At 50.6% G+C, this 71678-nt stretch overlaps 2 protein-coding genes across 3 annotated transcripts; both read right to left on the bottom strand.

The window, feature by feature from the left end:
* Window positions 1–9116: 9116 nt before the first annotated feature.
* ethe1 (ETHE1 persulfide dioxygenase) lies at window positions 9117–13941 on the bottom strand. Of its 2 annotated transcripts, none has more exons than XM_078204818.1 (7): window positions 13913–13941; window positions 13008–13152; window positions 12356–12504; window positions 11995–12124; window positions 11108–11197; window positions 10863–10979; window positions 9117–9354 (listed from the first exon to the last, which is right to left on the bottom strand). In XM_078204818.1, the coding sequence occupies exons 2-7, from the start codon at window positions 13138–13140 to the stop codon at window positions 9293–9295; spliced, it is 681 nt and encodes a 226-aa protein (XP_078060944.1). In that variant the 5' UTR covers window positions 13141–13152; window positions 13913–13941; the 3' UTR covers window positions 9117–9292. The 2 variants fall into 2 exon arrangements, with proteins under 2 accessions (XP_078060944.1, XP_078060943.1); XM_078204817.1 differs by having other exon boundaries at window positions 13600–13938.
* A 29225-nt stretch (window positions 13942–43166) lies between these two features.
* Window positions 43167–58441, bottom strand: mpz (myelin protein zero). Its single transcript, XM_078204819.1, has 6 exons — window positions 57938–58441; window positions 50442–50608; window positions 49888–50101; window positions 48749–48896; window positions 45784–45832; window positions 43167–45094 (listed from the first exon to the last, which is right to left on the bottom strand). The coding sequence occupies exons 1-6, from the start codon at window positions 57996–57998 to the stop codon at window positions 44996–44998; spliced, it is 738 nt and encodes a 245-aa protein (XP_078060945.1). The 5' UTR covers window positions 57999–58441; the 3' UTR covers window positions 43167–44995.
* Between the last annotated feature and the right edge of the window lie 13237 nt (window positions 58442–71678).

The following is a 71678-nucleotide window of genomic DNA, read 5'->3' as shown; positions in this document are numbered from 1 at the left end:
ATGCACATACATCCTGTCTCTAAGAATCCTCTCCAACAACTTCCCTACCACGGACGTCAAGCTCACCGGCCTATAATTTCCTGGGTTATCCCTGCCACCCTTCTTGAACAACGGGACCACATTCGCTATCCTCCAATCCTCAGGGACCTCACCCGTGTCCAAAGAAGCGACAAAGATTTCCGTCAGAGGCCCAGCAATTTCATCTCTCGTCTCCCTGAGCAGTCGAGGATAGATGCCATCAGGCCCTGGGACTTTGTCAGTTTTAATGTTCCCTAAAAAACCTAACACGTCCTCTCTTGTAATGGAGATTTTCTCTAACGGGTCAACACCTCCCTCCAAGACACTCCCGGTTAACACGCCCCTCTCCTTCGTGAATACCGATGCAAAGTATTCATTTAGGATCTCCCCTATTCCCTTGGGTTCTAAGCATAATTCCCCTCCTTTGTCCCCGAGAGGTCCGATTTTCTCCCTGACAACTCTTTTGTTCCTCACGTATGAATGGAATGCCTTAGGATTCTCCTTAATCCTGCCTGCCAAGAACATCTCGTGACCTCTTTTTGCCCTTCTAACTCCCCGTTTGAGTTCTTTCCTACTCTCTGTATTCCTCCAGAGCTCCATCTGTTTTCAGTTGCCTGGACTTAACGTACGCCTCCCTTTTCATTTTAATCAGATCCTCAATTTCCCTGGTTATCCACGGCTCTCGAATCCTACCTTTCCTTTTTACAGGCACATGCCTATCCTGCAGCCTTATCAATAGTTCCTTAAAAGACTCCCACATGCCAGATGCGGACTTACCCTCAAACATCCTCTCCCAATCAACATCCACCAATTCCTGCCTAATCCGGCTATAGTTAGCCTTCCCCCAATTTAGCACCCTGCCCGTAGGACAGCACTCATCCTTGTCCATTACTATCCTAAAGTTAACAGAGTTGTGGTCACTATTTGCCACATGTTCCCCTACCGAAACTTTGACGACCTGACCGGGCTCATTTCCCAGAACTACGTCCAGTATAGCCCCCTCTCTAGTCGGGCTATCTACATACTGTTCCAAAGAACCTTCCAGTACGCATTTTACAAATTCCTCCCCGTCCGGACCCCCAGTCTGTGCCAGGGAAATTAAAGTCCCCCACTACAACAACCCTATTTTTTCTGCACCTATCCAGAATCTCCTGACATATCCTTTCCTCCACTTCCCGTGGGCTGTTGGGTGGTCTGTAGTACACCCCCAGCATAGTGACTGCACCCTTCCTGTTTCTGAGTTCCACCCACAGCGACTCAGTACATGACCCCTCTAAGTGGTCTACCCTCTGCACCGCGGAAATATGCTCCTTAACAAATATCGCTACTCCCCCACCTTTTTTAGCCCCTCCTCTGTCTCGCCGAAAACACTTATACCCCGGAATATTCAGCTGCCAGTCCTGTCCTTCTTTTAACCAGGTTTCCGTCACCGCAACCACATCCAAATTCCGCATAAGCATTAAGGCCCTAAGTTCGTCTGTTTTACCGTTACGCTCCTCGCATTGAAGCAGATGCACTCCAGACCTCCAGGCCCACTCAGGTCATCCTCCTCCAGAGTGCTCCTCTTCTTAGCTAGCACACGGAGACTGCGGAGTACAAACACACACGGGGACCCGTGCGTACAAACACACACGGGGACCCGTGCGTACAAACACACACGGGGACCCGTGCGTACAAACACACACGGGGACCCGTGCGTACAAACACACACGGGGACCCGTGCGTACAAACACACACGGGGACGTGTGCGTACAAACACACACGGGGACGTGTGCGTACAAACACACACGGGGACGTGTGCGTACAAACACACACGGGGACGTGTGCGTACAAACACACACGGGGAGGTGTGCGTACAAACACACATGGGGACCCGTGCGTACAAACACACACGGGGAGGTGTGCGTACAAACACACACGGGGAGGTGTGCGTACAAACACACATGGGGACCCGTGCGTACAAACACACACGGGGAGGTGTGCGTACAAACACACACGGGAAGGTGTGCGTACAAACACACACGGGGAGGTGTGCGTATAAACACACACGGGGAGGTGTGCGTACAAACACACACGGGGAGGTGTGCGTACAAACACACACGGGGAGGTGTGCGTACAAACACTCACAGGGAGGTGTGCGTACAAACACTCACAGGGAGGTGTGCGTACAAACACTCACGGGGAGGTGTGCGTACAAACACACACGGGGAGGTGTGCGTACAAACACACACGGGGAGGTGTGCGTACAAACACACACGAGGACGTGTGCGTACAAACACACACGGGGACGTGTGCGTACAAACACACACGGGGACGTGTGCGTACAAACACACACGGGGAGGTGTGCGTACAAACACACATGGGGACCCGTGCGTACAAACACACACGGGGAGGTGTGCGTACAAACACACACGGGGAGGTGTGCGTACAAACACACATGGGGACCCGTGCGTACAAACACACACGGGGAGGTGTGCGTACAAACACTCACGGGGAGGTGTGCGTACAAACACACACGGGGAGGTGTGCGTACAAACACACACGGGGAGGTGTGCGTACAAACACACACGGGGACGTGTGCGTACAAACACACACGGGGACGTGTGCGTACAAACACTCACGGGGAGGTGTGCGTACAAACACACACGGGGACGTGTGCGTACAAACACACACGGGGACGTGTGCGTACAAACACACACGGGGACGTGTGCGTACAAACACACACGGGGACGTGTGCGTACAAACACACACGGGGAGGTGTGCGTACAAACACACACGGGGACGTGTGCGTACAAACACACACGGGGACGTGTGCGTACAAACACACACGGGGAGGTGTGCGTACAAACACACACGGGGACGTGTGCGTACAAACACACACGGGGACGTGTGCGTACAAACACACACGGGGAGGTGTGCGTACAAACACACACGGGGACGTGTGCGTACAAACACACACGGGGACGTGTGCGTACAAACACACACATGGACTCGTGCGTACAAACACACACAGGGACTAGTGCGTACAAACACACACGGGGACGTGTGCGTACAAACACACACGGGGACGTGTGCATACAAACACACACGGGGACGTGTGCGTACAAACACACACATGGACTCGTGCGTACAAACACACACAGGGACTAGTGCGTACAAACACACACAGGGACTAGTGCGTACAAACACACACGGAGACTAGTGCGTACAAACACACACAGGGACTAGTGCGTACAAAGACACACAGGGACCAGTGCGTACAAACACACACAGGAACTTGTGCGTACAAAGACACACAGGGACCAGTGCGTACAAACACACACAGGAACTTGTGCGTACAAACACACACAGGGACATGTGCGTACAAACACACATGGAGACTAGTGCGTACAAACACACACGGAGACTAGTGCGTACAAACACACACGGAGACTAGTGCGTACAAACACACACGGAGACTAGTGCGTACAAACACACACGGAGACTAGTGCGTACAAACACACACGGAAACTCGCGAATACAAACACACACAGAGACTAGTGCGTACAAACACACACGGAAACTCGCGAATACAAACACACACAGAGACTAGTGAGTACAAACACACACACGGACTTGTGCGTAAAAACACACACACGGACTTGTGCGTACAAACACACACACAGACTTGTGTGTACAAACACACACACGGACTTGTGCGTACAAACACACACACGGACTTGTGCGTACAAACACACACAGGGACCTGTGCGTACAAACACACACACGGACTTGTGCGTACAAACACGCACGGAGACTAGTGAGTACAAACACACAGAGACTAGTGCGTACAAACACACACGGAGACTAGTGTGTACAAACACACACGGAGACTCGCGAGTTCAGACACACACGGAGACTAGTGCGTACAAACACACACGGAGACTAGTGCGTACAAACACACACGGAGACTCGCGAGTTCAAACACACACGGAGACTAGTGCATACAAACACACACGGAGACTAGTGCGTACAAACACACACGGAGACTCGCGAGTTCAAACACACACGGAGACTAGTGCGTACAAACACACACAGGGATCCAGGCACACTAACACACACGGAGACTAGTGCGTACAAACACACACAGGGATCCAGGCACACTAACACACAGGGACAGATGCACAAAAACACACAGAAACATAACTTTTTAAAAAGGTTTTTCAAGTTTATTTGTTAATCGCAAGTGAGACTTACATTAACACTGCAATGAGGTTTCTGTGAAAATCCCCTGGTCACCACAGTCCGGTGCCTGTTCGGGTCGATGTACCTAACTAGCACGTCTTTCAGAATGTGGGAGGAAACCGGAGCACCAAGGAAACCCACACCGACACGGGGAGAACGTGCAAACTCCACACAGTCACCCGAGGCTGGAACTAAACCCAGGTCTATGGCGCTGTGAAGCAGCAGTGCTAACCACTGTACCTGCACAGGGACGTGCGCACACAAAAACACACACACACATATGCACACGCACACAAACGCACACAGAAACAGACACACACAGAGGCTGGCCATATGATCGGATATGGGCAGATGGCCCCATAGAAAGTGAAAATGAAAGTCACTGGGGAGTTCCCAATAGCATTGATGAGGAATGCCGAGATTCCTGGGCACGGGTGGTTTCTGTAGGGAATTCCTGCCAGGTTTTAGCAGTGTGGTTGCTCCACTGACTGAACTGCTGAAAAAGCACAGGAAGTTTCAGTGGACGTCTGAATGCCAGGAGGTATTTGACAATCTGAAACCTGTGTTGACCATCGCACCAGTTTTAGTGACACTGTATTATGCAAAGCTATTCAAGGTAGCCATTGCTGAGAGTGATGTGGGCATTGCTGTATTGTTACAAGATGACAAAAGAATAGAAAGAGCTATTTAGTCTTCTAAAAAACTAAATACTCATTAAAGTAAATATTTGACCATCAGGGAGACAGTGAATTTGGTGTTCGAATTGCAACATTTTAACCTTTATGTTGCCGGCAATTCATCAGAAACAATTGTTTACACTTGACCATAATTCATTGAAGTTTCTGGTGAAGTTTGAAGATAAAAATGCAAGGCTATCTCGATGCAGCTTATTATTACAGCCATTTAATTTGAAGATTATACACATGGCAGGAAGAAAGAGCGTGATTGCAGATGCTTCGTCACAGCTATGGTGTGGAAGGAGGGGGGTGGGAGGGGGAACACAAAATTAGAAAAGACTGGACTATATTATTGTTAAATTTTCATGCTGAGATGCAAGGTAATCTTACAGTACTGATAGTCTGAAAGGCTAGACGCTTCAGAAAAAAATGAAACCATCTTTTTGTATTGGTAGTTCATTTTTTTTAAAGGGTGTGCTGATAATGTGCAATTGAGGTATGATGTTTCTGTAGAATGTTTTAAGGTTGAGTGGTTTTCTACAGTGTGTCTGGTAAACATGCAGGTTAGATGCTGGACAGCAGGATTATTATTCATCTTCACCATTTAGTGTTTACTAAGATAAGGCTGATGGATTGTTGTTTACAAATTGAGATTTCTCCTGTGGTTGCAGCTTCGTGGAATCATAGAATCCTACAGTGCAGGAGTCCACTTACCCCATCAGGTCTGCACCAACCACAATCCCATCCAGGCCCTATCCCCATAACCCCATGCATTTACCCTAGCTGGTCTCCCTGACAGTAATGGTCAATTTAGCATGGCCAATCCACCTAACCCGCACATCTTTGCGACTGTGGGAGGAAACTGAAGCACCCAGAGGAAACCCACGCAGACACGGGGAGAACGTGCAAACTCCACACAGTGACTCAAGCCAGGAATCGAACCCAGGTCCCTGGCGCTGTGAGCTCACAGTGCTAACCACTGCCTTCATTAAAGGAATGGAAACTTTAATTTAAGGAATGGGAGAAGCTCGGTCTGTAGCAAGGATTTTGTGCTGGAGTGCTTTCAGTTTAGAATTCAGTTGCTGACTGGAGCTGTTTAAAGACAGAGGTCTGCTCTCTCTCTCCACACAAAGTCTCTGTCAGCTCCAAAACGCTCTACACATTTTTAGCAAGCAAGCCTGGCTTTGCTAACAGGGAAGAATGTGGCTCATTCTGAACTGAAATAGTAATAGGGGCGCATACACACAAACACACACCAGCACACGCAAGCCAACACACAGGGAAACGGACACTCAGTGATGTGCACACATACATACATAAACACACGGATATGTGCACACAAACAGACACACAAGGATGAGTGCACGCAAAAACAGCAGAGGTGGCGGCACAGTGGTATACAGTCGGAGGGAGTTGCCTTGGGAGTCTTCAACATCGACTCCGGACCCCATGAAGTCTCATGGCTTCAGGTTAAACATGGACAAGGAAACCTCGGACTGGTCACCATGTACCCTCCCTCCTCCTTCGGCTGATGAATCAGTACTCCTCCATGTTGAACACTTGGAGGAAGCACTGAGAGTGGCAAGGGCGCAAAATGTACTCTGGGTGGGGGATTTCAATGTCCACCACCAAGAGTGGCTCGGCAGCAGCACTACTGATCGAGCTGGTTGGGTCCTAAAGGATGTAACTGTTAGACTGGATGTGCAGCAGGTAGTGAGGGAACCAACAAGAGCAAAAAACATACATGACCTCACCACTTTGCCGGTTGCAGATGCATATGTCCATCGGCAAGAGTGACCACCGCACAGTCCTTGTGGAGATGAAGTCCCACCTTCACATTGAGAACAACCTCCATCATGTGTGGCACTATCACCGTGCTAAATGGGACAGACTTCAAACAGATCTAGCAACTCAGGACTGGGCATCCAGGAGGCGCTGTGGGCCATCAACAGCAGCGGAATTGTACTCCAGCGCAATCTGCAACCTCATGGCCCGGTATATCCCCCACTCAACCATTACCATCAAACTATGGGATCAACCCTGGCTCAATATAGAGTGCAGGAGAGCATGCCAGTAGCAGCACCAGGCATATCTAAAAATGAGGTGTCAACCTGGTGAAGCTATCAAACAGGACTACTTGCATGCCAACAGCATAAAGAACAAGTGATAGAGCTAAGCGATCCCACAACCAACAGATAAGATTCAAGCTCTGCAGTCCTGCCACAGTGAGTTATTGGTGAATGAGTCCTGGTGGACAATTAAATAACTCACTGAAAGCGGAGGCTCCACAAGTATCCCCATTCTCAATGCTGGAGGAGCCCAGCACATCAGTGCAAAAGATAAGGCTCAGGTATTCGCAGCAAACTTAGCCAGAAGTGCCGATTGGATGCTCCATCTTGGCCTCGTCCAGTGGTCCCCAGCTTCTCAGGGCTCAGTCTCCAGCCTATTTAATTCACTCCACTTGCCATCGAGAAACGGTTGGAGGCACTGGATACTGCAAAGGCAATGGACTCTGATAACATTCCGGCAAAAGTACTGAAGACCTGTGCTCCAAAACCTGCCGCTCCCCTAATCAAGCTCTTCCTGTACAGTTACAACACTGGCATCTACCCAACAATGTGGAAAATTGCCCAGGTATGTCCTGTACACAAAAAACAGGACAGATCCAACCCGGCCAATTACCGCCCAATTAGTCTACTCTCGACCATCAGTGAAGTGATGGAAGGGGTCATCAACAGTGCTATCAAGCAGCACCTGCTCAGCAATAACCTGCTCAGTGACACCCAGTTGTGTTTTGCTCGAGTCACTCAGCTCCTGACCTCATTACAGCCTTGGTTCCAACATAGAAAGAGCTGAATTCCAGAAGTGAGTGACAGCCCTTGGCATCAACGCCACATTCGACCAAGTGGGTGGCACGGTGGCTGGCACTGCTGGCTCACAGCGCCAGGGTTCCAGGTTTAATTACGGTTTCAGATCATTGTCTGTGTGGAGCTTGCATGTTCTCCCCATGTCTACATGGGTTTCCTCCCACAGTGCAAAGAAGTGCAGGTTAGGTTGATTGGCTATGCTAAATTGACCCGTGTCAGGGGGATTTTAGAAGGGTAAATGTGTGGAGTTACAGGAATAGAGCCTGGGTGGGATTGTGGCCGAATGGCCTCCTTCTGTACTGTAGGGATTCTATAATTCAAAAAAAGTGCGGCATCAAGAAACCCTAGCCAAACTGGAATCAATGGGTATCGGAGGCAAACTCTCCGCTGCTTGGAGACATTCCTGACACATAGGAAGATAGCCAAGATCAGGTCAGAGGCTAGGAATAGTGAGTAACTTACCTCCTGACTCCCCAAAGCCTGTCCATCTACAAGGCACAAGTCAGGAGTGTGATGGAATACTCTCCACTTGCCGGGATGGGTGCATCTCCAACAACACTCAAGAATATTAACACCATCCAGGACAAAGCAGCCCTGCTTGATTTGCATCACATCTACAAACATTCAGTCCCTCCACCACAGACGCTCAGTGGCAGCAGTGTGTACTATCTACAAGATGCATTGCAGCGATTCACCAAAGATTCTTACAAAGCACCTTCCAAACCCACGACCACTTCCATCTAGGGCAGCAGATACTTGTGATAACCACCACCTGCAAGTTCCCCTTCAAGCCACTCACTATCTTGACTGGGAAACATATCACCGTTCCTTCGCAGTCACTGGGTGAAAATCCTGGAATTCTCTCCCCAGTGGCATTGTGGGTCAACCCACAGCACGTGGACTGCAGCGATTCAAGACAGCTCACAACCACCTTCTCAAGGGCAACTAGGGATGGGCAATAAATGCTGCCCAGTCATGCCATGCCCCACGAATGAATAAAAAAAAGGACATGTGCACACAAGCACATGCAAACGTGCACGTAAACAGGGACATGTGCACATGCAGTGAGACAAGCGCACAGAAACAGACACACACTAACATGCAAACAAACGTACACCTGGATGAGTGCGTACAAACATGGAAATGCACAGATACACACAGGGATAAGTGGGCACAAACACACAGCGGTGTGCACAGAAACGCACATGGCCATGCAGTACACACTCAGGGGGGTGCATGAACATACATGCAGAGATGCGCATACACACGTACTCACATGGATATGCGCTCGCCTGCACATGGGGAAAGCACACAAAACGATGCAAGCACACAGAAAAAAATCTCCTTTATTGATCAAGTATGAAATTTCGAATGAATTTGATCGGTGACCAAGAGAGCGAGTGACTCGGTGCAAATATTCCAAACACAATTTGAGAATACGGTGCAACAGAATGTTGGCAACCATTCACAATGGTGTTCATGACAAGGATCACTGCCAAATCTTCATCAGTGCTGATCTCCAGGAATTTCCTGAAGCCCGCACACCATGTTAGCTGACAGAGCTTGGTCTACAGAGAGAAGAGACACAGAGGTTGAACACAAAGGTTTGATCCAGGACAGGTACAGCACGAGGTTAGAGACAGAGTAAAGCTCCCTCTACACTGTCCCCATCAAACACTCCCAGGACAGGTACAGCACGGGGTTAGATACAGAGTAAAGCTCCCTCTACACTGCCCCCATCAAACACTCCCAGGACAGGTACAGCACGGGGTTAGATACAGAGTAAAGCTCCCTCTACACTGTCCCCATCAAACACTCCCAGGACAGGTACAGCATGGGGTTAGATACAGAGTAAAGCTCCCTCTACACTGTCCCCATCAAACACTCCCAGGACAGGTACAGCACGAGGTTAGAGACAGAGTAAAGCTCCCTCTACACTGTCCCCATCAAACACTCCCAGGACAGGTACAGCACGGGGTTAGATACAGAGTAAAGCTCCCTCTACACTGTCCCCATCAAACACTCCCAGGACAGGTACAGCATGGGGTTAGATACAGAGTAAAGCTCCCTCTACACTGTGCCCATCAAACACTCCCAGGACAGGTACAGCATGGGGTTAGATACAGAGTAAATCTCCCTCTACACTGTCCCCATCAAACACTCCCAGGACAGACACAGCACAGACTGAGATCTGGCAGAGTAACTGATCAGACCATGTCCCAGTCTTACTGCTGTGTCAGCTGGTTGGGGAAAAGGGGTAGTGTGAATATTGTTTATCTGTTTTTTGACCCAGTCAGCTTCCAGCCTCTGACGCATTCTCAATCCCATCCCACTGGATCACATTTCAGATTTGTGAGGGATGTGGAATTCCATGGGAAGCCCCTCTGTACTGTCCCCATTAAACACTCCCAGGACAGGTACAGCACGGGGTTAGATACAGAGTAAATCTCCCTCTACATTGTCCCCATTAAACACTCCCAGGACAGGTACAGCACGGGGTTAGATACAGAGTAAATCTCCCTCTACACTGTCCCCATCAAACACTCCCAGGACAGGTACAGCACGGGGTTAGATACAGAGTAAAGCTCCCTCTACACTGTCCCCATCAAACACTCCCAGGACAGGTACAGCATGGGGTTAGATACAGAGTAAAGCTCCCTCTACACTGTGCCCATCAAACACTCCCAGGACAGGTACAGCATGGGGTTAGATACAGAGTAAATCTCCCTCTACACTGTCCCCATCAAACACTCCCAGGACAGGTACAGCACGGGGTTAGATACAGAGTAAAGCTCCCTCTACACTGTCCCCATCAAACACTCCCAGGACACGTACAGCACGGGGTTAGATACAGAGTAAAGCTCCCCCTACACTGTCCCCATGAAAAACTCCCAGGACAGGTACAGCACGAGGTTAGATACAGAGTAAAGCTCCCTCTACACTGTCCCCATCAAACACTCCCAGGACAGGTACAGCACGAGGTTAGATACAGAGTAAAGCTCCCTCTACACTGTCCCCATCAAACACTCCCAGGACAGGTACAGCATGGGGTTAGATAGAGTAAAGCTCCATTTACCGATTGCATGGGGATAGGGGAGGTTCAAATTGTGCATGATGGCGATGAACTCCTTCACTGGCTTGCAGAGGCGCGGATTCAGCCTTTTCTCTTCTTCAACTGTCGTGACTGTTTGACCTTCAACGATATTGAAAGATGAATAATTTCCACATCAGCCTCTTGGGGGAGAGTGGGTGGGATAAGAGAGGGAGACAGAATGAAGGCAGGACTTCAGACCACTCCTGGAGGCTGTGGAGACTCCTTACCTGTGTAATCGTGTGCAGGGTATAGAAGGCAGTCATCAGGCAGTGTGAAAATCTTACTGTGTACTGAGTGATACAGGGTGTCCGAGCTCCCTGTGTAAGAGACATCAAGTGTGAATTAAACCAGGTCATCGAGCTTGGAAAAACGCAAATACCATGTAGATTGTTTGTCTTCTCTCAGTCCCTCTCTCAGGGAGATATCTGTACACTGACTGGTGTCTCTCAGTCCCTCTCTCTCTCAGGGAGATATCTGTACACTGACTGGTGTCTCTCAGTCCCTCTCTCTCAGGGAGATATCTGTACACTGACTGGTGTCTCTCAGTCCCTCTCTCTCAGGGAGATATCTGTCACTGACTGGTGTCTCTCAGTCCCTCTCTCAGGGAGGTGTCTGTACACTGACTGGTGTCTCTCTGTCCCTCTCTCTCAGGGAGATATCTGTACACTGACTGGTGTCTCTCAGTCCCTCTCTCTCAGGGAGATATCTGTACACTGACTGGTGTCTCTCAGTCCAATATCTGTACACTGACTGGTGTCTCTCAGTCCCTCTCTCTCAGGGAGATATCTATACACTGACTGGTGTCTCTCAGTCCAATATCTGTACACTGACTGGTGTCTCTCAGTCCCTCTCTCTCAGGGAGATATCTGTACACTGACTGGTGTCTCTCAGTCCCTCTCTCTCAGGGAGATATCTGTGCACTGACTGGTGTCTCTCAGTCCCTCTCTCTCAGGGAGATATCTGTACACTGACTGGTGTCTCTCAGTCTCTCTCTCTCTCAGGGAGATATCTGTACACTGACTGGTGTCTCTCAGTTCCTCTCTCTCAGGGAGATATCTGTACACTGACTGGTGTCTCTCAGTCCCTGTCTGTTGGTAAAATGTCTCTTGTATACCTTGCTGAAAATCAGTCCTGCCACAGCCTCGGATGAGTAGCGCGTCGCCAGTGAACGCCATGCTTTGATCATGGAGAACATACGTGACACAGCCATCCGTGTGACCCGGAGTTGCACGAACCTCGAGACTCTGTGGGAACAGATAGAGTTTAAACAGTTCAGAGAGGCAGGACAAAGGGGTGGGGTGGGGGTGGAGGCGAGGGGAGAGAGTTGGGGGGGGGGGGCGGGGGGCACTGCTGAGGGTGACAGGGAGTGGAGAGAAAAGTGGAGAGAGGGAAGGTAACAGGGTGGGATGAGGTGGGGGTAAAAAGAGGGCGATGGAGGGGGCAGGACAGAGAGAGTTTGCTGATGTCTCACTCACAAATCTCCCGAACTTCACTGTGTCACCCTCCTTGATGTGAACGTCAGCGTCTGCCCCACTGGCCTTGGCGATCACCGACCGACACCCAATCAGCTGCCTCTTGATTCGTCCCGTTCCCGTCACGTGGTCTGCATGGACGTGGGTATTGGCTGGAAGGGCGAGGGGACAAACATTACACCGAGACCCAGGGTGGCATGACAGAGTGAGGGCAGCCCAGCCACCCGGACCTTACTTCCCCAGAAGCTATTCAACTTCAGGAAGCAGAGCTGATCTGTTTCATTTGTGTTCGTCCCCAGAGTCCCAGATCGGCCATTGCTCCTCTGACCCCATTCATTTATCAGCGAGGCACTGTGCCCCCCACTCCCCCGCACCCACCCCGCCACCCCTTCCATCTCTGTCAGCAGTGATAAAAGCAAAATACTGTGGATGCTGGAATCTGAAACAAAAACACTAAATGCTGGCAAACCTCAGCAGGTCTGACAGCATCTGTGGGGTGAGAATAGAGCCAACGATTTGAGTCTTGGATGTCCCTTCCACAGAGCTGAAGCTGAGCTGAGCTCCAGCTCGGGGGCTGGAACCCGGCTGGGTGATGGACCTTGGGATCTTCCTGTGCCTGTGGTAGCCGCAGCAGTGTGGGGATGGGGTTACTTACCTGCATACAGGAGCTTCAGGCCCAGATCTTGAACCAGGCGGACATCACGGTCAGTCATCTCTCTAACTGGATCGATCACAATCGCCTCCTTTGTAGCAACATCGGCCAACAGGTAGGTGTAGGTGCAGCTCATCTTCTCGAATAGCTGGGCAGGCAAGAGAGAGAGAAAGTGTGTGTGTGTGTGTGTGTGTGAGAGAGAGAGAGGGGGAGGGAAGGAGGGAGAGCGAGAGAGGAGGGGACTGGGGGGCCGAGAGAGCTTCCATCATATACTCCTCCTCCTCCCCTCGCACATTGGCAAGCACTAATGCCAACAGCGCCAGGGACCTGGGTTTAATTTCCAACTTGGGTCACTGTCTGTGTGGAGTTTGCACATTCTGCCCGTATCTGCATGGGTTTCCTCCCACACTCCAAAGATGTGGCGGTTAGGTGCATTGGCCGTGCTAAATTCTCTCAGCGTACCTGAACAGGTACCGGAGTGTGGTGACTAGGGGATTTTCACAGTACCTTTATTGCAAACCTACTAGTGACTAATAAATATACTTGAAATTACCTCCCCCAAACTACCCCCTCCATCGACCCCCGTTCCAGTTACCTGTCTGAACAGCAGCCCTGAACGGAAGCCCATGGCCCGACTCATGCCCCTCTGAGCGACCCTGAAAGCTGCTGGTCCTCCGAGTCCGGCCATTTCCGCTTCTCCAGCGCGGTCCAGTCTTCCCGCCGCTTCCTGCGGCTCCACCCAGCCCGGGCCTGTCAGCAGCCGCTGAGCGCCCTGCCCTTCCCCAGGACCGCCGCGACAGGATTCGGACGCCCCATTTTACACAAAAGGGGAAAGATAAACGGCCGGACGAGTGGTTCAGGCCGGATTCAGGGACCGATAGATAATAGAACCGACGGAAGGAGCTTACATGGAATCGCCGCCATCTTTGTAAAGGGCAACAGGCGGCTCTGGTGATCGACGTCATGACCGGAATTACCTCAATGTTCATTAGCTGTGGAGGGGCGGGGACACCATCTTTGTGAGGGAGAGGGGAAGGGGGCAGGTGGGTGCGGGGGGGGAAGGGGGCAGGTGGGTGCGGGGGGGAAGGGGGCAGGTGGGTGCGGGGGGGGGAAGGGGGCAGGTGGGTGCGGGGGGGGAAGGGGGCAGGTGGGTGCGGGGGGGGAAGGGGGCAGGTGGGTGCGGGGGGGGGAAGGGGGCAGGTGGGTGCGGGGGGGGAAGGGGGCAGGTGGGTGCGGGGGGGGAAGGGGGCAGGTGGGTGCGGGGGGGAAGGGGGCAGGTGGGTGCGGGGGGGGGAAGGGGGCAGGTGGGTGCGGGGGGGGGAAGGGGGCAGGTGGGTGCGGGGGGGGGAAGGGGGCAGGTGGGTGCGGGGGGGGGAAGGGGGCAGGTGGGTGCGGGGGGGGGAAGGGGGCAGGTGGGTGCGGGGGGGGGAAGGGGGCAGGTGGGTGCGGGGGGGGAAGGGGGCAGGTGGGTGCGGGGGGGGAAGGGGGCAGGTGGGTGCGGGGGGGGAAGGGGGCAGGTGGGTGCGGGGGGGGAAGGGGGCAGGTGGGTGCGGGGGGGGAAGGGGGCAGGTGGGTGCGGGGGGGGAAGGGGGCAGGTGGGTGCGGGGGGGAAGGGGGCAGGTGGGTGCGGGGGGGGAAGGGGGCAGGTGGGTGCGGGGGGGAAGGGGGCAGGTGGGTGCGGGGGGGGGAAGGGGGCAGGTGGGTGCGGGGGGGGAAGGGGGCAGGTGGGTGCGGGGGGGAGGGGCAGGTGGGTGCGGGGGGGAGGGGCAGGTGGGTGCGGGGGGGGAGGGGCAGGTGGGTGCGGGGGGGAGGGGCAGGTGGGTGCGGGGGGAGGGGCAGGTGGGTGCGGGGGGGAGGGGCAGGTGGGTGCGGGGGGGGAGGGGCAGGTGGGTGCGGGGGGGAGGGGCAGGTGGGTGCGGGGGGGAGGGGCAGGTGGGTGCGGGGGGGGAGGGGCAGGTGGGTGCGGGGGGGGAGGGGCAGGTGGGTGCGGGGGGGAGGGGCAGGTGGGTGCGGGGGGAGGGGCAGGTGGGTGCGGGGGGGGAGGGGCAGGTGGGTGCGGGGGGGGAGGGGTAGGTGGGTGCGGGGGGGGAGGGGTAGGTGGGTGCGGGGGGGGGAGGGGTAGGTGGGTGCGGGGGGGGGAGGGGTAGGTGGGTGCGGGGGGGGGAGGGGCAGGTGGGTGCGGGGGGGAGGGGCAGGTGGGTGCGGGGGGGGAGGGGCAGGTGGGTGCGGGGGGGGAGGGGCAGGTGGGTGCGGGGGGGGAGGGGCAGGTGGGTGCGGGTGGGGAGGGGCAGGTGGGTGCGGTGGGGGGAGGGGCAGGTGGGTGCGGGTGGGGAGGGGCAGGTGGGTGCGGTGGGGGGAGGGGCAGGTGGGTGCGGGGGGGAGGGGAAGGTGGGTGCGGGGGGGGAGGGGAAGGTGGGTGCGGGGGGGGAGGGGCAGGTGGGTGCGGGGGGGGAGGGGCAGGTGGGTGGGGTGGGGAGGGGCAGGTGGGTGGGGTGGGGGAGGGGCAGGTGGGTGGGGGTAGGGGCAGATGGGTGGGGAGGGGCAGGTGAGTGGAGAGGGGCAGGTGGGTGCGGGGGGGAGGGGCAGGTGGGTGGGGAGTGGAGGGGCAGGTGGGTGGGGGGGAGGGGCAGGTGGGTGGGGTGGGGGAGGGGCAGGTGGGTGGGGTGGGGAGGGGCAGGTGGGTGGGGTGGGGGAGGGGCAGGTGGGTGCGGGGGGGAGGGGGAGGGGCAGGTAGGTGGGGTGGGGGAGGGGCAGGTGGGTGCGGGGTGGGGGGCAGGTGGGTGCGGGGTGGGGGGGCAGGTGGGTGCGGGGGGGAGGGGCAGGTGGTGCGGGGGTGAGGGGCGTGTAGGGGTGAGGGGGCGGGTGGGGGTGGTGAGGGGGTGGGTGGGGGGGTGAGGGGGCGGGTGGGGGGGGTAAGGGGGCGGGTGGGGGAGGTGAGGGGGCGGGTGGGGGGGTTGAGGGGGCGGGTGAGGGGGCGGGTGGGGGGGGTGAGGGGGCGGGTGGGGGGGTGAGGGGGCGGGTGGGGGGGTGAGGGGGCGGGTGGGGGGGTGAGGGGGCAGGTGGGGGGGTGAGGGGGCAGGTGGGGGGGTGAGGGGGCAGGTGGGGGGGTGAGGGGGCAGGTGGGGGGGTGAGGGGGCGGGTGAGGGGCGGGTGGGGGGGGTGAGGGGGCGGGTGGGGGGGGTGAGGGGGCGGGTGGGGGGGGTGAGGGGGCGGGTGGGGGGGCGGGTGGGGGGGGTGAGGGGGCGGGTGGGGGGATGTGAGGGGGTGGGAGTTGACGGGGCGCGTGTGGGGGTGAGGGGGAGGGGGGGAGTGAGGGGGCGGGGGGGAGTGAAGGGGCGGGGGGGTGGGGGGTGTGAAGGGGCGGGGGGGGTGTGAAGGGGCGGGGGGGGTGTGAAGGGGCGGGGGGGTGTGAAGGGGCGGGGGGGGTGTGAGGGGGCCGGGGGTGTGAGGGGGCCGGGGGGTGTGAGGGGGTGGGCGGAGGGGGTGTGAGGGGGCGGGCGGGGGGGGTGAGGGGGCGGGTGGGGGGTGAGGGGCGGGTGGGGGGGTGAGGGGGCGGGTGGGGGGAGGTGAGGGGGTGGGGGTTGAGGGGGCGGGTGTGGGGGTGAGGGGGAGGGGGGGAGTGAGGGGGCGTGGGGGAGTGAGGGGGCGGGGGGGAGTGAGGGGGCGGAGGGGTGTGAGGGGGCGGAGGGGGTGTGAGGGGGCGGGCGGGGGGGGGTGTGAGGGGGCGGGCGGAGGTGGGTGTGAGGGGCGGGCGGGGGGGTGTGAGAGGGCGGGCGGGGGGGGGGTGTGAGGGGGCGGCCCCGGGGGTGTTAGGGGGGGGGTTTAGGGGGGGTGTGTGAGGGGGCGGGGGGGGTTTAGGGGGCGGGTGTGGGGGGTGAGGGGGCGGGGGGGTTTAGGGGGCAGGTGTGGGGGGTGTGTGAGGGGGCGGGTGAGGGGGGCTGGTGAGGGGGCGGGTGGGGAGTGGGAGGGGTTGGAGGGGAGGGGGTGGAGGGAGGGAGGGGACTGAGAGGGATGGGGAGGGAGGGGGGAAGGAACGGAGGGTGATGGGGAGGGGGGGAGCCAGGTGGCAGGGGACGGATGGGGTGGGGGGGAGGTAGGTGGGAGGGGGGGGGAGGTAGGTGGGGGGGGGGGGGAGGGAGGTGGCAGGGGACGGAGTGGATGGGGGGAGGGGGACGGATGGGGTGGGGGGGAGGTAGGTGGGAGGGGGGGGGAGGTAGGTGGGGGGGGGGAGGGAGGTGGCAGGGGACGGAGGGGATGGGGGGAGGGGGACGGATGGGTTGGGGGGGAGGTAGGTGGGGGGGGGGAGGGAGGTGGCAGGGGGGGAGGGGATGGGGGGAGGGGGAGGGCGGGAAAGGGACGGTGGGGGAGGGGGGAGGGGACGGAGGGGGATGAGGGAGGGGACGGAGGGGGAAAGGGGATGGAGGGTGATGGGGGAGGAGGGGGGGAAGGGGGAGGGTAGGGAGGAGGGTGGTTCGGGGGAGGGGTGTAGGGTGGGGGAGTGAGAGGGGGAGGGGGTAGGAAAGAGGGGGGAGGAGATTGGGAGGGGGGGCGGGGACTGGGAGAGGGGGGAGGAGACTGGGGTAGGGGGGAGGAGAGTGGGGGAGGGGGGCGGGGAGATGGGGGGACGGGAGAGGGGAGGAAGGGGAAACGTGGGCGAGGGGAGTGGGGGGGTGCGTTCAGACATTTACCACATCCTGTGTAAAATACTTGCCTCGCACATCTCCTCGAAACGTATTTGCCCTGGTACTTGACTTTTCTACCCTTCTAGCAGGTCGTCCCTCAACCTTCGTTGTTCTCGTGAGAACAAACCGAGTTCATCCAACCTCTCCTCATAGCTAATACCTTCCAGACCAGGCAACATCCTGGTGAACCTGCAGAGAGGGTACATCTGTACCCTCTGGTAACGTGGCGACCAGAATTGTACTCAATATTCCAAATGATCTGCCAATTTTTATACTCAATGTGAATAGGCTTTAATTCACTTGTCCATTTCTCAGAATTGTTAAGGTACAGAAGGCGGCCTTTCAGCCCATCGTGACTACACCGACTCTCCAAATGAGCATCGTGACTTAGTGCCATTTCCCTGCCTTTTCCCCGTGCCCCTGCACATTGTTTCATTTCAAATAATTACCCAATACCCTCTTGAATGCCTCTATTGAACCTGCCTCCACCACACTTCCAGCCAGTGCGTTCCAGACCCCAACCACTCGCTGTGAAAAAGTTTTTTCTCACATCCCATTTGCTTCTTTTGGAAATCTTTACACACTTTAAATCTGTGTCCACTTGTTCCTGATCCTTTTAGAGTGCGAACAGTATCTTCCTATCTACTCTGACCAGCCCCTCATGGTTTTGAACATCTCCATCAAAACTCCTCTCAGCTACCTTCTCTCCAAGGAGAACAGTCCTAACCTCTCCAATCTATTCTCTTAACTGAAGTTTCTCATCGCAGGAACCATTCTTGCAAACCTCTTCTGCACTCTCTCCAATGTGTTCACACCCTTCCTATAGAGTGGCACCCAGAACTGTACACAATACTCCAGCTGAGGTCTAACCAGTGTAAGTGCTGCCAGCACTTTGGGGAACATGATGAGCAAAGGTCCTTGGAAAGATGTCTGAGGAAACAGGTGAAGGCATTACGGATCATTTTTATATCTCTTTGTTTAACAGCCAGCGATGTAGCTTTGCTTTTCGCACTGAGGTTAGGGATGGTGGTAGTGGGGGGAGAGAGTTCTGCTCTCCGTCACTCACCCTGAAGCAGAACAACTGCAGCCAGTGCAGCCTATGTAAACACATCATGGCGCCATTACACTCTGCTGCCCATGTAATCATGTCACGTTGCCATTATACTCTGCAGCCAGTACAGCCTATGTAAACACGTCACGTTGCCATTATACTCTGCAGCCAGTACAGCCTATGTAAACATATCACGTTGCCATTATACTCTGCAGCCAGTACAGCCTATGTAAACACGTCACGTTGCCATTATACTCTGCAGCCAGTGCAGCCTATGTAAACATATCACGTTGTCATTACACTCTGCAGCCTATGTAAACACGTCACGTTGCCATTATACTCTGCAGCCAGTACAGCCTATGTAAACATATCACGTTGCCATTATACTTTGCAGCCAGTGCAACCTATGTAAACATGCCATGCTACCATTACAATCTGCAGCCTATGTAAACATGTCACGCTGCCATTACACTCTGCAGCCAGTACAACCTATGTACACACGTCACGTTGCCATTATACTCTGCAGCCAGTGCAGCCTATGTAAACATATCACGTTGTCATTACACTCTGCAGCCTATGTAAACACGTCACACTGCCATTACACTCTGCAACCAGTACAACCTATGTAAACATGCCATGGTGCCATTACACTCTGCAGCCTATACAGCCTATGTAAACATTCTGCAGCCAGTGCAGCCTATGTAAACACGTCACACTGCCATTACACTCTGCAGCCTATGTAAACACGTCACATTGCTATTACACTCTGCAGCCAGTGCAGCCTATGTAAACATGTCATGGTGTCATTACACTCTGCTGCGGCCACAGCTCCAAAAAGTTTGTTTGTTTATTTATTTTATTTATTAGTGTCACAAGTAAGCTTACATTAACACTGCAATGAAGTGACTGTGAAAATCCCCCAGTCGTCACACTCCGGCGCTTGTTCGGGTAAACTGAGAGAATTTAGCATGGCCAATGCACCTAACCAGCATGACTTTTGGAATGTGGGAGGAAACCCACGCAGACACAGGGAGAATGTGCAAACTCCACAACCCGGGTCTCTGGCGCTGTGAGGCAGCAGTGCTAATTACTGTGAATCTGGGCTTTATCTATAAATCTCAGAGTGAGCGCTCAATAACCAGCTTTCTTCAATAAACAACACAATTATTAGTTTCTTATCAAACCAGACTGGTCAATTAGAGAGGCAAAGATTATTAACACGCAGTGTTAAATAAGGAAAGATAAATACCCTAAAAGAGAGAATCATATAATAGAATCACTACAGTGCAGAAGAATGCCATTCGACCCATCAAGTCTGCACCAACTCTCCGAAAGAGCTCCTTTCCCAGGCCTCCCCCACCCCCCACACCTCCCATTCTCATAACCCCCTGCATTTACCATGGCCAGTCCTAACCTGCACATCTTTGGAGTGTGGGAGGAAACCGAAGCACCCGGAGGAAACCTACGCAGACACAGAGAAAATGTGCAAACTCCACACACACAGTGACTCAAGGCTAGAATTGAACCCGGGTCTCTGGCGCTGTGAGGCAGCAGTGCTAACCACTGTGCCACCGTGCCGCTAATGTGGGGGAGCAGTCACTGCGGAAATATCTCAGGGAGCCGTGGACCTGCGAAAAACAAATAGCAATGGAGAAACTATGCCAAGTGTGTCCGGACAGCTCAGTCAAACACAGACCTCAGTCCCCCAGACAACTATTTAAATCTTATTTCTACTCGGACTTCATCCCACCCTGAGTCAAGGCTAAAGGTCACCTGGCCAATCGGCCCACCTGGCTACTGTAAAAGCAGGCAGGCCGTGTCGAGCCACATTCCATTGGCCCCTTCATGGGCTAAATTGCTGACCTGATTGCCGATGGCTGTGATACTGACTCACGAGCGCCCCTCCCATTCATAACATTGCTCCAAGTGCGCAACAACATCAAGACATGTGCCCGACATCTTCTCATATGATTTCACACGCTTCCAGGTCAAGCACACGCCCATCCAAACAACGTGACATTCTGGTCATGGTATTTTCCAAACCTATCAACCACCATGTCACTCTTTAGAGTACAAAAGTATGGAGGTGCTGCTGGAATTGTATAGGGCATTGGTGAGACCACATCTGGAGCACTGCGCACAGATTTAGTGCATTTCCACGAGGAAGGATGTAGTTGCATTAGAGGCAGTTCTGACAAGATTCATTAGATTGATTTGGGGGATGAAGGACTTGTTTTATGAAGAGAGATTCAGCAGTTTAGGCCTATACTTGTTGGAGTTTACAAGAATGATGGAAACCTAATTGAGATATACAAAGAAAAGTACAGCACAGGAACAGGCCCTTCGGCCCTCCAAGCCTGCGCCTATATCAGATGCGCGCGTATATAAGATGCTAAAGGGGATTGACAGGGTAGTTATAAATTGAATGTTTCCTCTTGTTGGACATTCTAGATCAAGAGGCCACAGTTTTAGGCTAAGGTGTAGCAGATATTAAACAGAAAAGAGGAGGAATTACTTCATGCAAAGGGGAGTGAGTCTGTGGAATTCTCCACCCCAGGATGCTGGAACACTGAACAAAATTAAAGAGAAGCTTGATAGGTTTTTAATTAGTCGCGGAATAAAGAGTTATTGGGAGCGGGCAGGAAGGTGGAGTTGAGGTCAAGGTGAGATCAGCCATGATAGTATTGAATGGTAGAGCAGGCTCGAGGGGCTGAATGGCCTACTCCTGCACCTAGGTCTTATTTATCATAGAAATCATAGAAACCCTATAGTGCAGAAGGAGGCCATTCAGCCCATCAAGTCTGCGCCGACAACAATCCCACCCAGGCCCTATCCCCATAACCACACATATTTAGCCTGCTAATCCCTCTAACCTATGCATCCCGGGACACTAAGGGGAAATTTAGCATGGCCAATCCACCTAACTCGCACATCTTACCTGGAGGAAACCCACGCAGACATGGGGAGAATGTGCAAACTCCACACAGACAGTGACCCAAGCTGGGAATCGAACCTGGGTCCCTGGAGCTGTGAGGCAGCAGTGCTAACCATTGTGCCACCATGCCTTCTTTCTTCATTTTTTTGGTAAACAGTCCCCCCGGGTCCAGAGTTTTCCAGCTTCTTTCAAACTGCTCTGTTTGCTCTGGAGGAATACAAAGAAAGTAGGAAAGAACTCAAACGAGGAATTAGAAGGACAAAAAGGGGTCACGAAATGTCCTTGGCAGATAGGATTAAGGAGAATCCCAAGGCATTTTATTCATACGTTAGGAACAAAAAGGTTGTCAGGGAAAAATCGGACCTCTCGGGGACAAAAGTGGGGAATTATGCTTAGAGCCCAAAGAAGTAGGGGAGATCCGAAATGAATACTTTGCGTCGGTATTCACAAAGGAGAGGGATGTGTTGACTGGGAGTGTCTCGGAGGGGAGTGTTGACCCGTTAGAGAAAATCTCCATTACAAGGGAGGAAGTGTTAGGTTTTTTAGGGAATATAAAGACTGACAAATCCCCAGGGCCTGATGGAATCTATCCAAGGCTGCTCAGGGAGACGAGAGATGAAATTGCTGGGCCTCTGACGCAAATCTTTGTCTCGTCACTGGACACAGGTGAGGTCCCAGAGGATTGAAGGATAGCTAATGTGGTCCCGTTATTTAAGAAGGGTAGGAAGGATAACCCGGGAAATTATAGACCGGTGAGCTTGACGTCCGTGGTAGGGAAGTTGTTGGAGAGGATTCTTAGAGATAGGATGTATGCGCATTTAGAAAGGAATAAACTCATTAACGATAATCAGCATGGTTTTGTGAGAGGGAGGTCATGCCTCACTAACCTGGTGGAGTTTTTTGAAGAAGTGACTAGAATGGTTGACGAGGGAAGGGCCGTGGATGTCGTCTATATGGACTTTAGTAAAGCGTTTGACAAAGTCCCTCATGGTAGGTTGGCGCAAAAGGTTGGATCTCATGGGATAAAGGGAGAGGTGGCTATATGGGTGGAGAACTGGCTTGGTCACAGAAGACAGAGGGTGGTAGTGGAAGGGTCTTTTTCCGGCTGGATGCCTGTGACTAGTGGTGTTCCTCAGGGCTCTGTATTGGGACCTCTGCTGTTTGTGTTTTATATAAACGATCTGGAAGAAGGTGTAACTGGGGTGATCAGTAAGTTTGCGGACGACAGAAAAATGGCTGGACTTGCAGATAGTGAGGAACATTGTCAGAGGCTACAGAAGGATATAGATAGGCTGGAAATTTGGGCAAAGAAATGGCAGATGGAGTTCAATCCAGATAAATGCGAAGTGATGCATTTTGGTAGAACTAACGTAGGGGGGAGCTATACGATAAATGGCAGAACCATAAAGGGTGTAGATACGCAGAGGGACCTGGGTGTGCAAGTCCACAGATCCTTGAAGGTGACGTCACAGGTGGAGAAGGTAGTGAAGAAGGCATATGGCATGCTTGCCTTTATAGGACGGGGTATAGAGTATAAAAGTTGGGGTCTGATGTTGCAGTTGTATAGAACGTTGGTTCGGCCGCACTTGGAATACTGCACCCAGTTCTGGACGCCACACTACCAGAAGGACATGGAGGCTTTAGAGAGAGTGGAGAGGAGGTTTACCGGGATGTTGCCTGGTATGGAAGGGTTTAGTTATGAGGAGACATTGGGTAAACTGGGGTTGTTCTCACTGGAAAGACGGAGGATGAGGGGTGACCTAATAGAGGTGTATAAAATTATGAAAGCATAGATAGGGTGAACGGTGGGAAGCTTTTTCCCAGGTTGGTGGTGACGTTCACGAGGGGTCAGAGGTTCAAAGTGATAGGGGGGAGGTTTAACACGGATCTCAGAAGGACGTATTTTACACAGAGGGTGGTGGGGGCCTGGAATGCGCTGCCGGGCAAGGTGGTGGAGGCAGACACACTGGGAACGTTTAAGACTTATCTCGATAGCCACATGAACGGAGTGGGAATGGAGGGATACAAAAGAATGGTCTAGTTTGGACCAGGGAGCGGCGTGGGCTTGGAGGGCCGAAGGGCCTGTTCCTGTGCTGTATTGTTCTTTGTTGCTGAATTACCTTTCCTTGTGAAATGCTGCCTTTTCCAGGAACAGCAGCAACCACAGTGCTTGCATTCATCCTTTAAGGGGCAATGTCTGTTCGGAAAAACACAAATTCTTCCAGAATGTCCTCAGTGCTCGAAGATGAACCATTTTCTGCAGCATAAGACATAAACTTACAAAAAAAAAGCATTATTCACTGATAGGAAACAGAGCCGTATTGTTCACTATAGACAGCCTGACACTGCATCTGCGCACACGCAGAAAATGCTCCTATACTTGTGGCAAAACACACAAAAGCCATGTTTAAATGGGGAGTCTTGATTGTAAACATGATCATAGTGCTTCTTAATGAGAAATGGGGAAGGATATGCGGAGATTATTTAAAGGTGTAGATCGATAGACAATTGAGCTTTACAGAGCTGAATCAAATAGTTTCATGCTGGTGTCTCTGCACCCCCCCGTGAGCCTCGACTTATCCACCCCTTTCATCTCCCACCAACACTATATCCTTCTATTGCTTTCCCCTTCATGTGTGTATCTAGCTCTCCCCTTAAATATATATGAGGTGAATATATTCACTTCAAACCACTCCCTGTGGGGGTGAGTTCCACATTCTCACCCCTCACCCCCCCAATTTTTTGGTTGAGGCAGAATGACCAGTTGGATTTATTAGTGACTATTTTACATGGATGGTCCATGGTACTGCCGTCACCCACAAGTGGGAACATTTTCTTTATGCCTCCCCTCTCGGAGCCCTTTGACAAGAACCATTATCAGGTCAACCATCGGACTTCCAGAGAAAAGAACCCCTATCTGCTCAGGCTTACCTGATGACCACTTAATTCTGGTATCATTCTAGTAAATCATGTATTCACCTTTTATTGTCTAACTGAGGGCTACAGTGACTAGAACTGTGCACAGTGCTCCTGGTGTGGTCTAACTAAGGGATATGGAGACCAGAACTGTGCACAGTGCTCCTGGTGTGGTCTAACTGAGGGATATGGAGACCAGAACTGTGCACAGTGCTCCAAGTGTGGTCTAACCGAGGGATATGGAGACCAGAACGGTGCACAGTGCTCCTGGTGTGGTCTAACCGAGGGATATGTAGAGCAGAATTTTACACAGTGTGATGCCACCATGCCTTTAAGAAATGCATTTTAATCATGTTTCCCTGTGGTGCTTTTAAGAAGGTCTTTTGTGCTTGTTGCCGACCTGTCTGACTAGACGTCCTTTTATTGCTGCTTAAATGATTTAAATGGGTTTTTGTTTATTTTAATCTTGGCCTTATCTACTCTCTGGGAGTTTACGACCCTTTTTGAATTGTTGTGGGAAGATTGATTGACAGGTCAGGTGGGACAGTTTTTTTCTCTTCCAAGAGTCCTTTTACTGTCAGATTTGGCTGCTGGCTAGAACAAAGTACAGCACAGGAACAGGCCCTTCGGCCCACCAAGTCTGTGCCGACACACATGTCTCGCTAATATTTTCTTGCCTCAACGTGGTCTATATCCCTCTATTCCCTGCCTAATAATGTATCTATCCAGATGCCGCTTGAACATTGTAATAGAATCTGCTTCCACCACCTCCTCCGGCAACGCGTTCCAAGCATTCACCACCCACTTATGAAAAACATGCCCCTTACATCTCGTTTAAACTTTCCCCCTCTCACTTTCAGCTAGTTAGCAGCTGTTGAACTCCAGACTGAAAAACAGTATTTCTGTGTCTCTCCCTGGTATTAAAATTCTGCTGGCTAGTTGGAAGCAGGTTTTCTTGCCCTTCTGGAGTGAAAATCTTGCTCTTGCTAGCGAGAGGCTGGCAACTGGCACTATCTCTACCTCGAGGTGCTGGGATTTCCAGAACGGAGAAGCCAGAATTTCAGTTCAACCAAAGGACTCATTCACAGCAGGTGTTGCAGTGCTTGAAAATCCAGCGCCACGCGAGCATTCTTATTTTCTGTGCTAAACCTGGAACGGGTGTATATTTGTAAGGAGGTTTGTTGGGTTGGAACAGTACATTGAGCTATGAAGGTATATACAATATCATGGCCGTTTTTTCTCTCGTTTGTAATTGGTAAAAGTTATTGCTAAGTTTCTTTCTATATGTTAACTTATTCTTAAATAAAGTTTGTTTGATAAATGCTCCCTCGTGGGTTGTTTGAATCATATCTGGAGTGAAACATCTTATGCTTGCCCCCACCAAATTCAAGTGCAAAACATATGATCTAAGCTGACTTCATAAAATATCCTGGAGTTTCTGACCTGGACAATAGTATTCCAAGTATGGTCAATGTGATGACACGTGCCTGTCAGAAATGTATACGATGTTTCTTCTAAGGGGTATGTTTAAAATTCAACTCTGTTTTACACAGTGCTGATTTGTCTGCACCAGGCAGTTCACATGCTAAGAATGCAGGCTAATGATTGATTTTAGCTCGGGATGTGTTGTGTTAATCTGAGTTAATGCATTTTTGTTTATTTGGTTTTTCCCTTGGGGTTTCAGAATAAGGTCTAGAACATAGAACAGTACAGCACAGAACAGGCCCTTCGGCCCACGATGTTGTGCCGAGCTTTGTCTGAAACCCAGATCAAGCTATTTCCTCCCTATCATCCCGAAGTACTCCATGTGCCTATCCAATAGCTTCTTAAATGTTCCTAAAGTTTCTGACTCCACTACTCCTGCAGGCAGTCCATTCCACACCCCAACCACTCTCTGAGTAAAAAACCTACCTCGGACATCCTTCCTATATCTCCCACCATGAACCCTATAGTTATGCCCCCTAGTTACCGCTCCATTCACCCGAGGAAATAGTCTTTGAACGTTCACTCTATCTATCCCCCTCATCATCTTATAAACCTCTATCAAGTCTCCTCTCAACCTCCTCCACTCCAAAGAGAAAAGCCCAAGTTCCCTCAACCTTTCCTCATAAGACCTACCGTCCCAACCAGGCAGCATCCTGGTAAATCCCCTTTTCACTCTTTCCAGTGTCTCCACATCCTTCTTATAGTGAGGTGACCAGAACTGCACGCAATATTCCAAATGTGGTCTCACCAAAGTCCTATACAGTTGCAGCATAACCCATGTCTCTTAAACTCAAACCCCCTGTTAATGAACGCCAACACACTATAGGCCTTCTTCACGGCTCTATCCACTTGAGTGGCAACCTCCAGAGATCTGTGGATATGAACACCAAGATCTCTCTGTTCCTCCACATTCTTCAGAACCCTACCTTTGACCTTGTAATCCACATTCAAATTTGTCCTACCAAAATGAATCACCTCGCATTTATCAGGGTTAAACTGCATTTGCCATTTTTCAGCCCAGCTCTGCATCCTATCTATATCTCTTTGCAGCCTACAACAGCCCTCCACCTCATCCACTACTCCTCCAATTTTGGTGTCATCAGCAAATTTACTGATCCACCCTTCAACCCCCTCCTCCAAGTCATTTATAAAAATTACAAATAGCAGAGGACCCAGCACTGATCCCTGTGGCACTCCACTGGTAACTGGTTTCCAGTCTGAAAATTTTCCATCCACCACCACCCTCTGCCTTCTGTTAGATAGCCAGTTACCGATCCAATCAGCCAAACTTCCCTCTATCCCACACATCCTTACTTTCTTCATAAGCCGACCATGGGGGACTTTATCAAACACCTTACTAAAATCCATGTATATGACATCAACTGCACTACCTTCATCAACACACTTAGTTACCTCCTCAAAAAATTCAATCAAATTTGTGAGGCAAGACTTGCCCTTCACGAATCCGTGCTGACTATCCCGGATTAAGCTGCATCTTTCTAAATGGTCGTAAATCCTATCCCTAAGGACCTTTTCCATCAACTTACCGACCATCGAAGTAAGACTAACCGGCCTTTAATTACCGGGGTCATTTCTATTCCCTTTCTTAAACAGAGGAACAACATTCGCCATTCTCCAGTCCTCTGGCACCACCCCCGTGGACAGTGAGGACCCAAAGATCTCATCCCTTGCCTCCCAAAGAATCCTAGGGTATATTGCATCAGGCCCAGGGGACTTATCAACCTTCAATTTATTCAAAATTGTGAGTACATCTTCCCTCCGAACATCTAATTCCTCCAGCCTATCAGCCTGTGACACCTTCTCTTCCTCAAAAACATGGCCCCTCTCCTTGGTGAACACCGAAGAAAAGTATTCATTCATCACCTCGCCTATCTCTTCTGACTCCATACACAAATTCCCACTGCCGTCCTTGACTGGCCCCAACCTCACCCTGGTCATTCTTTTATTCTTCACATTAGAGTAAAAAGCCTTGGGGTTTTCCTTGATCCGACCTGCCAAGGACTTCTCATGCCCCCTCCTAGCTCTCCTAAGCCCCTTTTTCAGCTCATTTCTTGCTAACTTGTAACCCTCCATCGAGCCAACTGAACCTTGTTTTCTCAACCTTACATACGCTTCCTTCTTCCTCTTGACAAGACATTCAACCTCTTTTGTGAACCATGGTTCCCTCACTCGGCCATTTCCTCCCTGCCTGACAGGGACATACCTATCAAGGACACGCAGTATTTGTTCCTTGAAAAAGTTCCACTTATCATTAGTGCCTTTCCCTGACAATTTCTGTTCCCATCCTATGTTTCCTAATTCCTGCCTAATCGCATCATAATTACCTCTCCCCCAATTGTAAACTATGCCCTGCCGTATGGCCCTCTCCCTCTCCATTGCAATAATGAAAGACACCGAATTGTGGTCACTATCTCCAAAGTGCTCTCCTACAGCCAAATCTAACACTTGGCCTGGTTCATTTCCCATTACCAAATCCAATGTGGCCCCACCTCTTGTCGGCTTATCCACATATTGTGTCAGGAAACCCTCCTGCACACACTGCACAAAAACTGCCCCATCCGAACTATTCGACCTATAAAGGTTCCAATCAATATTTGGCAAGTTAAAATCCCCCATGACAACTACCTTGTGACCTCCACACCTATCCATAATCTGCTTAGCAATTTCTTCCTCCACATCTCTATTACTATTTGGGGGCCTATAGAAAACTCCTAAAAACGTGATCGCTCCTTTCCTGTTCCTAACCTCAGCCCATATTACCTCTGTAGGCAGATCCCCTTCGAAGTGCCTTTCAGCAGCCGTTATACTCTCCTTGATTAACAGTGCCACTCCTCCACCTCTTTTGCCAGCTACCCTACACTTACTGGAACATCTATACCCCGGAACTTCCAACGACCATTCCTGTCCCTGTTCTACCCATGTCTCCGTAATGGCCACAACATCGTAGTCCCAAGTACCAATCCACGCCCCAAGTTCACCTACCTTATTTCGGATGCTCCTTGCATTGAAGTAGACACACTTCAACCCACCTTCTTGTCTGCTGGTACCCACCTTTGACCTTGAGACCCTTCCCAGTACCTCACTACACTCACTGACCTCCAGACTACAACTCCTTTTCCCATCCCCCTGACAAGTTAGTTTAAACGCCCCCCCCCCCCCCCCCCCCCCCGAAGAGCCGTAGCAAATTTCCCCCCCAGGATATTGGTGCCCCTCTGGTTCAGGTAAACCCCGTCCTGTTGGTACAGGTCCCACCTTCCCCAGAAAGTGTTCCAATTATCCACATAGCTGAAACCCTCCCTCCTACACCATCCCTGTATCCACGTGTTTAACTGCACTCTCTCCCTGTTCCTCAACTCGCTATCCCGTGGCACCGGCAACATACCAGAGATGACAACATGGTTTGTCCTGGCTCTCAGCTTCCACCCTAGCTCCCTGAATTCCTGTTTTAAATCCCCGTCCCTTCTCTTACCTATGTCGTTGGTACCGACATGCACCACGACTTGTGACTGTTCCCCCTCCCCCTTTAGAATCCTAAAGACATGGTCCGAGACATCACGGACCCTGGCATCCGGGAGGCAACGTACCATCCGTGAGTCTCTCTTGTTGCCACAGAACCTCCTATCTATCCCTCTCACAAACGAGTCCCCAATAACTATAGCTCTACCGCTCTCCCCCTTTCCCTTCTGAGCCACAGGGACGGACTCAGTGCTGGAGATCTGGTCACTGCGGCTTACCATTGGTAGGTCGTCCCCCTCACCTGTATCCAAAGCGGAATACTTGTTCTAAGGGGAACAACCACAGGGGATCCCTGCACCAACTGCTTCCTCCCAGCCCCTCTCACTGTCACCCATCTATTTTGATTAGGTTGATTGACAGAGTTGTGTGCTTAAGGGGAAGCGCTAAACATACAGAGAAAAGCAGGCAGTTGCTTCTTTCAGAACCAAGCAGTAAGACGTGTCTCTTCTCTCTCCCTCTCTGTCTCTGGAGGCTGCTGTTTTGGACATGCTAGAAGAAATAGGCCTCTCTCTCTCTCTCTCTCTCTGTCTCTCTCTCTCTCTCCAGAAGTGTTCTGAAGACTCGAGGACTGGCAGTCCAAGTACAAGCATGTAAGCCTGTGTGTTGCTAACTGATTTTGAAGTGGAGCTTTAAGTCTATAAGAGAACTACTGCTTCAATTGGAACAAATTGAGATAGGTTAGCAGTTAAGAGTTTTATCTTGCCATGTTTAAGTTAATTTATTTGTTGTAGAGAAACTGTATTATTAAATAAATTTTGTTTTGATAAAAGCTGCCCAGCGTGTAAATAGACTCACACCTGGAGTGAAACACACTAATCCCAAAATAGAAAACCTGTGGGGTCTAGTCGGGTTTCATAACATACTTTAGGGTTTCTGATCTATCCCCTAACATCTAAAAAGGGATATGGGAACCAGAATTGTGCACAGTGCTGCACGTGTGGCCTAACCAAGGCTTCGCCATTGAATTAGACCATGGTTGATGTTCTACATCCACCCCTGTTCAAATCATAACTTTCACGGCAATACATTTTGTTAAATTTGGAAAGAAATGTCCTTTTCTAAGAAAGAATTGGAGAAGCTGCCCAGTTTGCATCTCCTTGCCTTGCCTGAAATAAAGTGGTTATCAGCAGCTGCCTCGGAATCCTCATCTCAGTGGATCTTGCCGGTCTTTGGAAACCCGCGAGACTGAGATGAAAAGGATATACTCGGCTCTATTTTCTTCCACGCTGAGGCTCCGGTACAAACCTCCAGGCATCTACTGCCTGCACATGAGGGAGTTCCAGATCAACAGCATTGAAACCTTTCTTAAAATAAAGTCTACTCTCCAAAGTTCACCCCTGCAGAGACCCTATCTGCCCTTTGTTTGTGTGCGTGTTGAGACATTATAAAAGGGATAAATAGTTATACTTCCAGGTTAGAGTTTTGTGGTAACCAGGTTTTGCAACTTGCATTTGAAAAAAAGTTTTGTGTTATGGTAAATCAATTATTCCAAGTTTATTAAAGCCTGGTTCAAGTCACTTTTACTCTGTGTCTAACAGTAGTGAAGGTAAATCGTTGGCCATTTTGATGATTGAATTAAACTTTTAAACTAATGGTGCAACCATTAGTATTAGTCTTGGGGCGAGATAATACTTCACACATGTAATGACTTCAACGAGACCCATGAGGTTGGCCTCTTGGAGTATGAGTTCCTTGATTGAGGTCGGAATTGCCTGCCCAATCAGGTAGTCTCACCTGTATATAACTATGGGAGTGTCAGGTCTTCTGGCACTTCGGATTCTGACTGTGTACCAGAAGCACTCTGAGCAGAATAGAGATTGTAAATAAAGGGAATCTGGTGAAGGGATACCGCCTCTGAAGAGCTATTCCAGTGGTGATGAGGAAAATGAATGACCCGAAGGCACTTGCTCACTTACAGCCGGGGGTCAGCCATTTTCAGGCACCATGCCTCTGTTTGGGAAATTGGACTTTTGACTGTGTTGTGGAGGACTGGGCCCAATATGTGGAACGCATGCGTTACTTTTTTAGGGCTAATGACATTGTGGCAGATGAAAAGCAAGGGCTCATTCTTCTGACCACATGTGGACTGTTTGGTGTTTGCCATTATTCGCAGGTTAACTTTCCCGGAGGCACCTGATACCAAAATCTTCCAGGAATTGGCGGACCTAGTGAAAGGATATTATGACCCTAAACCACCTCTGATCCTCAGGAGGTTCTGTTTTACTCAGCACTCCGCGAGACAGGGGAGGCTGTTATGGGTTTCCTAACAAGATTGAGACGGCTGGCGGAAGCATGTGGATTCGGGGTGACGCTCAATGGGATGCTAAGAGACAGTTTGGTATGCGGGATACATAATGTAACTATCCAAAAACACCTGTTGGCTGAAGCCCAACTGGACTGCAAACAGGCGCTACAGCTGGCCTTATCGTTGGAAAATGCAGCAATTGGGGCATATGAGTTGCAAGGTATCCTGATGGAAGTGGCCGGCCACACCAGTTCAACTGAATTCAGGGACCACCACTTGAGCACAGGCGATTACAGAGCCTCCCTCAGGAAATATCCAGATACAAGTAAACCCAGGTCTGCCCACAATACAGTTCCAAAGCAAAGTCAAGCTTTGACCAGACAGTCCCTTCGGAATCCCGCCCGGCAAGGCATTGTAATGGTTGCCGGTATGCAGAGTCAGAGCAGCAAAGTAAGCTTTCAAGACTTGGATTTTGGAAAACAAGACGTAGGCCAGTATCCAGAAGAGTGCATACACAGGAAGGTTCACCTACATCTGACGAGGAACAATTAAACTGCATAGCAATGTGCAAATCAGACCCAATTAAGATTTACCCAGTATTAATGGAGATCGATACAGGTGCGGCCATATCGGTGGTCGGAGAATCAGTGTTCAGTAAAATTCACGCTGGACTTTAATCAAGACATCAGCCAGACTGAGGACTTATCTAGGGGAACCTCTGAGAGTTGTGGGTACAACCTTTGTCCCTATCTCTTACGAAAGGCAACTGGTTAGGTTACCGTTAATGGTAGTGACAGGCTCAGGCCCGAGCCGAATGGGGTGAAACTGGTTGAGGGAAATCCACCTGGATTGGGTGAACATCTTCCAGTTAGAAAATGGTCGCTTGAGTGAAGTCCTGCTCAAATACCCGGAGGTTTTCCCAGAAGGGCTAGAAACCATAAAAGGAGTCAAAGCGACATTACACGTCGACCAGGATACAGTCCCGCAATTTTACAAGGCCCTCCCGGTACTGTTCGCTTGAAGGGAAGAAGTGGAAACAGAAATGAGAAGATTGGAACGAGAAGGTATCATAAAACCTGTTCAGTTTGCGGAGCGGGCAACACTGGTGGTGCCTATCATGAAGCCATATGGTTCAGTCTGTCTTTGCGGGGACTTTAAACAAACAATAAACCACTATTCACAACTGGACAAATACCTGATTCCCTGGATCAAAGATTTATATGCAAAGCTGGCATGGGGACTCTTATTCTCGAAATTAGATATGAGTCATGCTTATTTGCAGGTGCAGCTGGATGAGGAGTCACAGAAATATTCCACGCCCAATGCTCCAGGGGGCCTTTATGAATACGGTATTGTCAGCCTCCTCTATCTTCCAGAGAACAATAGAGAACATATTGCAAGGCTTACCCCAGGTGGCCATTTACCTGGGTGATGTTCTCATTCCAGATAAAACAAAGGCAGAACACCTATAGAACCTGGAGAAAGTCCTTAGTCACTTATCAACAACCAGCATTGTTCAGGAGGGAGAAATGCGTCTTCCTGGTACCTCAAGTGACCGTTCTGGGTCACAAAGTGGACAAGTCAGGTTTACATGTTTTGGAAGACCAGGTGCAGGTGATTAAAGACATCCCGGCTCCCACCTCAATCCAGGAGTCATTTCTAGGGCTGGTGACGTACTCTGGAAAATTTATACCAAACTGGGCCTCCATCTTGGTTCTACAACATCAACTGCTAAAAAAGGGTCAAACTTGGGAATGTTCTGCCCGTCAAGACTTTGCTTTTAAAAAAGTAAAACATCTGTCATCGTCGAATGTCTTAGCACATTATGATCCTAGAAAAGAGTTAGTGCTAACCTGCGATGTGTCTCCGAATGGCATCAGACGGTATTATCATATAGATGGCCAAATGGAGAGCAACGCCCAATAGCACATGCCTCCAGGACCTTGGCTATTGCAGAAAGAAAGTATGCCCAGATTGAAAAAGGTTATATTTGGAGTGAAAGAATTTCACCAAAACCTTTATGGGCGTAAATTTGTAATTGTCACCGATCGCAAGCTGTTACTGGGGCTGTTAAGAGAAGACAGAGCGGTGCCACCAATAGCATCAGCTCGGATCCAGTGTGGGCATTATTATTGGCCGGCTGCAACTATCGATTGGAGCTGACCCAGTACCAAATTAAATGCGAGGAAGAGGAGATTTCCTGCTGATTTACACATCAGTCAAACGCTCCCAGAGGCTGTGATCTGTCTGGGAGCTGAGACTCTTGTAACTTGAGAATCATTGTGCGGCCATTGGGAGGGTATCCAGAAAATTCATGGTCATTACCATCTCTTCTACTTGGGGTACCATTGGTGGGGTGTCTGCTCAAGGTAGCCTCGTTGAGGCATCGGCGTTTGCCACTCAACCTTCCGCCCGGTGCGCCAATCGATAGTTGCAGCCGGCCAATAATAATGCCCACACTGGATCCGAGCTGATGCTATTGGTGGCACCGCCCTGTCCTCTCTTTGGACGCAAAAGTGAAAGACTTAGTACTGATTGGGGAAAGAGAAAGGCCAGTCCAACCTCAATTCCATCTTTATTGGAGGAGAAGAGAGTAGCTCACAGTAGAAGGTGGAAAACTGCTATTGGGGGCACTAGTGGTAGTTCTGAGTCAGGGTCGCTGTGCCATATCGGCTGAACTATATCACGGCCACCCAGGAGTGTCCAAAATGAAGATGCTGGCCAGGAGCTGTGTTTGGTGGCCTGGAAATGGATGCAGACATAGCGGCACTCGTGGGTCGGTGCCAGGAATGCCAGCAAGGATAAAAGTTGCCACCAGCAGCTCCCCTACACCCATGGGAATGGCCGGATAGACCATGGACTTGGCTACATGTGGATTATGCAGACCCACTCATGGGTTCAATGTTCTTGGTCATAGTGGACGCCCACTCCAAATGGATGGACGTCCATATGGTGCAATTGGCAAACACAATGATAACAGTAGAGAAACTCTGCACCTCATTTGCTATGCATGGGATCCCGGAGGTGCTCGTCTCTGACAATGGACCGGCTTTCACCAGCCAGAAGTTCACCCGGTTCATGAAGTCGAATAGGATTCGACATATCAGGGCAGCACTATACCATCCAGCGTCGAATGGCCTCGCAGAAAGAGCGGTCCAGCCTTTAAAAGCTAGTTTAAAAAAACAGCCGGCAGCATCAATGGACACCAAACTCTCCCATTGGTTATTTTATTTTGGGACAACCGCACATGCCACTATGGGAATAGCAACTGCAGAATTACTCATGGGCAGACAACTCTGCACCAGATTTGCTCTTCCCAAACCTGGGGGGAACGTGGAAAAGCAACAAGAAGCCCAACTCAAAGACCATGACAATAGCAGCCGGGATAGGCAATTAGAACATAGAACATAGAACATTACAGCGCAGAACAGGCCCTTCGGCCCACGATGTTGCACCGACCAGTTAAAAAAAAACTGTGACCCTCCAACCTAAACCAATTTCTTTTCGTCCATGAACCTATCTACGGATCTCTTAAACGCCCCCAAACTAGGCGCATTTACTACTGATGCTGGCAGGGCATTCCAATCCCTCACCACCCTCTGGGTAAAGAACCTACCCCTGACATCGGTTCTATAACTACCCCCCCTCAATTTAAAGCCATGCCCCCTCGTGCTGGATTTCTCCATCAGAGGAAAAAGGCTATCACTATCCACCCTATCTAAACCTCTAATCATCTTATATGTTTCAATAAGATCCCCTCTTAGCCGCCGCCTTTCCAGCGAAAACAATCCCAAATCCCTCAGCCTCTCCTCATAGGATCTCCCCTCCATACCAGGCAACATCCTGGTAAACCTCCTCTGCACCCTCTCCAAAGCCTCCACATCCTTCCTGTAATGTGGGGACCAGAACTGCACACAGTACTCCAAGTGCGGCCGCACCAGAGTTGTGTACAGTTGCAACATAACGCTACGACTCCTAAATTCAATCCCCCTACCAATAAACGCCAAGACACCATATGCCTTCTTAACAACCTTATCTACTTGATTCCCAACTTTCAGGGATCTATGCACACATATACCTAGATCCCTCTGCTCCTCCACACTATTCAAAGTCCTCCCGTTAGCCCTATACTCAACACATCTGTTATTCCTACCAAAGTGAATTACCTCACACTTCTCCGCATTAAACTCCATCCGCCACCTCTCGGCCCAACTTTGCAACCTGTCTAAGTCTTCCTGCAAACTACGACACCCTTCCTCACTGTCTACCACAGTTGGAGGCTGGTGAAAAAGTTGGGTAAAGAATTACATCAATGGTCCCACATGGTTATCAGGAATAGTGGACGCTCGGACGGGGCCTGTATCCTGCATGGGAGAGCCCATCTGAAAAAGCATCTGGACCAGGTGCGGGTCTCAAAATCACAGTTCATCCCGGAGCCAACTATGCCTAGCAGGCCGAGAACCAACAAGAGTCCTCCCAGACTGGCCAGCCCCACCTCTCTGTCACCTGTAGTTAGGATCTCGGAGTCTGAAATGGGCACTGCAGACAAAACCGCGGCTATTCCTCTGCCGCTCGAGGAAGGGGGTGAAATAGAACTCCGGCACTTGTGTCATAAGAGATGGGCGCCAGTTAGGTACACCCCACCCACGTCGGATGCCGAGTTGAAGGATCCGGACCCAGCGCTGAAATATTGCAAGAGACCCATGAGACGTACAAACCGCTGAGATTCTTCGGACTTGCGGGTTGGCCTCTTGGACTATGAGCTCCCTGATTGAGGTCAGAATTCTTGCCCAATCAGGGAGCTTCACCTTTAAATAAATATGGGAGCATCAGATCTTCTGGCACTCTGGTTTCTGACTGTGTATCAGAAGCACTCTCGGAGTGAAATAGAGTTTGTAAAGAAAGGGAATCTGGTAACGGGACACCGGCCTCTGAGGAATTATTTCAGCACTCCTCCTATTGCAGTTGCAACACACCATTTTCCTGCACCATCCATGTCCCTTAGTGCTTTTCACATCGAGAAAACGGTTGATTTTTGTCTTGAAATATGCTCAATGATTGAGCTTCCCCAGCCCTCTGAGGGCAGAGAGTTCTAAATATTCATCACTTTTTGAGTGAAGAAATTCCTCCCCATCTCAACCTGAAACAGCCTACTCCTTATTCTGAGACTGTGTCCCGCGGTTGATTTCTCGAGGAATTAAGGGCTATGGGGAGAGAGCGGGTAAATGGAGTTGAAATCAACCATGATTGAATGGTGGAGTGGACTCGATGGGCCGAATGGCCTTACTTCCGCTCCTATGTCTTATGGTCTTATGGTTCTAGACTTCCCCGTTCCCCCCGTCTCCTCAGCCAGGGGAGCATTTATTGCTTAAGGGACATGGTATAAAAGTAGGGGAAGTGTTGCTGCATCTGTACAAGGCATTAGTGAGACGGCACTTAGAATATTGTGCATAGTTTTGGTCCCCTGACTTGAGGAGGGATGTAGTTGCATTGGAGGGAGTTCAGAGGAGGTTCACTAGATTGATTCCAGAAATGACAGGTTTGTCTTATGAAGGGAGATGGAGCAGTTTAGGCCGATACTCCCTGGAGTTTAGAAAAATGAGAGGGGATCTAATTGAGGTATATAAGATGCCAAAGGGAGTTGACAGTAGAGAGTGGGTGTTTCCTTTTGTGGGGTAATCTAGAACGAGAGGTCATAGTTTTAGGATAAGGGGTAGCAGGATTAAAACAGAGATGAGAAGAAGCTACTTCTCTCAAAGGGTTGTGAGTCTATGGAATTCACAATCCCAGAGTGCAGCCGGGACATTGAGTAATTTTAGGAGGGGCTAGACAGATTTTTAATTAGTAACGGGATGGAGGGTTATGGAGAATGGGCAGGAAAGTGGAGTTGAGGCCAAGGTGAAATCAGCCGTAATCTTATTGGATGGTGGAGCAGGCTCAAGAGGCTGAATAGACTAGCCCCACTCCTAGTTCTTGTGTATGGAGGGACTGCCATATGAGGAAAGATTAAACAGGTTGGGTCTGCACTCCTTGGAGCTCAGAAGCATGAGAGATGATCTGATTGAAACACATAAGATTTTTAGGGGGTTAAACAGGATAAACATGGGGAGGATGTTTCCACTCATAGGACCAAAGGGCATAGTTGCTCATTTAAGATGGATTTGAGTAAGAATTTCTCCTCTCAAGAGTGGTGAATCATTGAAATTCTTTACCCCAAGGAGCTGTGGAGGCTGAGCCCTTAATGGTTAGCACTGCTGCCTCACAATGCCAGGGACCCAGGTTCAAATCCCGGCTTGGATCACTGTCTGTGGAGTTTGCACGTTCTCCCTGTGTCTGCGTGGGTTTCCTCCAGGTGCTCTGTTTTGCTCCCACAGTCCAAAAGACATACTAGTTAGGTACATTGGCCGTGCTAAATTGCCCCTTAGTGTCAGGGGGACTACCTAGAGTACAGGCATGGGGTTATGGTAATAGGGCCTGGGTGGGATTGTGGTCGGTGCAGAACTGATGGGCCGAATGGCCTCCTGCACTGTAGGAAAGGGCGCGGCACTGTGGGCGGCATGGTAGCACAGTGGTTAGCACTGCTGTTTCACAGCGCCAGGGACCCGGGTTCAATTCCAGCCTCGGGTCTGTATGGAGTTTGCATGTTCTCCCCGTGTCTGCGTAGGTTTCATCCGGGTGCTCCGGTTTCCTCCCACAGTCCAAAAGTAATGCTGGTTAGGTGCATTGGCCATGCTAAATTCTCCTCAGTGTTCCCGAACAGGGGCCGGAGCGTGGTGACTAGGGGATTTTCACAGTAACTTCATTGCAGTGTTAATGTAAGCCCACTTGTGACACGAATAAATAAACTTTAAAGGATTCTATGATTCTACAATCAGTAGGGGAATTAAGAGTTATGGAGAGAAGGCAGCAATGTCGACCTGGTGAATGTTCGATCAGCCATGGTAGAATCATAGAATCCCTACAGTGTAGGAGGCCATTCAGCCTATCGTGTCTGTACCGACAACAATCTCACCCAGGCCCTATTCCCATAACCTCATGCATTTCCCCTGACACTAAGGGGCAATTTAGCATGGCCAACTAACTTAACCTGCATTGTGGGAGGAAACCGGAGCACCCGGAGGAAACCCACGCAGACATGGGGAGAATGTGCAGACTCCACACAGACAGTGACCCGAGGCCGGAATTGAACCCCGGTCTCTGGCGCTGTGAGGCAGCAGTGCTAACCACTGTGCCACCGTGCCGCCCAATCTTATTAAATCTTATTTGATCTTATTGAATAGTGGAGCAGGTTTGAAGGCCTGAACAGCCCACTCCTGTCCCTATTTCTTATGGTTTTATGATCATCAGACAAACCTGCCATCCCAGGAATCAGTCTGATGGATCTCCGTTGCCCCCTTTCTATGGCAGGTATCGCCGCCTTTAGGCTCCAGGAGGGGGCTATAGGGGCTCCACCGTCCTTCCTCTCACATAGCTGACCAGGGATCCCTCCCAGTCTTCCCACTTGTCGTTGATGTGTGTTGGAAGGATGTGCAGGTCGATAATCAACCTGTGCGGCCATGTTAAGTCATTAGTGATACTTTATAGCACAGAAAGAGGCACTTCAGCCATTGTGTTTGCGCCGGCCGCCAAGCACCTATCTATTGTAATCCCATTGTCCAGCACTTGGTCCGTAGCTTGTATGCTGTAGTGTTTTCAAATGCTCTTCGAAATGCTTCTTAAATGTTGTGAGGGTTCCCACCGCTACCACCCTTTCAGGCAGTGAGTTCCAGATTCCCACCACCCTCTGGGTGAAAAAGTGTTTCCTCAAATCCCCTCTAAATTTCCTGCCCCTTACCTTAAATCTATACCCCCTGGTTATTGAGCCCTCTACCTTATCTCTGTCACTCATAATTCAGTACACCACCATCAGGTTCTCCCCCACCTTCAGCCTTTCTCTCTTCCAGGGCAGGTGGAACCTGTACAAGAAGGACGGGTTGCATCTAAACTGGAAAGACATAAATATTCTGGCCGGGAGGTTTGCTAGTGTCACATGGGAGGATTTAAACTAGTTTGGCGGGGGGGTGGGAACCAAAATAAAGGTGAATTAACTGAAGGGGAACTAGAGAGTAGGGCCAGTAAGACTCAGAGAAAGAGCAGGCAGGGTGTGGTTGCTAATCAAAGAGGGTCAGGTTTCAATGTGAGAAGTGTAACAGGTAAGGCAGATGAACTTAGAGCTTGGATTAGTACTAGGAACTATGATGTCGTTGCTATTACAGAGACTTGGTTAAGGGAAGGACAGGATTGGCAGTTTAACATTCTAGGATACAGATGTTTCAGGCGGGATAGAGGGGGATGTAAAAGGGGTGGGGCAGTTGCACTACTGGTTAAGGAGAATATCACAGCTGTATTGCGAGAGGACACCTCGGAGGGTTCATACATCGAGGCAATATGGGTAGAGCTCAGGAATAGGAAGGGTGTAGTCACAATGTTGGGGGTTTACTATAGGCCGCCCGACAGCCAACGGGGAGATAGAGGAACAGATATGTAGGCAGATTTTGGCAAGGTGTAAAAGTAACAGGGTTGTTGTGGTGGGAGATTTTAACTTTCCCTATGTTGACTGGGATTCACTTAGTGCTAGGGGCGTGGATGGGACAGAGTTTGTAAGGAGTAACCAGAGGGCTTCTTGAAACAGTATGTAGATAGTCCAACTAGGGAAGGGGCCATACTGGACCTGGTATTGGGGAATGAGCCCGGCCAGGTGGTCGATGTTTCAGTAGGGGAACAGTGACCACAATTCAGTCAGCTTTAAGGTATTGATGGATAAAGAAAAGTGTAGTCCTCAAGGTAAGGTGCTAAACTGGGGGAAGGCTAATTACAACAATGTTAGGCAGGAACTGAAGAATGTAGATTGGGGGCAGATGTTTGAGGGCAAATCAACATCTGGCATGTGGGTGACTTTCAAGTGTAAGTTGATAGGAATTCAGGACCGGCACATTCTTGTAAGGATGAAGGATAAGTATGGCAAGTTTTGGGATCTTTGGATAACGAGAGATATTGTGAGGCTAGTCAAAGAGAAAAAGGAAGCATTTGAATGGGTTGGAGGCTGGGAACACATGAAGCAAGTGTGGAATACAAGGAAAGTAGAAAGGAACTTAAGCAAGGAGTAAGGAGGGCTAAAAGGAGTCACAAAATTTCATTGGCCAGCAGGATTAAGGAAAATCCCAAGGCTTTTTATACATATATAAAGAGCGAGAGGGTAGCCAGGGAGAGGGTTGGCCCACTCAAGGACAGGGGAGGGAATCTCTGCATGGAGCCAGAGGAAATGGGCGAGGTATTAAATGAGTACTTTGTGTCAGTATTTACCAAAGAGAAGGACTTGGTGGATGTGTAGATAGTTTGGATCATGTTGAGATCAAAAAGGAGGAGGTATTGGGGTTCTTGAGAAACATTAAGGTAGACAAGTCCCCAGGGCCTAATGAGATATACCCCAAAATACTGAGAGAGGCAAGGGAGGAAATTGCTGGGGCCTTGAGAGAAATCTTTGTATCCTCACTGGCTACAGGGGAGGTCCCAGAGGATTGGAGAATAGCCGATGTTGTTCCTTTGTTTAAGAAGGTAGCAAGAATAATCCAGGTAATTACAGGCCGGTGAGCCTTACATCATTGGTGGGGAAATTATTGGAGAGGATTCTTTGAGACAGGATTTACTCCCACTTGGAAATAAGTGGACGTATTAACGAGAGGCAACATGGTTTTGTGAAGGGGAGGTCACGTCTCACTAACTTGATCGAGTTTTTTGAGGAAGTGACGAAGATGGTTGATGAGGGTAGGGCAGTGGATGTTGTCTACATGGGCTTCAGTAAGGCCTTTGGCCTTTGATAAGGTCCCTCATGGCAGACTGGTGCAGAAGGTGAAGTCGCATGGGATCAGAGGTGAGCTGGCAAGGTGGATATAGAACTGGCTCGGTCATAGAAGACAGAGGGTAGCAATGGAAGGGTCCATTTCTGAATGGAGAGCTATGACAAGTGGCGTTCCTCCGGGATCAGTGCTGGGACCTTTACTGTTTGTAATATATATAAATGATTTGGAGGAAAATGTAACTGGATTGATTAATAAATTTGCGGACGACACAAAGGTTGGTGGATTTGCGGATAGTGACGAGGACCATCAGAGGATACAGCAGAATATAGATCGGTTGGAGACTTGGGTGGAGAGGTGGCAGATGGAGTTTAATCCAGACAAATGTGAGGTAATGCATTTTGGAAGGTCTAATACAGATAGGAAATATACAGTAAATCACAGGACTCTTAGGAGTATTGATAGGCAGAGGGATCTGGGTGTACAGGTACACAGGTCACTGAAAGCAGCAATGTAGGTGGAGAAGGTAGTCAAGAAGGCATACGGCATGCTTGCCTTCATCTGCTGGGGCATTGAGGTTAAAAATTGGCAAGTCACGTTGACGCTTTATAGTTAGGCCACACTTGGAATATAGTGTTCAATTCTGGTCGCCACACTACCAGAAAGATATTTGGGTTTTGGAGAAGGTACAGAAAAGATTTACCAGGATGTTGCCTGGTATGGAGGGCATTAGCTATGAGGAGAGGTTGGAGAAACTTGGTTTGTTCTCACTGGAATAACGGAGGTTGAGGGGCAACCTGATAGAAGTCTACAAGATTATGAGGGGCATGGACAGAGTGGATAGTCAGAAGCTTTTTCCCAGGGTGGAGGCGTCAATTACTAGGGGGCACAGGTTTTAGGTGCGAGGGGCAAGGTTTAAAGGAGATGTACGAGGCAAATATTTTACCCAGAGGGTGGTGGGTGCCTGGAACTCGCTGCCGGGGGAGGTAGTGGCAGCAGATACAATAGTGGACAAACAAATGAATAGGATGGGAATAAAGGGATATGTCCCTGGAAAGGTAGGTGGTTTTAGTTCAGTCGGGCAGCATGGTTGGTGCAGGCTTGGAGGGCCGAAGGGCCTGTTCCTGTGCTGTAATTTTCTTTGTTCTTTGTTCTAAGGAAAACAACCCCAGCCTAACCAGTCCCTCTTCATAGCTAGAACGCTCCAACCCAGGCAACATCCTGGTGAATCTCCTCTGCACCCTCTCCAGTGCAATCACATCCTTCCTATAGTGTGGTGACCAGAACTGCACACAGTACTCTAGCTGTGGCCTAACTAGTATTATATACAGCTCCATCATAACCTTCACGCTCTTATTTCCATGTCTTCCTTGGCCATTGTGTCCTGGTGTTGGACATCTTTGTGTATCTTTTAAGTCCTCAATCAGAGCCCCCTTATTCAATGTACTGACCTGTCAATAACACACGCAGACAGCACCCATTTCAAATCTTTATTGTTTAATAACGAGAACAGTGTTTTTATAACCTAGTTACATCGCTAAATCAGTTTCTCTTGTTTTAGACTCGAGGCTAGTGCAAAGCTTCAACACGGGGCTGAATTAGACACAATTTCGTCGTTAATTTCATTAATAGGGAATAATATCCACGAATGCGTTAATCTAAGATCTGTCGCGAGAGGTGTGGAGTGCACCGCTGTTGGCTATTGGCAGAATTAACTCGGCCAATCTCAATCAAGCACCAAGGGAACGCCGTCTTAGCTGGCTGGCTGACCAGCCTGGCCAATCACAGTTGGGTTTTAGGGGACCGTGTCATTGGATCAACAGTCGACCACTAGACCAATTGTGATTCAGATTCAAGGGACCATGTTGGGCCAGTGGTTAACTCAAGTGAACCAATCACAGGCCAAGTTTTAATGGAAGGCACCATTGGGCCAAGGGTCAACCACTAGACCAATCGCAGTTGGGTTTCAATGGACCGCGTTGTGTTAGTGGTTAACTCAGGTGGACCAATCACGGGTGGAGTTTTGATGGAAGGCACTGTTGGGTCAATGGTTAACCACTGGACCAGTCATGGCTGGATTTCAATGAGCTGCAGTCTTGGACTGATGGTCGACTGGTCTGTCCAATGACAACAGCTTTGAGCTAGTTGCTATGCGGGGTGAGATCCAATCGAGTTGAGCCAGTGAACCTGAGAGGGGTGATAGGTCAGTGGCTTGACCAACACCACCACACCCCCCTCCGCTGGGAGGGAGGTGTGGTTTCATTGTGAAGCTCAAGGGCCCATATCGGTGCACTCCCATTTCAACTCAAAGTGGCAGGGAAAGAGCCTTTGTAAAGTAGATAGCGGAAGGGGTGGGGTGGGGCAAGGGAGCATTGGAGGGTTTGGCAACAGGTCAGGATGGAACGGAGGGCATTGCGAACCAAACCCACCGTGCGATTGTCCGCTTGCAAGCCCTCCCCTGCCCCCGTGACCTTGAACGTTGACTGCCTGCTCAAGGGGGTTGGGAAAGGAAGATGTGAGAGAGGAAGAGAAGCAAATCCTCCCTCCTATCCACCAATGCGTCACTCCTCGACAAACTTGATGGCTATTACCCTTCTGCCTGGGGTCGCGCTACCTGCCATCTTAGCGCGAATCCAGACACCCCCCACAACTCAGTGGACTCTCATCTTTTCCTCATCCATGTGCACCCCAATCATTCTCTGGCAAACTCCCCCTCCTCCCTCCACACCAACCAATCAGGGTGAACCGGTCAAGAGCTGGCACCTCACGAGACCCAAAGAGAGGCCCCTCTCGGGTGAAAACCACCTCGCAAGGTGGCACAGCCATCAGTGGGGGAATGGGGTAAGTGCGAGGGGGTCCCCTCGCTTTCAAACGAGGATATGCGGCTGTTAAAGAGCCACGCGCATGAGTGAAGAGGTGGAGGCAGTGAATGAGGAAACGCGGTGGGGAGTGAGAGGCCGAGAGGAATTGGAGCAATCGGGGACTTTGGGTAGATTGGACAGGCACCTCTCCAATGAGACAAATGAACCAATAGGGCCATTCCTCAGCTGGAGAAACTCAACAGGATGGGAGGGAAGAGGGAGGCAGCAGAGGGAAGGAATGGCAGGATTACAGGAAGAGTGCGTGGTTATTTGGCATTGGAACTTTTCTTTCGCTTGTGGTGGTTGTTGCTGGGGAGTTTCTTCATTTCAGTGTCGCTGCCGGTGTCCGAGTCAGTCAGCGTCATCTCGATGGTCATCAGGACCCGCGGACCCCCGGTTGAGCCCCCGCCTCCATCCCGAGGACCCCGCGGTGGGGGTAACCGCTACTTCTTGTCCCGCTTGGACTCGGAGAGCTTGGATTTCTTCTCGCTGGCTCCCTTGCCACTCTTGCTCTGGTCCAACGTGGCGTACAGAACGGGTCCCTGCGCGGGGAGACAGAGACGGGAGGAAGGGGTTGGAGGGGGGTGGGTTTTTGGAAATAGCGTTCGGAAGCATGCCCAGAGATGGAGACCACCAGCTATTCCCACCACAGCTCGCTGCCCCCTCCCATCCCTTCCTGCAATGCACAGCGAGGGGCCAGGCTTCAATCTGATCCACAAGATCCCAATTGCCCTCCCCTTCAATTCCCCTTGTGTCGATATCCCCTTCCAAAATCCTCCCCTCCCCACTCCCCTAGCCCCCCATTCCTCTGACCTCCGATTCCCTCCATTCCAATTCTTTTCCCATCATTCCCCCTCCCCTCCAGTCCTCTTCTCTCAAGTCCTCTTCCCTCCAACAACCATCCCCTCCAAATCCCCTCCTACCAGCCCTCCACCCTCATAGTCCTCATCACTCTAAATCACTCCACTCCAGGCACCCTTCCCTCCCCCCCCCATTTACCACTTCCCTCCAATTCCCCGGCTCTCCTACAATACCCCTCCCCCAAATCCCCTCTCCCCCAACTCCCTCCCCTCCAAGGCCCTCCCATCCCATTCGCTCTCTCCCTGTTCCCTTCCCCCTGATTCAGGTTGCAGATGCAATACATGTTCAAGGCAGTCGACCCCTCCCTCGAAAGGTTTGCGGGCGCCTTGCTTTAGTATGCATCCCGCCTGCCTGAGGTTTTCATACTTACTTTACTCACAGTCCCAGCTTTGCCACTTGCCTTGCCTCGTTCTGCAGCACTGTACAAGAAATGGAACAAAATTATCATTCGAGTCACGGCAACCGTATCTGAACAGCAACCGTTACAGACTGGAATCTAATCGAGGGGTTCGGGGTGGTTTATATATAGAATAACAGATACCCGGGAGTGAGTTACAGACTGGAATCTAATCGAGGAGTTCAGGCTGGTTTATATATAGAATAACAGATACCTGGGAGTGAGTTACAGACTGGAATCTAATCGAGGGGTTCAGGCTGGTTTATATATAGAATAACAGATACCCGGGAGTGAGTTACAGACTGGAATCTAATCGAGGGGTTCGGGGTGGTTTATATATAGAATAACAGATACCCGGGAGTGAGTTACAGACTGGAATTTAATCGAGGGGTTCAGGGTGGTTTATATATAGAATAACAGATACCCAGGAGTGAGTTACAGCCTGGAATCTAATCGAGGGGTTCAGGCTGGTTTATATATAGAATAACAGATACCCGGGAGTGAGTTACAGACTGGAATCTAATCGAGGGGTTCAGGGTGGTTTATATATAGAATAACAGATACCCGGGAGTGAGTTACAGACTGGAATCTAATCGAGGGGTTCAGGGTGGTTTATATATAGAATAACAGATACCCGGGAGTGAGTTACAGACTGGAATCTAATCGAGGGGTTTGGGGTGGTTTATATATAGAATAACAGATACCCAGGAGTGAGTTACAGACTGGAATCTAATCGAGGGGTTTGGGGTGGTTTATATATAGAATAACAGATACCCGGGAGTGAGTTACAGACTGGAATCTAATCGAGGGGTTCGGGGGGATTTATATATAGAATAATAGATACCCAGGAGTGAGTTACAGACTGGAATCTAATCGAGGGGTTTGGGGTGGTTTATATATAGAATAACAGATACCCAGGAGTGAGTTACAGACTGGAATCTAATCGAGGGGTTCAGGCTGGTTTATATATAGAATAACAGATACCTGGGAGTGAGTTACAGACTGGAATCTAATCGAGGGGTTCAGGCTGGTTTATATATAGAATAACAGATACCCGGGAGTGAGTTACAGACTGGAATCTAATCGAGGGGTTCAGGGTGGTTTATATATAGAATAACAGATACCCGGGAGTGAGTTACAGACTGGAATTTAATCGAGGGGTTCAGGGTGGTTTATATATAGAATAACAGATACCCAGGAGTGAGTTACAGACTGGAATCTAATCGAGGGGTTCAGGCTGGTTTATATATAGAATAACAGATACCCGGGAGTGAGTTACAGACTGGAATCTAATCGAGGGGTTCAGGGTGGTTTATATATAGAATAACAGATACCCGGGAGTGAGTTACAGACTGGAATCTAATCGAGGGGTTCAGGGTGGTTTATATATAGAATAACAGATACCCGGGAGTGAGTTACAGACTGGAATCTAATCTAGGGGTTCAGGGTGGTTTATATATAGAATAACAGATACCCGGGAGTGAGTTACAGACTGGAATCTAATCTAGGGGTTCGGGGTGGTTTATATATAGAATAACAGATACCCGGGAGTGAGATACAGACTGGAATCTAATCGAGGGGTTCGGGGTGGTTTATATATAGAATAACAGATACCCGGGAGTGAGATACAGACTGGAATCTAATCGAGGGGTTCAGGGTGGTTTATATATAGAATAACAGATACCCGGGAGTGAGTTACAGACTGGAATCTAATCGAGGGGTTCAGGGTGGTTTATATATAGAATAACAGATACCCGGGAATGAGATACAGACTGGAATCTAATCGAGGGGTTCAGGGTGGTTTATATATAGAATAACAGATACCCGGGAGTGAGTTACAGACTGGAATCTAATCGAGGGGTTCGTGGTGGTTTATATATAGAATAACAGATACCCGGGAGTGAGTTACAGACTGGAATCTAATCGAGGGGTTCAGGGTGGTTTATATATAGAATAACAGATACCCGGGAGTGAGTTACAGACTGGGATCTAATCGAGGGGTTCAGGGTGGTTTATATATAGAATAACAGATACCCGGGAGTGAGATACAGACTGGAATCTAATCGAGGGGTTCGGGGGGGTTTATATATAGAATAACAGATACCCGGGAGTGAGATACAGACTGGAATCTAATCGAGGGGTTCGGGGGGGTTTATATATAGAATAACAAATACCCGGGAGTGAGTTACAGACTGGAATCTAATCGAGGGGTTCAGGGTGGTTTATATATAGAATAACAGATACCCGGGAGTGAGTTACAGACTGGGATCTAATCGCGGGGTTCAGGGTGGTTTATATATAGAATAACAGATACCCGGGAGTGAGATACAGACTGGAATCTAATCGAGGGGTTCAGGGTGGTTTATATATAGAATAACAAATACCCGGGAGTGAGTTACAGACTGGAATCTAATCGAGGGGTTCAGGGTGGTTTATATATAGAATAACAGATACCCGGGAGTGAGTTACAGACTGGGATCTAATCGAGGGGTTCAGGGTGGTTTATATATAGAATAACAGATACCCGGGAGTGAGATACAGACTGGAATCTAATCGAGGGGTTCGGGGTGGTTTATATATAGAATAACAAATACCCGGGAGTGAGTTACAGACTGGAATCTAATCGAGGGGTTCGGGGTGGTTTATATATAGAATAACAGATACCCGGGAGTGAGTTACAGACTGGAATCTAATCGAGGGGTTCAGGGTGGTTTATATATAGAATAACAGATACCCGGGAGTGAGTTACAGACTGGAATCTAATCGAGGGGTTCGGGGTGGTTTATATATAGAATAACAGATACCCGGGAGTGAGTTACAGACTGGAATCTAATCGCTGGATTCGAGGTGGTTTATGTCTCGTCCACTCTGTCTTTCACTCTCTTGTTTTTCTCTGTCTCGCTGCTTCCCCCTCTCTCTCTCTGTCCACTTCACTCACCTGGCTCCTTTAAAGAAAATGGTCTCACTCCTTGCGCGCCTCCGGACAATGTAACGGAACAGATACAATCCTCCAACTATGAGGAGAATGATACCCAGGAAGGTGCCAATGATGGCTCCAGAGACGACCCCAGCACCAACTGGAGGGACTGCAAGAGAAGATAGTTGGGAGTCAGACAGTCACAGTCATGACAGTACAGTAAGAGATTCAGCCAATCCAGCTCCTGCTGGCTGTCTGTGGTGCAATCTAATCAGTCACATTGCACCCACTCTATCCCTGGCAAATTTATTTCCATTTATGTCCATTCCAATTTCTTTTTGACATCATTACTCATTTTCACTACCATCATCCATATAGGCAGCAAGTTCCAGAATATTTCCACTCACTGCGTAAAAACATTCTTCCTAAACTCCACCACCCACATTGCCCCCTCGTGACCTTCTGCCAAAATGTGATAATTTAGATAGTTATTGCCTCCATATCCCTTGGTTAGACCACACTTGGGACACTGTGCGCAGTTCTGGTCTCCAAATGCCTTGGTTAGACCACACTTGGGACACTGCACGGTTCTGGTCTTCAAATCCCTCAGTTAGACCACACTTGGAGCACTGTGCACAGTCCTGGTCTCCATATCCCTCAGTTAGACCACACTTGGAGCACTGTGCACAGTTCTGGTCTCCATATCCCTGTTAGACCACACTTGGAGCACTGTGCACAGTTCTGGTCTCCATATCCCTCAGTTAGACCACACTTGGAGCACTGTGCACAGTTCTGGTCTCCATATCCCTCAGTTAGGCCACACTTGGAGCACTGTGCACAGTTCTGGTCTCCATATTCCTCAATTAGACCACACTTGGAGCACTGTGCACAGCCTGGTCTCCATATCCCTCAGTTAGACCACACTTGGGGCACTGTGCACAGTTCTGGTCTCCATATCCCTCAGTTAGACCACACTTGGGGCACTGTGCACAGTTCTGGTCTCCATATCCCTTGGTTCGACCACACTTGGAGCACTGTGTGCAGTTCTGGTCTCCATATTCCTTGGTTAGACCACACGTGGAACACTGTGCACAGTTCTGGTCTCCATATTCCACACAACCTGACTCACTCACTCACTCATTCAGAACTTGGATTCTTACTTCTGTCATAAACTGTAAGGTGGACATCTGAGGAAGTTCCGACCACATCTGGGGGGTTCTTGACATCACAGGTGAAAGTTCCATTATCGATGTAGTCGAGATTACGGATCACAATTGAGCCATCGTGTTTGGAAATATCCCCGACCCATTCCACTCGCCCCCTGAATTGACCCCATTTCTCAATATAAGGGACTCCGTTGCCATAATGAAAGATCTGTAACAATGGAGGGTGGAGTTAGAATGACACAAACCTCTTAAAGGTCTCCCTAAACCATGCAGCACGGGGTTAGATACAGCCTAAATTTCCCTGTTCACGAATCTGCCCCTTTCCCCTTCCACCAGGGTTATCTGGGGGCAGCGTGCAGCCCCACATGGTTGAATATCTCTCTGCTGCTCAGGTACCACAGTTTCCCACATGCGCCCCCTCCCCCTCCCCAAACCCATCAGCCACTCCCCTGCCTAGCAGCACCTCCAGACCCGGGTGTTCACGCTGCAGCCAGGAGTGAGCCTGGCTGGTGTCCCTTGGCCAAGTTGCCAGCTGCTGTTACACTTACTGAGATGATGTCCCGTGAGTTGTCAGGCCGGAAACGCCAGGACAGGGTGGTGAGGTCAGACACATACTCGCTCGACCAGAAGCCGCAGTACAGCGTGACATCTGATCCCACCCTCTTGTGGATGTTGTGGTGTGTTGAGACTGAGATACCCTCCGAGGGTCGTAGCGCTGATGGAGAGACAAACAAACAGTGAGACAAACAGAGACCAATGCCAATAGCTGGACAGTTGGGCTATCTGAATATATTACACTGTGAGCCACATGGAGAGATATGACAGGCAGGTGACCAAAAGTTGGGTCCAAGAAGGAAGTTTGAAGGAGAGTCCTAAATGAGGTGATGTTCAAGAGGCAGAACTGGAGGAAGTTACAGAGATAGGGAATGTTGTAGGGGCTGGTGGAGGTTACTGAATTGGGGAGGGTTGTAGGGGCTGGAGGAGGTTACTGAATTGGGGAGGGTTGTAGGGGTTGGAGGAGGTTACAGAGTTAGGTAGAGTTGTACGGGCTCAAGAAAGTTACAGAGATAGAGAGAGTTGTAGGGTCTCAAGGAGGTTACTGAATTAGGAAGGTTGTAGGGGCTGGAGGAGGTTGTAGAGATAGGGAGGATGGTAAGGACTGGAGGAGAGGCTACAGAGATAGGGAGGGTTGTAAGGGCTGAAGGAGGTTACAGAGTTAGGGAGAGTTGTAGGGGCTGGAGGAGGTTATTGAGTTAGGGAGTGTTGTAGGGGCTCAAGGAGATTACAGAGATAGGGAGGGTTGTAAGGGCTGGAGGAGGTTACAGAGTTAGGGAAAGTTGTAGGGGCTCAAGGAGATTACAGAGATAGGGAGGGTTGTAAGGGCTGGAGGAGGTTACAGAGATAGGGAGAGTTGTAGGGGCTGGAGGAGGTTACAGAGATAGGGAGGGTTGTGGGGCTGGAGGAGGTTACAGAGATAGGGAGGGTTGTAAGGGCTGGAGGAGGTTACAGAGATAGGGAGAGTTGTAGGGGCTGGAGGAGGTTACAGAGATAGGGAGGGTTGTAAGGGCTGGAGGAGGTTACAGAGATAGGGAGAGTTGTAGGGGCTGGAAGAGATTTGTAATGTAATCCATTGATCTTTGTTTTTCTGGTGCTAAATTAGCTGTGTGTGGAGACTGTAAAATTTCAGTGACAGGATTTACCAATTCTTGTTACCTTGGTTCCTGACTAGTAACAATGGTGGGACTTTCTGGGTGTGTTTTGATAGGTCATCAGATCAATTTAAGGATGAGTGAACAGCTATTCTTGAGGCAGTCAGTTTTGGGATATCCGCCAGCCAACAAGTACCACAGAGAAAGGGACCAGCAGAGGTCCCAGTTAAGTTGAGTTACAAAGTAAAAGAAAGGCCTTTATTTCAAGTAAAGAGGGCTGTTGGGGCAAAGTTATCCTTTGGAGCAGTGATGTTTGCTTAGCACAGCATAGAACTTGTGAACTAGTGTTCGAATGTGCTCGGGAATCCATGGCAAAGAAATGTCAGGAGGCAAGAATGAAACGCTCTTTGTTTGGTGTATCTTCACATTCCTACTGATTTTTTACCCTTTGGGAAATAGTGGTGTAAGGATTTCTGCGCTCGTTATAAGCCAGTTGAACTGTGTTGAACGCTCCTTCTGTGGCATTGGACTTGAACCCAGACCTTCTGTTTCAGTGGTAGGGACGCTGTGCCACAAGGTCTCCCATTGAAAAAAACCCTGTGAGGTGGGCTGTTGTTAAAGCTGTCCCAGTGGGAGTGGCTTCTAGAGAGAATTGCAGGCAAGATCTTCAAAGATCGAGGTTGGAAGCCCTCATGAGAAAGATGAGGTTTTAGTGAGATTTGTTGACTCACTGTGGGAGTGATGTCTGGGTGATTTGATGTGAAATCCATGGACTCTGCTTTGGTTGCATCTGTCATTAATTTTGGTGTGTGGCATATCTCACCACAGTTCACCTGTTAAGTTACATCTACTTAATACTTACCTTCAGAGTAAGAATAGGAATTGTAAGTTGTTTTACCTTAATGGCAAAAGAGAGAGTTGTAGGGGCTGGAGGAGGTTTCAGAGATAGGGAGGATTGGAGACATGAAGAGGCCTTTTTGGAATTTTTAAAACAAGGATGGGAATTTAAAAATTGTTGTCATAGAATCATAGAAACCCTACAGTGCAGAAGGAGGCCATTCGGCCCATCGAGTCTGCACCAACCACAATCCCACCCAGGCCCTACCCCCACATATTTACCCGCTAATCCCTCTAACCTATGCATCCCAGGACTCTAAGGGGCAATTTTTAACCTGGCCAATCAACCTAACCCGCACATCTTTGGACTGTGGGAGGAAACCGGAGCAAACCCACACAAACACGAGGAGAACGTGCAAACTCCACACAGACAGTGACCCGAGCCAGGAATCGAACCCGGGACCCTGAAGCTGTGAAGCAGCAGTGCTAACCACTGTGCTACCGTGCCACCCTGTGTTCTCACAGTGACTCAATGTAGATGGGTGAGCACAGGAAGTAATGGGTGAATGGGATTGGTGCAAATTATCCAGCTCCCTCACACTGTCACGCAGGAACCTCTCCCCCAGCACCTTTTGTTAGTGACTGTATCTCTCCTGATCTGACTGCTATTAAACAGGTTCCCTGATGGAGAGACTCCCTTTTTAAACAGGGCCCCTAACAGAGAGACTCCTTCTTTAACAGGGTCCCTGACGGAGAGATTCCCTCTTTAAACAGAGGCCCTGACAGAGAGAGACTCCCTCTTTAAACAGGGTCCCTGACAGAGAGACTCCTTCTTTAACAGGGTCCCTGACAGAGAGACTCCCTCTTTAACAGGGTCCCTGACAGAGAGACTCCTTTAAAGAGGGTCCCTGATGGAGAGGCTCCCTCTTTAACAGGGTCCCTGACGGAGAGACTCCTTTAAACAGTGTCCCTGATGGAGAGGCTCCCTCGTTAAACTGGGTCCCCGACGGAGAGACTCCTTTAAACAGGGTCCCTGACGGAGAGACTCCTTTAAACAGGGTCCCCTGACAGAGAGACTCCTTCTTTAAACTGGGTCCCCGACGGAGAGACCCCTTTAAACTGGGTCCCCGACAGAGACTCCTTTAAACAGGGTCCCCTGACAGAGAGGCTCCCTCTTTAAACAGGGTCCCTGACGGAGAGATTCCCTCTTTAAACAGAGGCCCTGACAGAGAGAGACTCCCTCTTTAAACAGGGCCCCTGACGGAGAGACTCCCTCTTTAAACAGGGTCCCTGACGGAGAGACTCCTTTAAACAGGGTCCCTGACAGAAAGACTCCCTCTTTCAACAGGGTCCCTGAAGAGAGACTCCCTCTTTAAACAGGGTCCCTGACAGAGAGAGAGACCCACTCTTTAAACAGGATTGCAGACTCTTTCTGGGAGACTGAGAGACTATCACTATATGATGTCATATGAAGGATTTATTGGAGAATCTCTAGAACAAGGTTTGTCTTTGAGAGCAGGGGATGTCTGCTGTTTACAACTGGGAGCTGTCATTGTTAGAAGAGAATGAGGCCTCATGAATAATGGCCACATTGTAGTCACTGATTGTTTACTACCCCTGCCTCAGCATTGTACCATCGCCACTGGCACTCTCTGCCCCTTCCTGATGCTGAGCCCTGGCAGTATCCTTCCAGTTTCATTCCCCCTCATCTCTCGCTCAGTCAAAGTTCCACTCCCAGGCTGCCCTTAGGAACCTGTGCGTTTCAATACCTACCCCTCCAATCCGCCTCTGGTCCAAATCAGTGTCCTCATCTCCAACCATCTCCGATTCAATTCCAACCCTTTCAATCCCCTCCCCTCCAATTCCTCCCCCACCAATTCACTCCTCTCCAATCCTTCTCTGATCCATTCAAAACCCTTCATCTCCAGTCCACTCCCATCCAATCCCTCCAGTCAAAAACCCTCCCATCAAATCTGCATCCTTCCAATCACCTCCCTTCCAATTTCCTCCCCTCCAAACCCCCTTCCCTCCAATCTCCATCTTTGCTAAATCCCAGAACAAGTACAGCACGGGGTTAGATACAGAATAAAACCCCCTCTACACTGTCCCCATCAAACACTCCCAGGACAGGTACAGCACCGGGTTAGATACTGAGTAAATCTCCCTCTACACTGTCCCCATCAAACACTCCCAGGACAGGTACAGCACCGGGTTAGATACTGAGTAAATCTCCCTCTACACTGTCCCCCATCAAACACTCCCAGGGCAGGTACAGCACGGGGTTAGATACAGAATCAAACCCCCTCTACACTGTCCCCATCAAACACTCCCAGGACAGGTACAGCACCGGGTTAGATACTGAGTAAATCTCCCTCTACACTGTCCCCATCAAACACTCCCAGGACAGGTACAGCACCGGGTGAGATACTGAGTATATCTCCCTCTACACTGTCCCCATCAAACACTCCCAGGACAGGTACAGCACGGGGTTAGATACAGAGTAAATCTCCCTCTACACTGTCCCTATCAAACACTCCCAGGGCAGGTACAGCACAGGGTTAGATACAGAATCAAACCCCCTCTACACTGTCCCCATCAAACACTCCCAGGACAGGTACAGCACGGGGTTAGATACAGAGTAAAGCTCCCTCTACACTGTCCCCCATCAAACACTCCCAGGACTGGTACAGCACGGGGTTAGATACAGAGTAAAGCTCCCTCTACACTGTCCCCCATCAAACACTCCCAGGACTGGTACAGCACGGGGTTAGATACAGAGTAAAGCTCTCTCTACACTGTCCCCATCAAACACTCCCAGGACAGGCACAGCACAGGGTTAGATTCAGGGTGGAATTTTACCGGCACATCCGCCCAAGGTTCGTATGATCCCACCCGAGGCCAACAGAGAATGCCGTTCTCTGAGCCTCACCCGCCCCCGGAATTGTGGTGGGCATGCAAGTAAAATTCTGGCCTCAGAGTAAAGCTCCCTCTACCCTGTCCCCATCAAACACTCCCAGGACAGGTACAGCACAGGCTGAGACCACAGGCTCAGTCTTGCTGCTGTGTCAGCTATTTGGGGAAAAGGAGTGGTGCGAATATTGTTTCTCTGATTTTTTGACCCAGTCAGCTTCCAGCCTCCGACGCATTCTCAATCCCATCCCACTGGATGACATTCCAGCTTCAGATTTGCGAGGGATGTGGAATTCCGTGGGAACGGCCATTGAAGGTTTCTGTGTTCGTGGCTTAACCCCTTTGCTGCCAGTGTTTCTGCATGTCCCCATCACTATGTTTCCAGTCTGCAGTCACTCTCGAACTGTAGGACTGCTCACTCACCCCCAAGAATGTAGGACTCCTAACCACACCCTCAACCCCCCCAGCAAAACTCACAGTTTCCTCATCACAACCCCGAAACTGTGGCACTCGTGTGAGAAATCAAACAGGATTAACCCCCTCACCCACCTCTCCCCATTCACACACACCGGACAGCCTGTTCCCCTATCGGAGGGGGATTAACCCTCTCACCCACCTCTCCCCATTCACACACACACCGGACAGCCTGTTCCCCTATCGGAGGGGGATTAACCCTCTCACCCACCTCTCCCCATTCACACACACCGGACAGCCTGTTCCCCTATCGGAGGGGGATTAACCCCCTCACCCACCTCTCCCCATTCACACACACCGGACAGCCTGTTCCCCTATCGGAGGGGATTAACCCCCTCACCCACCTCTCCCCATTCACACACACCGGACAGCCTGTTCCCCTATCGGAGGGGGATTAACCCTCTCACCCACCTCTCCCCATTGACACACACCGGACAGCCTGTTCCCCTATCGGAGGGGGATTAACCCCCTCACCCACCTCTCCCCATTGAACACACCGGACAGCCTGTTCCCTATCGGAGGGGATTAACCCCCTCACCCACCTCTCCCCATTGACACACACCGGACAGCCTGTTCCCCTATCGGAGGGGATTAACCCCCTCACCCACCTCTCCCCATTGACACACACCGGGCAGCCTGTTCCGTGATCGGAGGGGGATTAACCCTCTCACCCACCTCTCCCCATTCACACACACCGGACAGCCTGTTCCCCTATCGGAGGGGGATTAACCCTCTCACCCACCTCTCCCCATTGACACACACCGGACAGCCTGTTCCGCGATCGGAGGGGGATTAACCCCCTCACCCACCCCTCCCCATGGACACACACCGGACAGCCTGTTCCCCTATCGGAGGGAGATTAACCCCCTCACCCACCTCTCCCCATTCACACACACCGGACAGCCTGTTCCCTATCGGAGGGGGATTAACCCTCTCACCCACCTCTCCCCATTGACACACACCGGACAGCCTGTTCCCCTATCGGAGGGAGATTAACCCTCTCACCCACCTCTCCCCATTCACACACACCGGACAGCCTGTTCCCCTATCGGAGGGGGATTAACCCTCTCACCCACCTCTCCCCATTCACACACACCGGACAGCCTGTTCCCCTATCGGAGGGGGATTAACCCCCTCACCCACCTCTCCCCATTCACACACACCAGGCAGCCTGTTCCCCTATCGGAGGGAGATTAACCCTCTCACCCACCTCTCCCCATTGACACACACCGGACAGCCTGTTCCCCTATCGGAGGGGGATTAACCCTCTCACCCACCTCTCCCCATTCACACACACCGGACAGCCTGTTTCCCTATCGGAGGGGGATTAACCCTCTCACCCACCTCTCCCCATTCACACACACCGGGCAGCCTGTTCCCCTATCGGAGGGGGATTAACCCCCTCACCCACCTCTCCCCATTCACACACACCGGACAGCCTGTTCCCCTATCGGAGGGGATTAACCCCCTCACCCACCTCTCCCCATTGACACACACCGGACAGCCTGTTCCCCTATCGGAGGGGGATTAACCCTCTCACCCACCTCTCCCCATTCACACACACCGGAGAGCCTGTTCCCCTATCGGAGGGGGATTAACCCTCTCACCCACCTCTCCCCATTGACACACACCGGACAGCCTGTTCCCCTATCGGAGGGGGATTAACCCTCTCACCCACCTCTCCCCATTCACACACACCGGACAGCCTGTTCCCCTATCGGAGGGGGATTAACCCTCTCACCCACCTCTCCCCATTCACACACACCGGACAGCCTGTTCCCCTATCGGAGGGGGATTAACCCCCTCACCCACCTCTCCCCATTCACACACACCGGGCAGCCTGTTCCCCTATCGGAGGGGGATTAACCCTCTCACCCACCTCTCCCCATTGACACACACCGGACAGCCTGTTCCCCTATCGGAGGGGGATTAACCCTCTCACCCACCTCTCCCCATTCACACACACCGGGCAGCCTGTTCCCCTATCGGAGGGGGATTAACCCTCTCACCCACCTCTCCCCATTCACACACACCGGGCAGCCTGTTCCCCTATCGGAGGGGGATTAACCCCCTCACCCACCTCTCCCCATTGACACACACCGGGCAGCCTGTTCCCCTATCGGAGGGGGATTAACCCTCTCACCCATGTATTCACAGTGGGCATTTTTGCTTACCAGAGAGTGCGTAAAGCAGAGAGCAGCAGAGAATGAAGTTTGGCTTCTGTTCCCGAAACATACTTGCTTTTAAAAATAAGAAAATGAAGGGTAATTTAAGAAAGCGAGCTACACTCTGGGACGCTGCGATGGTTGGTACTGTTATCCGCCGTGACTTTCTCTCTCTCGCTCCTTCCTCCCAGTGCGCTCTCTCTCAGTCGAGCCTTCGCTGGGAGTCTCCTGCTTTTAAGCAGCGTTACCCTGATGCCTGTAGTGTTGGGGGGAGGGAGAGCATAGCGAAGGGTAGCTCGGGGGGCGGGCCGGACTCAAAATGTGTGCCTGGGCGATGATTGGCACGGGGCCCGAGAATCGGCAAGCGACGGGGACGAGCACAGAGCGGGCAGGGCACAATCCGGCACATTGTCTCCCAGTGGCACTGTGCCACCGTGCGAAAGGGGCACACACACGCACACACACACACAAACTCTGTCTCTCGGACTCACACACACACACAGGCTGAATTCCAAGGATTGTTCGCACACAATCACTCATTTATCAGCCCCACAAGGACATGGGGGAGATGTCACCACCAGCTTTCGGGAGAGGTGGTGCCTTATGTCATCACTTAACCCGCTCTATTCTGCCCGCCCGATCCCATCTTCATGCAGTCCAGTGCCAATGGCAAATTGTTTCCATTCCAGCATTCAGAGGCTGGCTGCAATCAAATCCAAAGGTTTATATATAGAAAAACAGATAGTCGAGAGTGAGTTACAGACTGGAATCTAATCGAGGGGGGCTCGGGATGGTTTATATATAGAATAACAGATACCCGGGAGTGAGTTACAGACTGGAATCTAATCGAGGGGTTTGGGGTGGTTTATATAGAGAATAACAGATACCCGGGAGTGAGTTACAGACTGGAATCTAATCGAGGGGTTCGGGATGGTTTATATATAGAACAACAGATACCTGGGAGTGAGTTACAGACTGGAATCTAATTGAGGGGTTCGGGCTGGTTTATATATAGTATAACAGATACCCGGGAGTGAGTTACAGACTAGAATCTAATCGAGGGGTTCGGGGTGGTTTATATATAGAATAACAGATACCCGGAGTGAGTTACAGACTGGAATCTAATCAGGGGGTTCCGGCTGCTTTATATATAGAATAACAGATACCCGGGAATGAGTTACAGATTGGAATCTGTTCACTACCTATATCCTTTAATTTTGCAACACTAAGAAAGTACTGCACTGTTGTAGCATCAGTAATGTGGGACAACTGCTCTGTCGGAAGGTCAGTACCGAGGGAGTGCTGCACTGTCAGAGGGTCAGTACTGAGGAGGTGCTGCACTGTCAGAGCGTCAGTACTGAGGGAGTGCTGCACTGTCAGGTAGGATTAAGGAGAACCCTAAGGCGTTCTATAAATCTGTGAAGTGTAAAAGGATGAGATGTGAAGGAATAGGGCCTATAAAAGGTGAAGGCGGGAAAGTCTGTACGGAACCAGTAGAAATGGCAGAGGTGCTTAATGAGTATTTTGCCTCGGTTTTCACAGAGGAGAAGGACCTGGGTGGATGCACTGTGGGTGTGCGGTGGACTGAAATGTGGACTTTAAAAAAGAGGTTGTGCTGGAATCTTTGAATGGCATCAAGATAGATAAGTCGCCGGGTCCGGATGGGATGTACCCCAGGTTACTGTGGGAGGCGAGGGAAGAGATTGCAGAGCCTCTGGCGATGATCTTTGCGTCGTCGATGGAAACGGGAGAGGTGCCGGAGGATTGGAGGATTGCGGATGTGGTTCCTATTTTCAAGAAGGGGAATAGGGATAGCCCAGGAAATTACCGACCGGTGAGTCTAACCTCAGTGGCTGGTAACCTGATGGAGAAGATCCTGAGGGACAAGATTTATGAGCATTTAGAGAGGTTTAGTATGCTCAAGAATACTCAGCATGGCTTTGTCAAGGGCAGATCGTGCCTTACGAGCCTGATGGAGTTCTTCGAAAATGTGACTAAACACATTGACGAAGGGAAAGCGGTAGATGTGGTTTATATGGATTTTAGCAAGGCGTTCGATAAGGTCCCCCATGCAAGGGTTCTGGAAAAAGAGAGAGGGCATGGGATCCAAGGGGCTGCTGCCCGGTGGATCCAGAACTGGCTTGCCCAAAGGAGGCAGAGAGCGTGTATAGATGGGTCTTTTTCTAAATGGATGTCGGTCACCAGTGGTGTGCCCCTGGGATCTGTTCTGGAACCCTTGCTGTTTTGTCATTTTCATAAATGACCTGGATGAGGAAGCGGAGGGATGGGTTGGTAAGTTTGCCGACGACACAAAGGTTGGTGGGGTTGTGGATAGTCTGGAGGGATGTCAGAAGTTACAGAGGGACATAGATAGGATGCAACACTGGGCGGACAAGCGGCAGATGGACTTCAACCCAGATAAATGCATCGTGGTCCATTTTGGTAGGTCAAATGGGATGAAGGAGTACAGTATAAAGGGAAAGACTCTTCGTACTGTAGAGGATCAGAAGGACCTTGGGGTCCGGGTCCATAGGACTCTAAAATCGGCCCCGCAGGTGGAGGAGGTGGTTAAGAAGGCGTATGGTGTGCTGGCCTTTATCAATCGAGGGATTGAGTTTAGGAGTCCGGGGATAATGATGCAGCTATATAAGACCCTCGTCAGACCCCACTTGGAGTACTGTGCTCAGTTCTGGTCGCCTCGCTATAGGAAGGATGTGGAAAAGATTGAAAGGGTGCAGAGGACATTTACAAGGATGTTGCCTGGATTGAGTGGCATGCCTTATGAGGATAGGCTGGGGGAATTTGTCAGCCTTTAACCCCATTCATTCCCCCAGCACCATTTTCTTACTAATACTGATTTCCTTCAATTCAATTCCACAGTCTCACTAAACCATTGGTTCCCTAACATTTCTGCCAGCTTATCTGTGCCTGTTTTGTGAAGACAGAACCAAAGCTCGGTCTTTTCTCCTTGGAGAGACGAAGGATGAGAGGAGACCTAATAGAGGTATATAAGATGTTGAGAGGCATAGATCGGGTGGACTCTCAGAGGCTTTTTCCCAGGGTGGAAATGTCTGCTGCAAGAGAACACAGGTTTAAGGTGCTGGGGGGTAGGTACAGGGGAAATGTTAGGGGGAAGTTTTTCACACAGAGGGTGGTGGGCGAGTGGAATCGGCTGCCGTCAGTGGTGGTGGAGGCGAACTCAATAGGGTCTTTGAAGACTCTCCTGGATGAGTACATGGAGCTTAATAGGATGGAGGGTTATAGGTAGGTCGAGAAGGTAGCGATGTGTTCGGCACAACTTGTGGGCCGAAGGGCCTGTTTATGCTGTAGTTTTTCTATGTTTCTATGTCAGAGGGTCAGTACTGAGGGAGTGCTGCACTGTCAGAGGGTCACTATTGAGGGAGTGCTGCACTGTCAGAGGGTCACTATTGAGGGAGTGCTGCACTGTCGGAGGTTCAGTATTGAGAGAATGCTGCACTGTCGGAGGGTCAGTACTGAGGAAGTACTGCACTGTTGGTGGGTCAGTACTGAGGAAGTGCTGCACTGTCAGAGGGTCAGTACTGAGAGAATGCTGCACTGTCAGAGGGTCATTCCTGAGTGAATGCTGTACTCTCACTGGGTCAGTACTGAGGGAGCGCTGCACTGTCAGAGGTTAGTCCTGAAGGAGCGCTGCACTGTCAGAGGGTCAGTACTGAGGGAGTGCTGCACTGTCAGAGGGTCAGTACTGAGGGAGTACTGCACTGTCAGAGGGTCAGTACTGAGGGAGAGCTGCACTGTCAGAGGGTCAGTACTGAGGGAGTACTGCACTGTCAGAGGGTCAGTACTGAGGGAGTGCTGCACTGTCAGAGGGTCAGGACTGAGGGAGTGCTGCACTGTCAGGGGGTCAGTACTGAGGGAGTGCTGCACTGTCAGAGGGTCAGTACTGAGGGAGTGCTGCACTATCAGAGGGTCAGTACTGAGGGAGCGCTGCACTGTCAGAGGGTCAGTACTGAGGGAGTGCTGCACTGTCAGAGGGTCAGTACTGAGGGAGTGCTGCACTGTCAGAGGGTCAGTACTGAGGGAGCGCTGCACTGTCAGAGGGTCAGTACTGAGGGAGTGCTGCACTGTCAGAGGGTCAGTACTGAGGGAGCGCTGCACTGTCAGAGGGTCAGTACTGAGGGAGTGCTGCACTGTCAGAGGGTCAGTACTGAGGGAGCGCTGCACTGTCAGAGGGTCAGTACTGAGGGAGTGCTGCACTGTCAGAGGGTCAGTACTGAGGGAGTGCTACACTGTCAGAGGGTCAGTACTGAGGGAGTGCTGCACTGTCAGAGGGTCAGTACTGAGGGAGTGCGGCACTGTCAGGGGGTCAGTACTGAGGGAGTGCTGCACTGTCAGAGGGTCAGTACTGAGGGAGCGCTGCACTGTCAGAGGGTCAGTACTGAGGGAGTGCTGCACTGTCAGAGGGTCAGTACTGAGGGAGTGCTGCACTGTCAGAGGGTCAGTACTGAGGGAGTGCTGCACTGTCAGAGGGTCAGTACTGAGGGAGCGCTGCACTGTCAGAGGATCAGTACTGAGGGAGTGCTGCACTGTCAGAGGGTCAGTACTGAGGGAGTGCTGCACTGTCAGAGGGTCAGTACTGAGGGAGTGCTGCACTGTCAGAGGGTCAGTACTGAGGGAGTGCTGCACTGTCAGAGGGTCAGTACTGAGGGAGTGCTGCACTGTCAGAGGGTCAGTACTGAGGGAGTGCTGCACTGTCAGAGGGTCAGTACTGAGGGAGTGCTGCACTGTCAGAGGGTCAGTACTGAGGGAGTGCTGCACTGTCAGAGGGTCAGTACTGAGGGAGTGCTGCACTGTCAGAGGCTCAGTACTGAGGGAGTGCTGCACTGTCAGAGGGTCAGTACTGAGGGAGTGCTGCACTGTCAGAGGGTCACTATTGAGGGAGTGCTGCACTGTCGGAGGTTCAGTATTGAGAGAATGCTGCACTGTCGGAGGGTCAGTACTGAGGAAGTACTGCACTGTTGGTGGGTCAGTACTGAGGAAGTGCTGCACTGTCAGAGGGTCAGTACTGAGAGAATGCTGCACTGTCAGAGGGTCATTCCTGAGTGAATGCTGTACTCTCACTGGGTCAGTACTGAGGGAGCGCTGCACTGTCAGAGGTTAGTCCTGAAGGAGCGCTGCACTGTCAGAGGGTCAGTACTGAGGGAGTGCTGCACTGTCAGAGGGTCAGTACTGAGGGAGCGCTGCACTGTCAGAGGGTCAGTACTGAGGGAGTGCTGCACTGTCAGAGGGTCAGTACTGAGGGAGCGCTGCACTGTCAGAGGGTCAGTACTGAGGGAGTGCTGCACTGTCAGAGGGTCAGTACTGAGGGAGTGCTACACTGTCAGAGGGTCAGTACTGAGGGAGTGCTGCACTGTCAGAGGGTCAGTACTGAGGGAGTGCGGCACTGTCAGGGGGTCAGTACTGAGGGAGTGCTGCACTGTCAGAGGGTCAGTACTGAGGGAGCGCTGCACTGTCAGAGGGTCAGTACTGAGGGAGTGCTGCACTGTCAGAGGGTCAGTACTGAGGGAGTGCTGCACTGTCAGAGGGTCAGTACTGAGGGAGTGCTGCACTGTCAGAGGGTCAGTACTGAGGGAGCGCTGCACTGTCAGAGGGTCAGTACTGAGGGAGTGCTGCACTGTCAGAGGGTCAGTACTGAGGGAGTGCTGCACTGTCAGAGGGTCAGTACTGAGGGAGTGCTGCACTGTCAGAGGGTCAGTACTGAGGGAGTGCTGCACTGTCAGAGGGTCAGTACTGAGGGAGTGCTGCACTGTCAGAGGGTCAGTACTGAGGGAGTGCTGCACTGTCAGAGGGTCAGTACTGAGGGAGTGCTGCACTGTCAGAGGGTCAGTACTGAGGGAGTGCTGCACTGTCAGAGGGTCAGTACTGAGGGAGTGCTGCACTGTCAGAGGGTCAGTACTGAGGGAGTGCTGCACTGTCAGAGGGTCAGTACTGAGGGAGTGCTGCACTGTCAGAGGGTCAGTACTGAGGGAGTGTTGCACTGTCAGAGGGTCAGTACTGAGGGAGTGCTGCACTGTCAGAGGGTCAGTACTGAGGGAGTGCTGCACTGTCAGAGGGTCAGTACTGAGGGAGTGCTGCACTGTCAGAGGGTCAGTGCTGAAGGAGTGCTGCACCTCTGTGTTTCAGATGATGTGTTAAACTAGGCCATTTCCGCCCTCCATGGATAATTAAATGATGCCGACACTAATAAAGTGAGGAGATCAGTGGCCTGTTCTGTCTTGGCCCCAGTATCTATGCCCCAACCTGCTGCAATTTATAATCTGGGTCATGATCGCCTTTCCTCTTCATTTGTGGGACACGGGCATCACTGGCTGGCCAGCATTTATTACCCATCCTTGAGAAGGTGGTGGTGAGCTGCCTTCTTGAATCGCAAACTGCAGTCCATGTGCTGTGGGTTGACCCACAATGCTGTTCGGGAGGGAATTCCAGGATTTTGACCCAGCAACTGCGAAGGAATGGCGATATTTTTCCAAGTCAGGATGGCTTGGAGGGGAACTTGCAGGTGGTGTTGTTCCCATGTATCTGCTGCCCTTCTCCTTCTAGATGGAAGTGATTCTGGATTTGGAAGGTGCTGTCTAAGGATCTTTGGTGAATTGCTGCAGTGCATTTTGTAGATAGTACACACTGCTGCTACTGAGTGTCGGTGGTGGAGGGAGTGGATGTTTGTCGATGTGGTGCCACTTAAGTGGGCTGCTTTTTCCTGGATGGTGTTGAGCTTCTTGAGTGTTGTTGGAGCTGCACCCATCCAGGCAAGTGGAGAGTATTCCATCACACTCCTGACTTGTGCCTTGTAGATGGCGGACAGGCTTTGGGGAGTCAGGAGGTGAGTTACCCGCTGCAGTATTCCTAGCCTCTGATCTGCTTTTGTAGCCAATGTGTTTATGTGGTGAGTCCAGTTGAGTTTCTGGTCAATGGTAACCCCTAGGATGTTGGCAGTGGGGGATTCAGTGATGGTTACACCATTGAATGTCAAGGGGCGGTGGTTAGAGTATCTCTTATTGGTGATGGTCATTACCTGGCATTTGTGTGGTGTGAATGTTATTTGCCACTTGTCAGCCCAAGCCTGGATATTGTCCAGATCGTGTTGCATTTGAACATGGAGTGCTTCAGTATCTGAGGAGTTGCGAATGGTGCTGAACATTGTGCGATCATCGGCAAACATCATTGCTGTTCTGGGATGCTGCTGTGCACAAATTGGCACCCATAATGGAAGTGAGACTTTGAAGGAGAGTTTCTTTGACTGTCAAAGACTCTGGATCATCCTAAGTTTCTGGAATTGTGGAATTATATTTTCCCACCTGCGCATTCACCTCCCCCTCCTTTCCCTACCTCTGCAACCTCCTCCAGCTCCTAGATCCCTCCCTATCCCTGTAACCACCTCCAGTCCCTACAGTCCTCCCTATCTCTGTAACCTCCTCCAGCCCCTGCAATGCTCCCTACCTCTGTAACCTCCTTCATCTCCTACAAACCTCCCTATCTCTATAATCTCCTCCGGTCCCTACAACCCTCCCTATCTCTGTAACCTCCTCCAGCCCCTGCAACCCTCCCTATCTCTGTAACCTCCTCCAGCCACTACAAAACTCCCTATCTCTTTAACCTCCTCCAATCCCTACAACCCTCCCTATCTCTGTAACCTCCTCCAACCCCTACAACCTTCCCAAATCTGTAACATCCTCCAGCCCCTACAACTCTTTCTATCTTTGTAACCTCCTCCAGCCTCTACAACCCTCCCTTTCTCTGTAACCTTCTGCAGCTCCTACAACCTTCCCTCTCTCCGTAACCACCTCCAGTCCCTACAATCCTCCCTATCTCTGTAACCTTCTCCAGCTCCTGAAACTCTCCGAGATCTCTGCGCTCCTTCAAATCTGCCCCTTGAGCATCTCCAGATTCCAATCGCTGTGCCATTGACGGCCATGCCTTCAGTTGTCTGGGGCCTGAAATCTGGAATTCCCTCTGTAAACCTCCCTGCCCCTCTCTCTGACTCTCTCGCTCACTCTCGCTCCTGTAAGAAGCTCCTTGCAACTTCTCCCTTTGATGAGCTTTAGGTCACCTGTCCCTCATATCTCTTCACATGGCTCAATGACAGATTCCAGATTCTGTTTGATAGCACTGCTGTGAAGGTTTCGGGTGTTTTTCTGTAATAACTGCTCTGTATAAATGCCTGCTGCTGTCAATTATCTCCACACAATTCTGTTTGACTTCAAACTCTCCTTTCAATCTTTGCTGATACTTCTCCTTTCTCCTCTCACCGAACAATGGATAGAATCGTACATTGTTCACTGGCTGCTAACCTCAAAATTATCCCAAAGTCCACGTTACAACTGCCAACACAATACTAATGTCCTTCTTTGGCACTGAAGGGTATTGCAAAGTCTTGAGGTGGGGAAAGGCACAGTCCAAATGCAAATCTTATTATTTTATCAGTAGTTTCTCACTCTCTCTGTCTCTCTCTTTGTCTCTCTGACTTTCTCTCTCTCTGTCTCTCTCTGTCTGTCTCTCTCTATCTTTCTGTGTCTCTCTCCCTGTCTCTCTCTCTCTCTCTCTTTCTGCTCCTCTTTCTGTCTCTCTCGGTCTGTCTCTCTCTCTGTCTTTGTTCCACTCTGTCTCTGATTCTCTCTGTCTCTGTCTGCCTCTTTCTCTCTGTCCCTCTTTCTCTCTCTCTCACTATCTTTCTCTTTCTCTGTCTTTCTTTCTCTCTGTCTTTCTGTCTCTGTGTCTGTCTGTCTCTGCTTATCTCTCTCTCTGTGTCTCTCTTTCTGTCTCTCTCTCTCTCTCCCTGTCTCTCTCCCTGTTTCTCTCTCTCCCTGTTTCTCTCTCTCTCGCCCTGTCTCTCTATCCCAAATATCGGAAATATATTTAATTCATACAATGCTTCCTTACACATTTGAAGTTTTTGAGTAAGGAAGATCCAATCATTGTGGTTGATTTTGGGAGAAAAGCTTTTGGAAAGATTCAGCAAGAGATCTAAATAAAGAATGGTTTAAGTTTTACAAGAAAGAAGGGGAGAACTTTAACAGTGGGAGAGAAGCCTTCGTGCCCTTCTTAAACAATGGAATAACGTTGGCTATCTGCCAGTCCTCTGGAACTTCACCGATAGCTAATGAGGATATAAAGATTTCTGTCAAGGCCCCAGCAACTTCCGCCCTTGCTTCCCTCAGTATTCTGGGGTAGATCCCATCAGGCCCTGGAGGCTTATCTACTTTAATGCTTTTTAAGATGCTCAATAGCTCCTCCTTTTTGATATTGATATGACCCAGAATATCTACACACCCTACCCTAGGCTCCTCATCCACCAAGTCCTTCTCTTAGATGAATATTGAGGCAAAGTATTCATTTAGTATCTCACCCGTTTCCTCTGGTTCTATGCATAGATTCCCTCCACTATCCTTGAATGGACCAACTCTTTCCCTGGCTACCCTCTTGCTCTTCACATATGTAGAAAATGCCTTAGGATTTTCCTTAATCCTGTTTGCCAAGGACTTTTCATGACCCCTTTTTATCCCTCCTAACTCCTTCCTTAAGTTCCTTCCTACTTGCTTTATATTCTCCAAGGGCTTCATCTGTCCTACGCCTTTTCGACGTTACGAATGCATCCTTTTTCTTTTTGACAGGGCTCATAATATCCCGCTATATCCAGGGTTCCCACGCTTAACCTTCATCCTCACAGGTACATGCCAGTCCTGAATTCCAATCAACTGACATTTGAAAGACTCCCACATGTCGAATGTTGATTCATCCTCAAACAGCCTCCCCCAATCTACGCTCTCGGATTAAGATCCTGCTTAATGTTGTTGTAGTTAGTCTTCCCCCAATTTAACACCTTTGCCGGAGGACCACTCTTGTCCTTATCCACAAGCACCCCAAAACTTACAGAATTATAATTACTGTTCCCGGAATACTCTCCTACTGAAACTTTGATCAACCATATTGGATTTAGTAATGAGTCATGAGCCAGATTTAATTAATAGCCTCGCTGTGCATGAACATTGGCACAGTGGTTAGCACTGCTGCTTCACAGCTCCAGGGTCCCGGGTTCGATTCCCGGCTTGGGTCACTGTCTGTGTGGAGTTTGCACATTCTCCTCGTGTCTGCGTGGGTTTCCTCCGGGTGCTCCGGTTTCCTCCCACAGTCTAAAGATGTGCGGGTTAGGTTGATTGGCCAGGTTAAAAATTGCCCCTTAGAGTCCTGGGATGCATAGGTTAGAGGGATTAGCAGGTAAATATGTGGGGGTCGGGCCTGGGTGGGATTGTGGTCGGTGCAGACTCGATGGGCCGAATGGCCTCCTTCTGCACTGTAGGGTTTCTATGATTCTATGATTTAAGAAATAGCAATCATTATATCATCAAGTGCTTGAAAGTAAGAAACGTGAAACAATTACTGAGTTTCTAGGTTTAGGTAAGAGTGACTTCAATAGGATGATATCAACAACTGATAAACAGAAATGAGTTAATTTTAAAATTTGCCCATGATACCAAACTTGGAAGAGTGGCAAACATTGAGGAGGATACCAGTTGAATGCAACGGGGCATGGATAGGCTGGTAGAATAGGCAAATAAGTAAGATGAGACCATAAGATGTAGGAGCAGAAATAGGCCATTCAGCCCATCAAGTCTGCTCCGTCATTCAATGAGGTCATGACTGATCTGATGTGATAATCCTCAAACTCCATTTTTCTCACCTTACCCTCATAACCCTTGATTCCCTTCCTGATTCAAAATCTGTCTATCTCAGCGTTAAACACACTTGGGTAAAGGAATTAGGATTTTACGAGATACGGGAGCAAGTCAACCTTTAATGGTGAGAGATAAGGAGATACGGGGCGGGATTTTCCAAAAATATTATCAAGTGTCAGGGGTGTTCTGCACAATTCTATTGGGCACACCGCATCACAATCTTCTGATATTCAGTGCAATGAAAGAGCCTCCTTACTATTCACACCATCATGGATGTACCAAACACGTAACTCGCCCAAAGTGGCAGCAGCTGTGTGCCATTAAACAAGGGGAAGCTCCATTTAAACACTAACGATGCACACACAGCCAGTCACACCAGGAAGATGGCACCACGTACAACAGCTCCACAGTTCACGGAGGGGGAGCTGTGACAGCTGTGGAGGAGAGGAGGGCCATCTTCTTCCCCTGGGATGTTCAGCAGCCCAGGGGATGGGTGGCAATACGGCCTGGGAAGCGGTGGCAGTGGTCGTCAGTGCCCGGACACTGTCACAGAGGACCAGGGGCCAGTGCAGAAAGAAAATGAATGACCTTGTTCTGGCAGTAAGAGTGAGTATCCACCCCATCCTGGCATCAGCCCCATCTGTGTGCCTGGAATGTCCACACGGATCCACTCCCTGACACCCCGGAGCCTTGCAGAACCACAGCCCCTAACACAACCCTCCAACCCATCTGGCACCCTCTTTCACAAGCCCTGCCTGCAGAGGCACAGTACCAACATACCCCATCCAATCGACCCACCCCAGTCGCAACCCCTGCCTGCTGAGGCACGGTGCTGACATACCCCACAAAATCGCCTCACCCCTGACATCCTCCAGCCATCAGACATATGGTCCTTCTGTACCCACAGGAGAAGATGGCCCATAATTGCCAGAGGGGGGGAGACCAGAGGTGGGGTCCCCGAGCTACATCTCCTCACTGTGTTCACGGACCATGTCATGGAGCTGTTGGGGGAATCCAAAGATAGCGTCCTGACGAACAACCAGGTCAGGGTGTGCCGCAGAACTGAGGAACCACAAAACCTTCATTAATATGACCCCTTTCAAGTAAGTTGCAATCTGCCCAGATACCTGCCCCTCCCTTGCACTGAACCAAATATCTAGAGATGACCCAAATGAGACCAGGCAGTCACGACCCCCTGCAGCCCCCGCTGAGACCCCCATGGACACTTCAGAGTGTCCTCAGAGAAAGCACTGAAGAAACCTCTGAGGGAAGCACCCAGCAGTCAACACAGGCATCGCATGTGCCATTCATCAGCGCAGATACAGTCACCTTGGTGGGAGAAGTTAGCGATGAGGCTTCTGGGGAACTTTCTGGTGAGTGCCACACAGCCGCTGAGACACATTAGGTAGAGGTGGAAATGTCCGAGGGCTCAGGCAGGTGGTCACCTCAGCACCTCACTGTACCGCAAGCCCACGGATAACCTCATGATTCTCCACTTCTCCAGCTTCCACCCTAAACACGTTAAAGAAGCCACCCCCTACGGACAAGCCCTCCAAATACACAGGATCTGCTCAGATGAGGGGGATCGCAACAGACACCTCCAGACGCTGAAAGATGCCCTCATAAGAACAGGATATGGTGCTCGACTCATCGATCGACAGTTCTGACGCGCCGCAGCGAAAAACCGCACCAACCTCCTCAGAAGACAAACATGGGACATGGCGGACAGAGTACCCTTCGTCGTCCAGTACTTCCCCGGAGCGGAGAAGCTACGACATCTTCTCTGGAGCCTTCAACATGTCATTGATGAAGACGAACATCTTGCCAAGGCCATCCCCACACCCCCACTTCTTGCCTTCAAACAACCGCACAACCTCAAACAGACCATTGTCCGCAGCAAACTACCCAGCCTTCAGGAGAACAGTGACCACGACACCACACAACCCTGCCACAGCAACCTCTGCAAGACGTGCCGGATCATCGACACGGATGCCATCATCTCACGTGAGAACACCATCCACCAGGTACACGGTACATACTCTTGCAACTCGGCCAACATTGTCTACCTGATACACTGCAGGAAAGGATGTCCTGAGGCATGGTACATTGGGGAAACCATGCAGACGCTACGACAGCGGATGAATGAACACCGCTCGACAATCACCAGGCAAGACTGTTCTCTTCCTGTTGGGGAACACTTCAGCGGTCACGGGCATTCGGCCTCTGATCTTCGGGTAAGCGTTCTCCAAGGAGGCCTTCACGACACACGACAGCGCAGAGTCGCTGAGCAGAGACTGATAGCCAAGTTCCGCACACATGAGGACAGCCTCAACCGGGATCTTGGGTTCATGTCACACTATCTGTAATCCCCATGACATGCCTGGATGTGCAAAATCTCACTAACTGTCCTGTCTGGAGACAATACACATCTTTTTAACCTGTGCTTAACGCTCTCTCCACTCACATTGTCTGTACCTTTGAGACTTGATTACCTGTAAAGACTCGCATTCCAACCATTATTTTGTAAATTGAGTTTGTGTCTTTATATGCCCCGTTTGTGAACAGAATTCCCACTCACCTGACGAAGGAGCAGCAAGCGCTCCCAAAGCTAGTGGATTTTGCTACCAAATAAACCTGTTGGATTTAACCTGGTGTTGTGAGACTTCTTACTGTGTTTACCCTAGTCCAACGCTGGCATCTCCACATCGGTCATAGAAGACAGAGGGTAACAGTGGAAGGGTGTGTTTCTGAATGAAGGTCTGTGACAAGTGGTGTTCCTTAGGGATCAGTGCTGGGACCTTTACTGTTTGTAATATATATAAATGATTTGGAGGAAAATGTAACTGGTTTGATTAGTAAGTTTGCGGACAATACAAAGTTGGTGGATTTGCGGATAGCGATGAGGACCATCAGAGGATACAGCAGGATATAGATCGGTTGGAGACTCGGGCAGAGAGATGGCAGATGGAGTTTAATCCGGACAAATGTGGGGTAATGCATTTTGGAAGGTCTAATGCAGATAGGAAATATACAGTAAATGG

This window comes from Mustelus asterias, unplaced genomic scaffold (assembly GCF_964213995.1).
Source record: "Mustelus asterias unplaced genomic scaffold, sMusAst1.hap1.1 HAP1_SCAFFOLD_467, whole genome shotgun sequence".
NCBI classification, from domain to species: Eukaryota; Metazoa; Chordata; class Chondrichthyes; order Carcharhiniformes; family Triakidae; genus Mustelus; species Mustelus asterias.
This window is presented reverse-complemented; position numbering and strand designations above follow the sequence as displayed.

Coding starts and splice junctions, on each gene's coding strand:
- ethe1 (XM_078204817.1), bottom strand. CDS start 13,692: ATGGCCGGACTCGGAGGACCAGCAGCTTTCAGGGTCGCTCAGAGGGGC. Junction 12,505..13,007: donor CCTGAAGCTCCTGTATGCAG/GTAAGTAACCCC, acceptor TCGCCCTTCCAG/CCAATACCCACGTCCATGCA. Junction 12,125..12,355: donor CAGTGAAGTTCGGGAGATTT/GTGAGTGAGACA, acceptor CTGTTCCCACAG/AGTCTCGAGGTTCGTGCAAC.
- mpz (XM_078204819.1), bottom strand. CDS start 57,998: ATGTTTCGGGAACAGAAGCCAAACTTCATTCTCTGCTGCTCTCTGCTT. Junction 50,609..57,937: donor TCTGCTTTACGCACTCTCTG/GTAAGCAAAAAT, acceptor TCTCTCCATCAG/CGCTACGACCCTCGGAGGGT. Junction 45,833..48,748: donor ATTTTCTTTAAAGGAGCCAG/GTGAGTGAAGTG, acceptor TTTCTTGTACAG/TGCTGCAGAACGAGGCAAGG.